Below are 67,807 nucleotides of genomic sequence, written 5' to 3' on the forward strand. Positions count from 1 at the left end.
AAAATTTCATGTGTAAAAAATACACAATAATAATGACTCCATCGATACTTGGTAATAAAGACACTTACATTCACACTGAGTTTATTTGTCTAATCTTATAAGTGGTCTGCATGCAGAGTTTGTTTGCAAATACTTTATTTATATATTTTCATATCATACAAGTCGCCAAGCGGGACGTCATTTATGGATGATCGTCGAAACACAAAGTTTTCCAAGGATAACAGGTGTTCTAGTATATGATTAAATGCTCCGGGAGAGAATAATTTTTTTAAATTTTCACTTATGCACGCCAAAAAAAAAAAATCTAAAGCGTCGCTGCGAGTTTTCCCTATCGACTCACAATGAAGCTGTGACCAAAGCTGAACAAATCGAAACTAAATTGTTCTAGATCTACGTCATTGAAAGGGTTACTATTTTTCTAGTACACATAGAGTATGTTGTATTTGTATAATGTTCTATTACACACTCTATGATTTTAACTTTTTCGTATAGAGGAAGTATTGTAATCGTGCAAAGAAACACACGAAACCTCAATACTACATCCTAACGGAGTATAAGGGACTTATTTTAATCGGGCAAAAAAAAAAATTTATGCAGATTTATCAAAGTTTCAGCGTTCTATGCGTAATCGAGTAAAAAAGAAAACGGGCTTCGCATTTCTGTCCGTGTGTGTGTGTGTGTGTGTGTGTGTGTGTGTGTGTGTGTGTGTGTGTGTGTGTGAACACGATACTTGAGTAGCGCTACAGCAAGGTTGATGAAATATCATATACAAGTATTATATCAAATTTTTAGTTCTGTATCAACTTTTCAGCTATTTCAGGTAACCAGAAGTGGAACTTTTTCTACTTTTGGTGTTTGAAAAGCCTATAACTTGACTACTATTACAGGAAGATGTACGAAATTTGAAAAAAAAATAAGACCGGAAGAAGTAATTTACGCTATTTCCGATTTCTCAAAAAACTGGAAGTGGCACTTTTTCTACTTTTAATTTTTCAAAAGCCTATAACTTGAGTACTATTTCAAATAGATAAATGAAATTTCACATGTAAGTAAAAGATTTAATTATCTGTCTTCTTCCGAATTTTGAGTAATTTCCGTTGAACGGAAGTAGTAATTTTTGCTATTTCAGATTTCTCAAAAAAACGCATGTGAATTTATAAAGTACCAATAATATTCCGCACTATTATACACAGATTATTTGGGGTTCACTTGTTGCCCAATACTATTTTTCTACAAGATTCTATTCTATTTTCAAAAGTTTTAGTAAATAAAAATTGATTAAAATTGTGTCTATATTCCGAGTTGCCATCCCCCGTAGTGTTATATAATATTATTCGAGAAAGATTAGCGGTGATCAAACCCAGTTTATGTTCATTGTTTATGTTTATGTTAATGTTCAATTTTGCATTTGTTTGCTTTTATTGTGTAGAAAGCAATATAGTCATACATGATGCTATTCTGATTTTTAAAAATATTTTAATTTTATCGTATGGTGTTGTTGCTCATAAGGAGAGGGAAAGTATGAATAAGCGGTTTTCTGTTTAATGGTTTGACTCTGATAGTAGGAGTACTTGTATAACAAGAGGTGACATCGAGGAATAGAAGGTGATGAGAATATGAAAATATGAAATTTTAGAATCGTGTGTTATTGCTGTTTTGAGCATATTATTATGTAATTTACTTGTATTGTCCTTAAAACATTTTGTAAATGAACACATGTATGTGAATTAGCGTTAACATTTGAGCATGGTATTACAAAATGCCTGGAGCAACGTTTAGCTGATAACGGCTATTATTTATGTATTTTCTTTTAATGTTTTTTCTTTTTGACTTTTAATTATCATTTTTCTTTTAGGTTTCGTTGTGAACTTGAATGGATATTTTGTTGCGCTGTTTTGTATGTGTATTTATCCGTATTAAGTTTTCAAATGGTTCGATGATTATTTTTTCATTTAATAAAATGTATAAGTTGATTATCATTATTTTGTTAGATTGAGGATAGGAGTTGAAAAGATTGCACTGACGCACGACTCTATAATAGTCCAAAGAGGTATTTAATGATTATATCCCCCTTCCCACCCACCTCCTGTCATATATTAGGGCTTGCATAGACAAATAACGATTTAACTTTGAAACTGTGATGTGTTAGAACTCACGATTCAGTAGGAGTGCCAGTTATTATGATCCTTTTGTCGTCAAGTTGTTGGTTAAAGCGAACCATTCTTGGCTAAAACCAATATCAAAAGACAATTTAGAATTATGTTTGTATACCTCTGATACACTTAGTGATCGTGTATGTTTTCTTAAATGATTATTCGTGTGTGTGTGTATGTGTGTGTCTGTTGCTATGTCATGTGTGTGGAATGCATGAGTGTATTGAAGTGACAAGAATATATATATATATATATATATATATATATATATATATATATATATATATATATATATATATATATATATATATATATATATATATATATATATATATATATATATATATATATATATATATATATATATATATATATAAAAAATAAACAAAAAATATATAAAATTATGTAGTACATTGTAAAAAATTTAAATGGACAGCAAGTGTTGCTGCGTTAATGAACTTTTCCTTTATATTATATACTTACTGGTCGCTTGTACTGAAACAGAATTTATATATATATATATATATATATATATATATATATATATATATATATATATATATATATATATATATATATATATATATATATATATATGTATATATATATATATATGTATATATATATATATATATATATATATATATATATATATATATATATATATATATATATATATATATATATATATAAAGCAATGTATGTGTGTGTATATGTCTGTTTGTCTGTCTATAATGCATTAATACACCTTTCATCCGATCGCAATGTTCAGATAAACTAAAATCATCCAATACACTATTAAAATTTTACTGTGAAATATTTTCTCTGAGATATTTTGTCTGAGATCTATTGTACATGGTATCATTTGTCCTAATATATTTTGTTCTGGTATCTTTTGTCCGTGAAATTATATATATATATATATATATATATATATATATATATATATATATATATATATATATATATATATATATATATATATATATATATATATATATACATATGTGTGTGTGTGAGTGTGTATGATTGAGTAATATTTTGAAATGCATATATTCACGTTTGTTGTTATTATGTTTTAATACATAAATTAACTAAGTTAATCTCTTACTGAATACAAGATCCAATTAATTTGAGGCGTCCCACGAATCCTTATATACCATAACTTTGTCAATCTAACCACTGTTGTAAAAGTATACGATGTGTTGTTGAGATAGATCTAGGGAATTATAATTTTTAAAAAAATCAATTACGTAGTATAATCTTAAGTTTAGGCTCGAAAAAAAAAATAACTAAAGTTAAATTTATAAATCCAAATCACAAAGTGCACACTTTGACATCACCTTGAATTCTTGGGGGTTTATTACTATTTTTATTTGAATTGGACCTTCGGATGTCAATGGTATTCCCTCTCTTGTAGTTGCTTGTCCAAATTGTAAGTTTCTCTTATAATTCATGACGAGTGTCCTAGTGTTAAAACGAATATCGGCTTGAAATTCGATGTCCACAAGACAGTTTTGTTTTTCACACAGTTCAATAGTCAATCTAGACAGAGATTTGGTTAACTTTTTTTTAGACGTTTAGGCAATTAAGAGGATTATACACGTTTGAAAAATCTTAAAAAGTTCAATGGTATGCCTAGATACCGATTAATTAATAGCTTGTTACTTAAGGCAATTAACGTAAACTGTTTTGTAAACTAGCCTACTAAGGCATGACAATGTCATTTAGAATTCAAATTTTTATTTTTGCTAAATAATATGTACATTCCTTTTTAAAATAGCCGTTATAACCTGCTGTCCGTTGTTTTAACAGTTGCCTCGATGTGAATTTCTTTACCATCAAACATTGGATGTCTAATCTCATCAGTGTAAGAGGCGCTATACTGTGGACATTTGATTTATTTATTTATACAAATACTAGGTATACTGCCTAGCTTCGCTTAAGTTTTCAAAAAAAATTTGAGAAATAGAATGATTAATTAATAGATGATTGGCTGTTAAGTTAAATGCTTAGGGCCTTGTGATGACGCAAGCTTACGTCAGACATGTTTAGCAGATATAGGTTAGCAGAAACAGACTATAGGCCTAGTTGGTTGGTTAGAGAGGCCAATGGGCGCACAGGGCTGACCGGTCACGTGGGACGGTCAGCTGACCACTGAGGCGTGGGGCAGTAGAGCGATAGGCCAGGAGTTGTTAGGTAGCGGTCAGAGACGGCCGAGAATGTAGATAGTTAGGAGATGATGATTAGCTAGCGAGGGCAGAAGGTGTTAGGTTGTAGAATGGAGCAGACGTAGTTATGTAGAGAATAGTTAGAATGTAGATAGTGGTAGGATTGGTCATGGAAGGGCGTGTTAGTAGAGTTAGTAGTAGTAGTAGTAGTAGTAGATAGTATGTAACAGGCTAGTTAGATAAGAAAGTGATTTATAATTTTAATAAAGAACTTTGTATTTGGAACTTGAACTGTGTGTTATTGGATTCATTCGTTACCGTTTCTTAAAAATCCCCACCCTCACAACTGGTGGAGCGCGGGTCGAGGACAGGAAGACAGTATATCGGTTTACTCATGACGGAGTGTACTGGTGTACAGCTTTCTTAACTCAACACAACAGCGAGCTTCTTCAACCGGAACGAGTTTGGATTAACAACACAAGGAAACAGTCTACATGTCCAAAAAGATAAGTACCTTCCAAAATTTTTTTAAACGTTTGGGTTTAGACTCGTGCTGGATATTTGGTACCAGCGGTTTTTCTGCCTCTTTCTTATCTGTTTCTTCAACCACACTACCCTTAAAAATGCCTCCATTGTACGAAGAGGGCACTAAAACTGAGCTTAAGTCAGGCCTAGAAGAGTCAGGTAGAATTGATAACTCGTTACTAGATATAAATGTTCAGAATACAGTCAAAGTGAAAAGCAATTCAAGAACTATTGAGGATCCAGATATTCTGGATGAATTGATTATTAGGCTTGGACAATACACGACAACAGAAAATCGAGACTGGTTATTAACTGTTAAAGAATTTGACGCAAAAACTCTAGATGATCCAGATGCTATGGAAGATTTGATCAATAGAATTGTAGATTATAAGGTAACCGGAGATCCAGATTCCTTGTTAAATGAAGAAGAATATGATGCAAAGAAAGATGCCGAGTTAGCAAAGAAACTTGACGGAATTAAAGAAGAAACAGAAAGAATTCGTAAAGAAAGAGAAAAAATGAGAGAACTTCGCCAAGCCAAACAAGAAACGGTGCAAAGTTTAGATACTAATAATAACAACCAGAGAGCCCAAACAACATTTTACTATTCCTACGACTCAGATTCAGATGACACGTTCAGTGAAGCAAGCGAAATACCTACTACAAAAAGTGAAACACCACATACACTCCAAAAACATAATAGCGCAAATCACAACATTCAGATTAACTACAGTCAACAAAAACACAATTACAGTGTCAGATGCTACTATTGTAATAGATCAGGCCACAAACAAATAAATTGCAGAATACGATATTATGATAGACGCCAACAAGATGCACAACGCAACAGACCAAAATATAGACAGATAAATAGAATAGCTTTTATGTCATCGTTTACAGAAGCCAGTAGAAGAACAGACATATTTACATCAAAAGTCAATAACAAATACGCCACATCTATTAGGGATACACTATGCTCCACAGTGGCAGTACGTAACACATTCGTACAACACCATCAATACACAGGCAGAACACAACTCGTCCACAGTTCAAGAGGCAGCACATATGTTTGGCCAACAGCTATAGTCACCATAGCCACACCCTCAGCGTGTAAAACAGTTGAAGCAGTTGTTTTCAAAAACGGACCATACGATATGATATTTGGCAACATTACAGGAGTGAAGCAATTTAATGTAGAATTTATGAACCACAAGCAACAAATAAACAAACAGCCCAGTATTCGAGACAACGAAAAAGTAGACACAAAAGTAGACGAGATGCAATTCAAAACGGGCAAGTTGATAGAAAAAGTTAACGAGGTTATTGAGGATCATTCTATAAAGATTACCGAGATTGGTGCAGTTGTTCTTAACTTAAGACTTCAGAACGACACAGTCAGTAATAGATTGCTGAGATTGGAGAAATCGGTAAACAATGAATCAGAGGAATATGTAACAAGGAATTTGATAGCAGACAAACAGTACTGTTACTCCTGGTCAGCCTTAAACCAGATGACCCCATCAACACATCTACACAAACACAAGTATAGTAAGTATAGACCATGTGAAAGCTCGCAACACAATTGTCCACACCGAGCCCCGCCCTATCGGTCCTAGTGTGGTATATTAATGCCTGGTTAGAATTTGACCCGGTCCGTCCCCATAAATGATTTTGAACAACGAACATAATAGTGAAGTATAAGTCAGAACTGAAGTCAAAGAAGTTATTTGAAGTCAGTCAAGTCAGTTGAAGTCGTAATTGAGGTCATAGTGACTTAGTTGAAGTCATGTTGCAGTCAAAGTGAAGTCTTTGAAGTCATATTGAAGTCTTTGAAGTCATATTGAAGTCTTTGAAGTCATATTGAAGTAGTTGAAGTCAAAGTGAAGTCTTTGAAGTCATATTGAAGTAGTTGAAGTCAAGGGAAAGTCTTTGAAGTCAAAGTGAAGACGTTTAAGTCGTCGAAGTTTAAGTCGGTCAGTGAAGTCTTTTAAGTTGAATTGAAGTGAAGTCGTCGAGGTCAAGTTAGTCTTCAAAGTGAAATTAGTCGTCAAGTTGAAGTAATTGAAGTCGTCAAAGTGGAATCAGTCGTTAAATTGAAGTCAGTCGAGTTACTGAAGTCGAAGTGAAATAAGTCAAGTTACTGAAGTCAAAAGTGAAGTCAGTCTATTAAGCCAGCCAGTTTTTTGTCAGAAGTCAGATAGTGAGAGCTGCTCCACTATATGATCACGTGTTGAAATGATACACACTCACATGTCTATTCTTTTTGTGAAGCTATTTCTATGCTCTAGTAGTGTTTACGTCTATTGAGTTTATTAGGCTTTACAGATTGTTGTTAGATTAGAGTGTACTGATTTTTTATTTGGTTATGTTGTAATGTTATTTTTTAATGTTTGTTATACCGCCAGACAAATGTTCAGCACGTATAAATTTGGGATTGAGGTTTATTTTTTTAATGGAAGGTACCTCTGTCTGAATACTTGTCTGCGCGGGCACTAAATTGGTCACATAAAGCCATTGCTCATGGTCTCGTAATACAATTTTCAGACCCACTACGCTTATTCAGAATGAGACGAGATCAAGCAGACACTTCAAAGAATGCCGCCACCTGAAGCCCTGATTACGTTGAATCACCTGGACAGCGAACAGCCCTGCTTAACAGAGAATTGACCTGGTCAATACAGCGGACGCATCGCCACCGCTTCGCCCCCGCACTGGGGTTGAATAACAGACCGCCAGCTACCTACACCCACGTCGGCAGATACAAAGGGCAGAAGACCCATCGTCCAAGTTTCCAGCGTCTGAATGTTACGTCATTGTTTGCCACCGCATCAGACAGCTTCAGTTCATCGCAAAACCACTCTACGCGGACGTCTCAACCAGCGTTGAGTTTGTTGCGTCATCACATTGACCAACGAAGTTACGCCTACACCCGCCTCACGGGAATTTACATCAAAACTCGCCACAATCCACCCACCACAGAGGAACGCCAACAATTACTTAACACGTACACATACACTTACACTGCTCGCTGAGACGTTCAACCAGTTACACATTCTACTAAGATTAGCTCAAGGCCAGTACACGACAACCTGGCCAGAACTGAGTTTCACATGATTGGATTCACACATTCCATAACATAGACATACATTATCAAGCAGAGACACCACAGACGTCAGGATACTTACACAAAAACTAGAACAATGACATTTTTTTTCAGGAACACAGACACAAGATTTTATGTTTTTGTAAACTGTGCTGTCCCATTTTGTATTTGATTTACATGATTGATGTTAGGGATAGAATAGAGCAGTAAGATAGATAGTTTGTTGATGTATTAGATTAGTAGTAGACGCTGAAAAATATAATTTGTCAGCTACAGAAAGGGAGGGAGATATGTGATGACGCAAGATTACGTCAGACATGTTTAGCAGATATAGGTTAGCAGAAACAGACTATAGGCCTAGTTGGTTGGTTAGAGAGGCCAATGGGCGCACAGGGCTGACCGGTCACGTGGGACGGTCAGCTGACCACTGAGGCGTGGGGCAGTAGAGCGATAGGCCAGGAGTTGTTAGGTAGCGGTCAGAGACGGCCGAGAATGTAGATAGTTAGGAGATGATGATTAGCTAGCGAGGGCAGAAGGTGTTAGGTTGTAGAATGGAGCAGACGTAGTTATGTAGAGAATAGTTAGAATGTAGATAGTGGTAGGATTGGTCATGGAAGGGCGTGTTAGTAGAGTTAGTAGTAGTAGTAGTAGTAGATAGTATGTAACAGGCTAGTTAGATAGGAAAGTGATTTATAATTTTAATAAAGAACTTTGTATTTGGAACTTGAACTGTGTGTTATTGGATTCATTCGTGACGCCATCTTAAAAATCCCCACCCTCACAACTGGCACCACTAGAAGAACTTAAAGATCATTTCGTACCCTCACAGGCCTAAATTTATACGATGGAGTAATTTCATGTCACACAAATATTGATGGAATATTCGTAAACTTATTACTCGCAAGGTTATTAGAACTGCAAGGGCTTTCATAATAACATCAATCAAATATTATATAGGTCAAATTTTTAATTAATTTATAAAAAAATTAATTAGGCGACCAATTAAGTCAAATTGAATTTCATGATGCATTGCCTTCATGTCTTGACCCATTTACCAACTACGAACCGTACCTGTTAAGTAGCAATCGTGTGCCCCACCACTCGACCATATCGTCTCCCCCATACTGGCCACCAGTTGTTCCGGTTGTTTGTACACAAACACCACGTGAACACTACTCAGTAAGCAAAAAGAGGGAGAGTACCGAACCTTGTTTTCATCAAATTACAATTACTGGGTTATGTCCCTTCCCCCCACGTTTTTTTGTACAATTATATAGCGGTCTAAAATGATCAATAAAATGTTTCCATGGATCAATTTAGTAATAATAACAATTGAATATTCTATTGTCATCGGAAACAAAGCTTCCCTGAAAATTTCAGCGCGCTAGCTAACTGGGAAGTGCCCGAAATTTCGATCGCAAGATTTGATTGGAAAGACGCAAAAGCAAGTTAAAGAAAACGTGGTAAAAAAGAGGTATTTTATCACCAATCCAGTACAAGTACTTGAGATTTTTGTCGCGAAAAAGCGCCCCACCCCCACACCATATTGGACAAATTCGGTAGAGCTGAATTTAACATAACTATTTTTAAAATGATAAACAATTATACTATGCGCTTTAGTACTATTAGTTTCTTTTCTTTGATAAAGAATATCTACTCACCAATCCAATGTAAATCCCTGCAGCATCTTGTTAAAAGTCATTACCTTTTTTTACGGTTAAACAATAGTACAATACGCTTTAATACTATTCTTCTCTATATGCTAATGTTTATCAACTCACCAATCTAAAGTAAATTCTTCTGATTTTAGTCGCTAAAATGCGCCCCTCCCCAGCTAGGTCTCTTTTTCTTAAGGGTTATATATTTTACAGTTAGACAATCAAGGTAGAAAACAGTAAAATTAATATGTAAAGGCTTGTAGCCGTTACATTTCTCAACTATTTATAATTTAAAACTGCAGCATAAAATCAGCTTTTAATTTTTTTTCCAACCCCATTTGGCAACCCACTAGGGTCGGCGCTCGGGGTGGCCTCCCCCCTCTAGCTACGTCTCTGCACGTTACATACCTTTACATTGTAGGTAAAATTAATTGGAAATTGATTTAAAATATTTTTAATTATAATTGACAATTTCTGTGATATGAAACTTTTGTGTTTTAAAGATATATTTATGTTATAATCAAATACTTAAATTTAAACCTGACATGGTAGTTTGTTCAGGAGGTATGATAGGTGGTAATTATAAAAAAAAATTCACCTAGGGTTAAACCCTGCTATTGGTACGCCTAAAATGTATTCAGATTTCTTCCCCCGGAGTGGATGGGATGTCTCTCTTCACCACGCCTATATCCGCCCATTAGAGAATGATAAGGCGTGGAGTTGGTGGATTCTAGATAGCATGACATTAACCTAAAAGTCGCGAATTGAGAACCAACCGTCCTGATGAACACTTGACTTACCTTATATATTGAAAAGGCGGCTAGTCATAATTCTGACCTCTATATGTCTGTTTTTATTCAAACGTATGAAATCTTGATGTGCTGTTTTAACCACAATGCACGGGGAAAAAGGCGTAATAAAAACATGTAAGATGATTAAAGAAATCTGTATATGCACATTAAAGTAATGACCTGCGATGAGCTTCGTTTTGTTTGCTGTTGAAAAGTGCCGTTGTCCAGGTTCGTCATTTGTAGAGAGTCTCCGCCATGCACCGACCAGAAACTCGCCAGTAGAGAAAAAAACGTCAGTACCAGCTTAAACATGGTGCACTAGTCCTATTTTAAAATATTTTATATAAAATAAACAAATGATTTTCAGTGTTTTAATAAGTGCTTAAATAGGAAAAGGAAATCGTTTTTATCCTACATTACAAGTCAATAGACGACGACGCTAGGTATGAGACCAATTTTCATGTCAATTAAGTGTTCTGAAATATTAATATTAGTTGCGCAAAACACTAAACAGAACTATTTATTAATGCGATAATAGATATTTTCGCAAGCTCATGACCAATCATGCGTAAGCTGTAAAAAACAAAATTAAATTAGATACGTTTTAAATTCTAGCACCCATTAAAACCAATCGAAACCTAACCAGTATCTAAATGCTAACCTAAAATTTAAGTTGTTCATACATTAGTCTAATTATTTTTTAATTCTCCAGACACATTATAATCCAGCTTTAAAGAATTTTAGTTCTAACATAAAAATTAAACTGTTCAATAATCGAACAATAACACGCCGAACTTACTCTAACAGTAGGCCTACAACATACCGAAATCGCAATTGACTAGACACTAAGGCCGATCCCCATCTTAACATATTTTAAAGTACTAAACCTATTCGAACAAGCTTACAAATAATGGGGTCTGCTTAGCGTTAAATATTATTCATTCTGATATTCAGCCAAACCGGCCTAGTTTTTCTTTAGATTAATGAAACAAGTTCACTTACCTAATAAATTATCTTTTCTCAGGTTCCAACGATGATTTTTACTGTATACTTCTTAATGCACACACTGGCTGTGGAGAATTCAAAATGGCTTCCCTCACCTATGAGATGCGCGCCACGTTGACAAGAAAAGATGGTGGACAGTGAATCATGAGCTTGAAGACCATTACGCACATAACGTCATCTGCAGATGTTGTTCACAATTATTCCTGATACCGAAATCCCTGTTCACATCAACGTCTTAGCAGTGTGTCTAGTCTTAAAAGTTCAACACTATGATAGGTTTCGTAAGCGCGAATTTTAATCAGGGAAAATTATAGTCTTTGGGTGGGTTAGGTTAGCTGGAGTGGTTAAGTTTTGAGTTAGTGTAAGGGTTTAAGTTCAGGTTATGTTTATATTAAACTAAAAGTTACGGTTCAGGTTTCAGATTTAAGGCTTTGGCTCAATCTTAGCCTGAGGTGTAGGTTTAACTTGCGGCTTAGGTTGTTGTTTCAGTTGAGATAATAATTTAAATTTAGGGTTAGAGTTAGGATTACAGATAGGGTAAGTGTTAGGGTTACCTTTATCGTTAGCGATAAATGTTGCGATTAGAATTGATTTTTGGGATACGGGTAGAGATTATTGAGTGGATAGTAAGTGCTATGATGTAGTAGTGTTTGAGGCACAATATATTCATGCTCATTTTAATTGTGGTTTTGTAAAGTAATTAAAATTCCCCTTCCAAACCTGACGGTCGATGGGGCGAGTGAAGTAGAGTTAACCTGTTTCTGTGACCTCGGTATATGAACGGATAATTTGGTCAGCACTATACCCAGCCGCCTATACTTACCCTTACGTGAGTTTGGTACCAATCATAGCTGGGGGACGGACGGATTCGGGGACGTTCTAATGACTTAAACCTGGATTTGAACTCGAGACTTATGGGTTTGCAGTTTAATTTTCTAAAGCTAGGTCACTCCGTATCTTTGTGTTTTTGTGGGTTATGTTATAGTTTTAAAAATTAAATATAGATTTTTTAAAGTTAATTTAAATTTTGTTTTATTTAGTAGTAGAGTCTTATGAAAAACATTATTTTATAAATTAAAATCGATTTTAAGATGGTTTAAAGTTTTTTTTTTACAAGCTTTTATTTAACTCACTTCCTCGTCAGTCTGTCTAGACGGAAACGCAGGAGTGAAAATTCGGAAACTTCTACTTGACCGACACGATTCACAGTTGGCACGTGGGTCAAGACATGAAGACAATGCAATCTGAAACTAAATTTGACTTAATTGGATGCCTAATTAATTTTTTATTAATTAATTAAAATTTGGACCGAATTAGTAGGCATGTCTAGCCAACCACACCACACGCGTCATCACCTTCAATAGCTGCGCCATCACGTAATGGCTGCGTTCAAAAACCATTGCGCGCCTACTGAACGTGATGTTCAGTAGGCGCGCAATGGTTTTTAGTCATGTAACTCTATTGTAAATAAAACATGTAAAGTACTGAAAAAAAATTCATAAAAAACGTTTTAATAACAAGCTTTTATGTAATGATGCACTAAAAAGTAGAAAATAAATTATAGACTACTATTTAAATAACTATAAAGAAAAGCGTGGGTCACTTTAGTATCAATTGGATACCTTTACTAATGTTAAGGAAGACACCCACGCTTTTCTTTATAGTTATTTAAATAGTAGTCTATAATTTATTTTCTACTTTTTAGTGCATCATTACATAAAAGCTTGTTATTAAAACGTTTTTTATGAATTTTTTTATAGTTGCTAAAATTTTTACTCTTTCGAATAGCGTGAAGAAAATAATAAATATACGCAAATTGCTAAAACATTAAACGGATCAATGTCAAATATGATTTTCGTTTAGATTCCTAGAAATATTGGATACATATTAATAACAATAGGGTCGAAAAAACTAATTAATTAAAATGTTTTGTAATTTTGCCAATGGAGGTAATTTACAAATAAATTCAACTCACGCTAATATAAAACATGTGAATGCAAAATTTCCAAGAGGGAATTATTGTGGGAATACTATATTTAGCAAAATGTGAATGCAAATTCAACGGATGTGTAAGAGGGCAATTTTGATGGAATATTATAATTAGCATGGGTTAACAAAAGGCTTTTATTTATTTTATTCACTGAACGTACTGTTTACTAATTATAATTTTTAATAAACTATTTCGCACTATTATACACGCGTCATCACGCTCATTAGGTGCGCAATGCTTTTAGTCATGAAACTCTATTGTAAATATTTTTTACATTTTAAGTACTGAAAAAAAAAGAATGAATTGACAAAGTGCAATATGGTAGGTAAAACACGAATATTTTAAATACTGCCTTTTTATTTTATACACTGAACTTACTGTTTACTAATTATTATTCTATCTTTCGGTTTTCGGACAAGCTAGGATTTTATAGTCGTTCACTGAATCAGGCGCGTTCGCCGGCGCTCGAAAGGGTGCGATTTGGCGCCACGGGCTAGACTGTGAGCACTAAGCGTTTATGTTTGCATTTTAGTTGTGTTTATGTTATGAGTGTTGTGTTTGTTTTTACAAGCTTTTATTTAACTCACTTCCTCTGTCGTCAGTCGTCAGTCTGTCTAGATAGAAACGCAGGAGTGAAAATTCGGAAACTTCTACTTGACCGACACGATTCACAGTTGGCACGTGGGTCAAGACATGAAGACAATGCAATCTGAAAATAAATTTGACTTAATTGGATGCCTAATTAATTTTTTATTAATTAATTAAAATTTGGACCGAATTAGTAGGCATGTCTAGCCAACCACACCACACGCGTCATCACCTTCAATAGCTGCGCCATCACGTAATGGCTGCGTTCAAAAACCATTGCGCGCCTACTGAACGTGATGTTCAGTAGGCGCGCAATGGTTTTTAGTCATGTAACTCTATTGTAAATAAAACATGTAAAGTACTGAAAAAAAAATTCATAAAAAACGTTTTAATAACAAGCTTTAATGTAACAATGCACTAAAAAGTAGAAAATAAATTATAGACTGCTATTTAAATAACTATAAAGAAAAGCGTGGGTGTCTTCCTTAACATTAGTAAAGGTATCCAATAGATACTAAAGTGACCCACGCTTTTCTTTATAGTTATTTAAATAGTAGTCTATAATTTATTTTCTACTTTTTAGTGCATTGTTACATAAAAGCTTGTTATTAAAACGTTTTTTATGAATTTTTTTCCTTTCTATTTTTTTGCGTTTGCATTTGTGTTTGCATTCTGTTTGTGTTTGCATTTGTGTTTTTATTTGCGTTTGATTTTACTTTCTCATATATACGAAGTATAGAGAAAGTATTGTAATCGTGAAAAAACAAAATCGAGAGTTTTACAAATCTCGATGTTTTACACCTCACTGATACGGAAAAACATAATTTTGCAATCTTGTCCGTATGTCTGTGTGTGTTTATGTGTGTCTGTGTGTGTGTGTGTCTGTGTGTAAACACGATAACTTGAGAACCGTAACATCTAGGTTGATGAAATTTCATATATAAGTATTTTATCAAAATCGTAGATCCGATCCGTATCAACTTTTGAGCGATTTCCGATAACCGGAAGTGGTACTTTTTCTACTTTGAATTTTTAAAAAGCGTATACCTTGAGTACTATTTCAGATAGATAAATGAAATTTCACATGTAAGTAAAAGATCTAATTCTCTACCTTCTGTCAAATTTTGAGTAATTTCCGTTGACCGGAAGTAGTAATTTACGCTATTTCCGATTTCTCAAAAAACGCATGTAAATTTATAAAGTGCTCATAATATTGCGCACTATTATGCACATTTTATTAGGCGTCACTTGGTGTGCAATTCTTTTTTTTTCAAGATTCCATTCTATTATAAAAAGTTTAAATAATTAAAAATGGATTACAAATATTGTCTATGTCATGAGTTGCCATCCCGAGTAGTTTTATATTAGAATATTCGAGAAAGTTTAGGGGAGATCACTCCCGGTTTATTTCTTTTGTGTTTGTGATTGTGTGTTACGTTTGTGTTTTTTATTGTGATTGTGTTTGTGTTGTGTTTGTGTTGTGTTTGTGTTGTGTTTGTGTTTGTGTTTGTGTTTTGTTTATTTTGTGTTTGTGTTGTGTTGCGTTTGTGTTGTGTTTTTGTTTTGTTTGTTTTGTGTTGTGCTGTGTTGTGTTGTGTTTGTGTTGTGTTTGTGTTGTGTTTGTGTTGTGTTTGTGTTGTGTTTGTGTTGTGTTTGTGTTGTGTTTGTGTTGTGTTTGTGTTGTGTTTGTGTTGGTGTTGTGTTGGTGTTGTGTTGTGTTTGTGTTGTGTTTGTGTTGTGTTTGTGTTGTGTTTGTGTTGTGTTTGTGTTGTGTTTGTGTTGTGTTTGTGTTGTGTTTGTGTTGTGTTTGTGTTGTGTTTGTGTTGTGTTTGTGTTGTGTTTGTGTTGTGTTTGTGTTGTGTTTGTGTTGTGTTTGTGTTGTGTTTGTGTTGTGTTTGTGTTGTGTTTGTGTTGTGTTTGTGTTGTGTTTGTGTTGTGTTTGTGTTGTGTTTGTGTTGTGTTTGTGTTGTGTTTGTGTTGTGTTTGTGTTGTGTTTGTGTTTTTTATTGTGATTGTGTTTGTGTTGTGTTTGTGTTGTGTTTGTGTTGTGTTTGTGTTTGTGTTTGTGTTTTGTTTATTTTGTGTTTGTGTTGTGTTGCGTTTGTGTTGTGTTGCGTTTGTGTTGTGTTTTTGTTTTGTTTGTTTTGTGTTGTGCTGTGTTGAGTTTGTGTTGTGTTTGTGTTGTGTTTGTGTTGTGTTTAGATTTGTCTTGTACCCAAGTTGGTACATTTGAAAAAGATTTACTGTGACGCAGTACAGGTATGCAGCTAGTATATATATATATATATATATATATATATATATATATATATATATATATATATATATATATATATATATATATATATATATATCCATTTTAAATACTTAAAGTTTTAAAAATAGAATAAAATCTCGTAGACAAATAAATTGCACACCAAGTGAACGCCAAATAAAAAAGTGCATAATAGTGCGCAATATTATTAGTACTTTAAAAATTTACATGCGTTTTTTGAGAAATCGGAAGTAGCGTAAATTACTACTTCCGTTCAACGGAAATTACTCAAAATTTAACAGAAGGTAGAGAATTAGATATTTTACTAACATGTGAAATTACATTTTTCTATCTGAAATAGTACTCAAGTTATAGGCTTTTGAAAACTTCAAAGTAGGAAAAGTAACACTTCCGGTTATCGGAAATCGCTCAAAAATTGATACGGATCTACGATTTTGATAAAATACTTATATATGAAATTTCATCAACCTAGCTGTAACGGTACTCAAGTTATCGTGTTTACACACGGACACACAGACAGACAGACACACAGACATACGGACAAGATTGCAAAATTATGTTTTTCCGTATCAGTGAGGTGTAAAACGTCGAGATTTGTAAAAATCTCGATTTTTTTTTTGCACGATTACAAGACTTTCTCTATACTTCGTATATACGAGAAAGTAAAAAAGAAAATCCAGTTTCTTTTCTACTGTAGAAATAATTTAAAGTTACAAAAAGGCCCTAAGTCCTTTCATACTTTACAGGCAGCGGTATTCAGTAGAGGTGGTCGAATAGGGCCCGTACGTAATAATAACACAACAGGCATTATCGTGCAAACTCTTAAGAGAATTAGCCTATACATAGACCTGAACTTTGACTCTTTTAGAAAACAATACTACATTCTGCTGTTTTTATAACCGACTATACACGACAAACGTTAGTTTTATCTGTGGACAGTTTAAGGCTATCACCGGGTGGGGGGGGGGGGACACCAACTAAACGTCGCAAAATTTGCCTGAGGAAAAGGGTTTCTCAAGAACTGTAATAACTGTGGGGTGACACCAAATTTAATAATTTACAACAAATAGAATGATTTTTCCACTTGAATTAATAACAGATAGAGTTAGGCCCTAAATGCTATTTCTAGGTGGATTAATATGTTTGCACACATTAACGACTTTCAACAAAACGTTTGGGTGGGGGGGGGGGTGACACCAAATACACAGTCCATCGAAATAAATTGGAGTGACATCACAATGGAAAATTTAAATCTACATAACATTCGATTAAGCAACTTATTATACAAAAGCTTTCGTGTGTGTGTGTGTGCATGCAAGTGTGTGTGTGTTTGTAAGTAAGTGGAGGTAGGTGAGTGACACCAGTAGAACGATAGTTGAACATTTGATTGGTTATCTATGCTGTGTGATATGTTTAATGGGTTATTTTTCTATTCCTGTTAAAAGTTGTGTGATATGTGTCTAAAATCAATGTATTTATCCATTGTAAATAAATAGAGGTTTAAAAATGTGAGAGACAAAAATGGAACATGAATAATGGAAACCATAAACAATAAAAAAAGCGATTATCAGATAAATAAACCTGGTTGGCTAGCCACATATTGACCCGTTTTTGTCAGCTTAAAGTTTTAAAACAAAAATTCATTTTAATCATTATGATAATTAATGTTATATAAATATGAAATATATATATATATATATATATATATATACATATATATATATATATATATATATATATATATATATATATATATATATATATATATATATATATATATATATATATATATATATATATATATAAATCATCCGACCTAGCGACGCAACTGCGCATTTAGTTGTGTAGACATATCAGTTGTGTAAACAATCTGACTGTAGATGTCAATCCTTTATTTACAAATTATTTCATATCCGTCTCTGATTTCTCGGTAGACCAAAAACATCCGGTTCTAACGTATATAACAAGCGCTTGAAACTAGTCCGTAAAATAACCCGAATTAACATTTTAAATACGCTTACTGGTTTTAAAATGTTCGTAAAATTTTGTTTCGTTTTCTGCCTGTTCTCAGTTTTTCAAACCATCTGTGCAGCTAGCCCTATCGGTACGTTGATCAACTTTATATTCATGTTTTTTAGGCCTGGTTTTGAAATTACGTTTTATAATTTTTTAATAATATTTTCACGTTTTTTTTTTGTTAATATGCAATTAGGCATTTAGTTGCAAAGTCCACTATAAAACGCCACTTAATTGATAAATGGATGTTTTAAAGAAATAGTTTTAGCAGGGTTGGAACCCAGGTTTCGAACTTTTCAGTGTGACAATTTGTTACACTGTATTACGATAAGAGTAAGTTACATTCTTTCGATATCTGGGGAAATTCGCTTTCAGAATAAAATTTAAATAGGTACAACACAGAACAATTTTTATGTTTTCACAAGCAATGACAACAATAGTATTTGTCTTTGGTGAATATTTACATTTTTTTTCTGGCCACAACAAACTTGTCGTTAATTTATGTTTTGTTCCTCTGTCTGAAAGGTTATGTAAACAACAAAACAGTGCATGCAGCTCTAGAACTGTTCTTCCCAACGGCACCAGACACGTGCCGGGATGTGGTCAGTTCTTCACCCAGACCAGTGGTCATCCTGTCAAGTGGACTTGAGGTGATGTGTGACACACAAACAGACGGGGGAGGATGGACGGTGATACAGAGAAGATTCAACGGACAAACAGATTTCTATCGGGGGTGGGAGGAGTACAAGTATGGGTTCGGAGATGTGGATGTCGGAGAATTTTGGCTGGGCAACGAGAACATTCACCGTCTGACGTCACAAAGACGATACGAGCTGAGGGTCGATTTTAAATTTAACAACACGGACTACTTCGCTAAATATTCAAGGTTTCGCGTGTACGGAGAATCGGAAGGTTATAGGTTAAAGGTCAGCGGTTACTCAGGTAACGCTGGGGATTCTCTGATAAACGTACACAACAACCAGAAATTCAGCACGTTCGACAAGGACAACGACATCCATACAAACAACTGCGCGGAGCTCTTCCACGGCGCCTGGTGGTACGGAGGATGTCACAGCTCAAATCTGAACGGACTGTGGGGAAACACCGAGTACGCCAAGGGACTGACCTGGGTCACAACGACAAATTACTACGCGAGTGCGACGTCGGCAGAGCTGAAGATTAGACCGATTTAGTTAGGAAAAGTGTAGAAGAGCTTATACATTATATTTGTAGTTTAGCTGAGTTTATACAACACATATGTAATAAAATATTAATCTAGCAACCTTATTACAGGAAGCTTTCTTTCAAAATGCTACAATCACAATTTGATTTTTATCAACGTAATCACTCTGTCTATGTATGCTTATTAATATTTTATGTAAAGAAACGCAACGTAAAAAATATATTTACTTGTTTTGTTTTTAAACGCACGGTCTTAATTTACTTGCATTTCAAAACAAAATGAAATTATTTTCTTTCAGGCCGTACAAAAACACAAAATATAAGTTATTTCCTATTGTCTAGCGTAGGTACTTGATACAGAAGAGGTACACATACATATAACCTACACATTCTCATTGCAGCCAGTGGCGGAACTAGAAAAAAAGGGCCACCCCGCATAAAAATGTTTTAGCCCCCCCCTATATATATATATATAAATAAATAAATAAATAAATAAATAAATAAATAAATAAATAAATAAATAAATAAATAAATAAATAAATAAATAAATAAATAAATAAATAAATAAATAAATAAATAAATAAATATATATATATATATATATATATATATATATATATATATATATATATATATATATATATATATATATATATATATATATATATATATATATATATATATATATATATATATATATATATATATATATATATATATACAAACACAAAATACGAACATAGGATACTCATTGCTGGCCTGTTCGGGTTTTGGAAAAAGTTGTTTTCTTTTCCATGTGTGTGAGCGCATTAGTCTATTTGGAAATTTTTTAAAAATTTTTTGCTATAAGACCTTTTCACCTAAAGTCGGTCAAAAGTATATAAACCGTGAAAGCTTTGTATAAATAATGGTGTCTCGTGTTATGTTTATTTTTATTTTTTTCCTATTTATATTATTAATTTATTTTTAAAACATTTCCTTTTCATACAATGTCATTCTTTAGTAAGTACTTTATAAAAAATAATAATAAGGAGAAGTAATTGTTTTTTAATTTGTTTAGTACAAATCTATTAAAAGGATCGTATGAGCACCCCCCCCCCCCCCCCCATTGACAATTTAAAGAAGGGAAATAAGTCAAGAAAGTGGTTTGAACGTTTGCTTATCTTTGATAAGTTTTATTATAGGAGAAAGAGGACTCGGCTTTCACAGTGGTTTAAAAACAAAGATAAAAAGAATATACAAGAGCATGAGAAGATGTCTATAGAATAAAGATAATCCAACCGCAGCTACGGTGATCTTTTTACAAAACAACCATCAAGCCAAAAGATGAAAGAAAATAAAAAAAAACAATTTAACTATAAAACATTTATTATGGTCGGCTGTGGGCCCCTAAATGACGTGTGTCCCCCCGCATTGCGGGGTCTGGCGGCACTGTAGTTCCGCCCCTGATTGCAGCGTGCACCAATAGTGAAACACGATCTCAAAACCTGTACTAAAAATTCAAACTCGTCTTCTCACAGCCTTAAACCAAACATTGAATAAATGTATACTTTACAATGATACTGATTGATGACATGCCTACTGATGTATGTTAAGTTACGCATAAAATGCCATCGGGCAGGCAAGCACAAAATTGCTAACCCAATTTGACCCAAGTTCTCGAGTCTTCAGGCAAATGTGTCTCGGCTGTTGGGGACTGCAAGAGAAAACTCTGAAATATAAAAAGAGTAGAGCCCCTTAGCCCATGTGACTTCCTTTCGGAAGATTCAGTGACACTGCTGATTCCAAGCTGTACAGGCAGGCTCTGTCCCTTGGGTCAATTAGCTGTGTGGGGAGAGGGGGGGGGGCTGATACAAGGGGCAACACCTGGCTCTTCTAATCTTATGGCCCCGGCTTTCAGAGTTTCTTCCCGAACAAAATGATATTTATATTGAAAAAAAATATTTTTACCAGTGTCCGCCCCCACCCCCCCCCCCCCCCCGAAAACTTAGTCCACCCCTACCCCGAAATATTGTCACCCTTGACCTTCCCCACCCCCGCCCGGAGAAAAATGTCTGAAAGAAACACTGCAGGCTTTTTGCTTGGATTTCAATTGAAATTTAGACTATGGAGACATATTTTTAAAATGCTGTCCAGTTTGTGAATTACATTTATCTCATCGTAAATTACTTTTTTAAAGTACACAAAATGCTTTTGTTTATTTATATATTAATGGAAAACGTATACTGTTGCAATAATACCACAGTACAACCGTGATTAAATCAATTGTTTAATTAAACATATACAAATATTGACTACCATGTGTTGTGAAATTTTTTTTATCTTGTGTTCTCGTGTCGTTGTGAATATATGTTTCACAGTAACAGTTTTCGGGGAGGAGGTGGGGGTAGGGGGCAGAAAGTTCCGGGTTATTGACGTTTAGTACATATTTTTATTTTCTGTCAAGCTCTTTTTTTTCTTCTGGAAAACACATAGAGGTCAAGAATTTTAGTTAAGATCAGTGTTTCTTCTAGACTTTTTTCTCCGGGGGGGGGGGGGGGGCACTTGATATTTACGGAGGGGGAGGGCGGTCAACATTTTTCGGGGGGGGGGGGGGGGTGCGGACACTAGTAAAAGTGTATGTTTACTATATAAAATCTATCTCGTTCGGGGTGGGGGGGGGGGGTAGACTTTCTTCGGGGGAGGGGGGGAGGCGGAATGCTTGGAAGAAACTCTGATTATTAAGATACCCTAGTTTCTCTCCGAACCGACGACGCGACACCGCGAGACAACACGAACACAAAGAGAACCGTGTCTCGCGTCATATCCTGGTTCACGCGTCTCACAAGCTACTGGTTAAAATAAAAATATCAGACCGGCAATCTCAAACAACATGCGCATTAAAACCTCCGGGGTTGATGTAGTACATGTGGTAGAGATAAACTCGAGTACATAGTAACTTACCGTATCGATATACGTCATCTGCGTTCTTACCTGACATCCTGTGGGCGTGTTATGTCTTACCTGACATCCTGTGGGCGTGTTGATGTTACCTGACCTCTAATGCAGGTATTTTCTTACCTGACCTACCATGTGCATTTTGTCTTACTTAACCTCCTATGGGTGTGTTATATTTCACCTAAATTCCCATGGGTGTGTTATGTCTTACCTGACCACCCATGGGTGTGTTATGTCTTACCTGACCACCCATGGGTGTGTTATGTCTTACCTTACCTCGAATGCACGTATTTTCTTACCTAACCCGCCCCCCATGGACGTGTTATATCTTACCTAACCTCCCATGGGTGTGTTATGTCTTACCTGACCACCAATAGGTGTGTTATGTGTTACCTGACCTCAAATGGGTGTGTTATGTCTTTCATAACCTCCCGTATATGTTGATTGACCTCCAGTGGGTATTATTTCTTACCTGACTTCTCATAGTTTCTATGATTTCACGTTCCTAAAGGCGTTCTCATAAATAATATTCCACGTGACCCAATTTTACATATAGACCTATGTGAAATTTCGTCTAAATAACTGAAGCAGTACTTGAGTTATAGGCTTTGAAATCCGAAAGCAGAATAAGTTCCACTTCCGGTTACCGGAAATCGCTGGAAAATTAATACAGATCTACAAATTTAATCTAATACTTATAAATGAAATTTTGTCAAACTAGCTGTAACGGTACTCAAGTTATCGTGTTCACAGACACACACACACATACACATACATAAACACAGTAAGTCGAGATTAATGAAAATATCGATTTCGATTTCTTTCGCACAATTACAATACTTAAAAAACCAACCAATTAATTAAGTTAACTAATGTAGATTGTAATTATTTTTCCCCCGCGAAACGTCAATGATCGAATAATTTAAAATTTTTAAAGGATACCATCTTAAACAATATAGTACGGGTTATTTCGGAGGATACGAGAGTTTTGTTTTAAGAAGACAAATGGAACAAACACTTTGGCTTAGAAACACTTTGGCTTAGTAACAAACACGTTGGCTCAGCAACAAACACTTTGGCTCAGCTCAGCAACAAACACTTTGGCTTAGCAACGAACACTTTGGCTTAGCAACGAACACTTTGGCTTAGCAACAAACACTTTGGCTCAGCAACAAACACTTTGGCTCAGGACAACAACAAACACTTTGGCTCAGGACAACAACAAACACTTTGGCTCAGGTCAACAACAAACACTTTGGCTCAGGTCAACAACAAACACTTTGGCTCAGGTCAACAACAAACACTTTGGCTCAGGTCAACAACAAACACTTTGGCTCAGGTCAACAACAAACACTTTGGCTCAGGTCAACAACAAACACTTTGGCTCAGGTCAACAACAAACACTTTGGCTCAGGTCAACAACAAACACTTTGGCTCAGGACAACAACAAACACTTTGGCTCAGGTCAACAACAAACACGTTGGCTCAGGACAACAACAAACACTTTGGCTCAGGACAACAACAAACACTTTGGCTCAGGTCAACAACAAACACTTTGGCTCAGGTCAACAACAAACACTTTGGCTCAGGTCAACAACAAACACTTTGGCTCAGGTCAACAACAAACACTTTGGCTCAGGACAACAACAAACACGTTGGCTCAGGTCAACAACAAACACTTTGGCTCAGGTCAACAACAAACACTTTGGCTCAGGTCAACAACAAACACTTTGGCTCAGGTCAACAACAAACACTTTGGCTCAGGTCAACAACAAACACTTTGGCTCAGGACAACAACAAACACGTTGGCTCAGCAACAAACACTTTGGCTCAGCAACAAACACTTTGGCTAAGTAACAAATGAAGTACTAGTAACGAATACACAGTCCCTTCTAACGTATTATCGTACTAAAAACCCTTATGTGAATACTTTTTTTTAAATCAATATGGTATTCTTGCTAGACTACATGGAATTTGTTTCTCGCCCATTAATACATTTTACAAATTTAGTAAAAAGAACGTCGTGTTCATATCTAGATTCAAAGCAAAATTATTATACTTTTCTCATAATATCCTTTCAATATTTCCATAATTTAAACTTTTTATCTCGTCAAAGTCTGACTACTGGTATAAAGACACTCTTACTTAGACTTACCATAGACAAATCATCCTATCTAGATCTATAGAAAGTAAGTTTTTTTCTGTAAATTACAAAGGAAAAATTTTACTAGACACGCTAAGGCTTATTTTCTAAGAAATAATCTTATCTATAAGTGATAAGGATTTCAGTAACTTAAAACAAAATGTTTACTAGACCTAGATTCACAAGCCAATGATTTAGCCAATCGTTTCGTTGTGTAAACATATCCAATTTTTATTATCTAAACATGACGTCAGTTTTTTTAGTAGTGCACATCCGCGAATTTTTCTGGGTTGCAAGACACATCCGGGATTTACGTATATAACGTGAAGTTAGTCCGACAATACAACATTCCGTGATCCTATCAGCTACTGGCAAATTGAAAATGTTCTACCAGTTTTGTTTCATTTGCTGCCTGGTCACAGTTTTTCAAAACATTCATGCAGACGATTCCTATGGTATGTATTTCTCGATTGAATAATATTTTAGTTTAACACATTCAGAAATATCCTAGTCTGCTTGCTTTTGAGCAGATGTTCTAAAAAATGAAAATTTTGAATTTATTTCTTAATATATATATATATTATATATATATATATATATATTATATATATATATATATATATATATATATATATATATATATATATATATATATATATATATATATATAATGTGAAATATGAGTCACTGCCAGATTTTCTTGAAATGCTTCGGCATTAAGCAATTTCTGCCTCGTAATTGTTTCTTGGTGAGACAAAATAAGTAAAATAAAAAAGAAGAGCTAGCTGAAATTGGAGTCAACTGCCTATATGGTACATAGCAGGTTGACACGTAATACTTAATTGTGTTGGAGGGGATCCCTACCAAGATTACAATTAAGTACGAAGAAGAAGTTTGAACTTAAATTCTACCATCCCGACTTGTTTTGTGGTGGTGAAAACTTGCGATTCATATTTCACTCACTTTAACCGAACATATTTAAAAAAAACCTTTGTACATTAGTTAAGATCCGTTAAAAATGCAATGAAATAATAAAATATTTAATATTTTAGAACAATTATGTTAAAAGTACTATTAGTGACTCGTTTTGGTTTTCCTTTAAAGTGATTGTTTTTTTGTCAAGCGATTTTTAAACACTAAAACTAACTATCTGCAAGCGGAATAAAAATTATGACATCTATAGGGCTGGTAAGTAGGTCAATAAACAGTTCTACGGCTCAATAAAACCTGCATGAGCCATAGAACTGTTTATTGACCTACTTACCGACCCTATCGGTAGCCTACATCCGCTTTAATTTAATGTTATATCCGACCTGTCTACTGACGTTCGATTACATCCTGGAAAGACAAGGTCAAACTTCCTTCACTTTAGGGTGTGGACCTCATGGAAAAATAAACAATGCGTACAACCTGAACTGTAGTGTGTATTGTTATCACAAGCGCCTAAATGGGCGTATAAACAAAATCACTTATTGCTAACAAAAGTGTAGAAATCACGATTAAAAAATACAATTATAAAAATAAAGTAAGAGAGAAATATATTGATCTGTATATACAATTAACATAACTTACGCATTTTTTTTGTTTATTACTACAGCTAGATTTGTATGCAATATTTACATATTATTAAAAAAATGTTTTTTACTGTTAGAAAAACAGTTGTGATTTTATTTATTTTGTAAATTGAAAATCCACACGGTTCATTTAATTAAAATAACAATTTTTAAAAAATGAAGGTAAATGTGACTTAAACTCGTATGATTTTTACTAATTCTTTTTTTTTCAAGCAAGAGTTTAAAAAACAATCTGATGTGTCTTTAAAACAATTCTCGTATGTTTTCAGGATATACCAACAACAAAACAGTGCAGGCAACTCTAGCTTTGTCTTGCCCAACTGCACCAGACACATGCAGGGATGTGGTCAGTTCTTCACCCAGACCAGTGGTCATCCTGTCAAGTGGACTCGAGGTGATGTGTGACACACAGACAGACGGGGGAGGATGGACGGTGATACAGAGAAGATTCAACGGACAAACAGATTTCTATCGGGGGTGGGAGGAGTACAAGTATGGGTTTGGAGATGTGGATGTCGGAGAATTTTGGCTGGGCAACGAGAACATACACCGTCTGACGTCACAGAGACGATACGAGCTGAGGGTCGATTTTAAATTTAACAACATCGACTACTTTGCTAAATATTCAAGGTTTCGTGTATATGGAGAGTTGGAAGGTTTTAGGTTAAAGGTCAGCGGTTACTCAGGCAACGCGGGAGATGCACTGACAGCTAGACACAACAACATGAAGTTCACAACGTTCGACAAGGACAACGACATTTACACCGGAAACTGCGCTGAGCTGTACCACGGCGCCTGGTGGTACGACACATGTCACGTCTCAAATCTCAACGGACTTTATGGCAACACGGAATACGCCAAGGGACTGACCTGGTACCCTACCACAAATTACTATGCGTCGGCGACTTTCACTGAGATGAAAATAAGACCAATTTAAGAAGCAACAATTTTAGAAAATGAAGATGTTTATAGAATTAAATGATTACAAAAATTGTTGTACCTAAAGATATTTTTTTTAATAATGTTTCATTATCTTGAAAAAATCCAATGCAATTGTCCAGTCCCACCTTAAATGTTACCGTTTCTAAACTGACGATCAATAATGTAGCAGAAGTAGTCCTCACGTTATTTTTTTACCTTTGACATACGAGGGTATGGCGTGGGTACTTTGCTTTTCTAGCCGCCTTTCATTCTTAATGTCAGGTACTGATGTGAGCTTGGTTGGGCTTTTAAAGTTCCAGGGGCTCAGTTATTTCCGTTAGTACCTAAGACTAAGTCTAGTTTTTTTTTCTCTAGATCTAGATTTTTAGATCTAGAATCCAAATAAAGTAAATTTTATAAGTTTATGTCAAGAAAATTGTATTGTATACATTTCATAGCGTAAGTAGACCTAAATCAAATTTGAATTAAATAGTTCATGTCTTTATATTCTAAAATCGTTTTGTGATCATTCCTTCGTGTAAACATCTGTGACGTCATTGGTAATCGCGTTCTTGTCACAACTATAAAGACTTTTTCCGGTTGCATAATTAAATATGTTTTTTCTACATTCGAATTCGCCTTTATTTTTTATTTTTCTTCTTTAAATAAAATTTTGTTTATACATTTAAAACATCTATTATTTTGAATAAAAGTCCGTATCAAGTTCTCCATATATCGCTGAAGACACTGATATGATAGTCTGTGAAAAATATTTTACGGACAGAGAGAGGGAGAGAGAATCGCGCACATGGTCTTTTATATATTAACATATATATATATATATATATATATATATATATATATATATATATATATATATATATATATATATATATATATATATATATATATATATATATATATATATATATATATATATATATTTGTATATATATATATATATATATGTGTGTCTGTGTGTATAATGTATATATATATATATGTATATATATATATATATATATATATATATATATATATATATATATATATATATATATATATATATATATATATATATATATACAAAGCACCTTATCACTGGGAGTAGAGTATTGCCCCGTTTTATTACCACTGTACATTAATCCCCAGCCCAACATGTGCACTAGGAGATTAACCCTGTTGATATACTTTGAAAAAGTAAGGCTAAGTGTTCGGGTTTAAGGGGATATTCTCCGTTTTTTTTTCTATTTTTTAGAATTTAAGATCCAAAGCAATTTGAATACTTTTACAAAGTTTGGCCATGAAAATATGTATTAAATAGCAAAGAAAAAAAAGGTGTTGAAAACAATTTTGGTTGTCATGGAAATACAGCATATACATGATTTGTTTGTGTATGTGTGTGTGTGCGTGCTTGCATTTTCTGTTAAATAAAAAAAATGACACACTTTGTTTGTTTATCGCGTCATCATTACTCACAAGCGCCCCCCCCCCCCCCCTGTATAATTATTTTGTAAGTAGATTTAACGAAATACTACAGTACTTCCAACTATTTTAACAATTCTTTTCTCACTTTAACTCTAAGCTTGTTAGCCAAAGGCCCGTTTAGACATTATTTTTACTTTCTCGTATACGAAGTATAGAGGAAGTCCTGCATATCCTGCAAAAAAAAAAAAAAAAAAAAAGATTTTTCACAAATCTCGACGTTTTACACCTCACTGAGTCGGAAAATCTTAGTTTTGCAATTTTATCTGTGTGTGTGTGTGTTTGTGTATGTATATATGTCTGTGAGCACGATAACTTGAGTATCGTTACAGCTAGGTTGATAAAATTTCATATTGACTTTTCAGAGATTTCCGTTAACCAAAAGTGAAACTTTGTCTACTTTTGGTTTTTCAAAAGCCTATGACTTGAGTACTGTTTCATATAGATAGACGAAATTTCACATATAAGTCAAAGATCTAATTTTCTGCCATCTGTCGAATTTTCAGTAATTTCCGTTAACTGGAAGTAGTACTTAACGCTTTTTGCTATTTCTCAAAAAAAAAAAGAAAATATGAATTTATAAAGTACTAATTGTTTGCTGTTCACTTGGTGCGCAATTAATTTTTCTACAAGATTCTATTATATTTCAAAAAGTTTAAGTAATTAAAAATTGATTAAAAATCATGTCTATATCCCGAGTGCCATCCTACTTAGTGTTATATAATAATATTTGAGAAAAATTAAGGGAGATCACTTCCGCTTTATTTTACTTCCATTTGCACAACTTAAATTTCTTTACTTAGCGCGTAATTGGGCTATCCATGAGACTGGACCATTTTATTTGTAAATATTGTTCGACATAAGAAGTGAAAAAGGAGGGGTTAGTCTTTTACATAGATTGCAAGATGATAGTGTAGTTATTAAAATAAATAGGACTGAGAACTATTACTAATGAATAAAAGCACAATTTTGCTAAAACAAATGTTACTAATATGAAATTTTAATTGATTCTGTCTGTAAAGTTACTTCTAGATAAATAAAAATTGTTTTGACGTGTACAGCTACACAAAACAAAAACAACTTAATTAATTTAATTGTTTCGGACGAAGAGGTTTTTACAAAAACAGCACGAACCGCTTCAAATGCAGATTGTAAAACGATGCGTATCTAATTGATATCTGCCGTTGTATAAAAAAAACAGTAAACTAGCCATAGTTTGACGTGTTTTTAAAGGAAATGTTTATATAAATGGGCTCGACTTTCTAATTGTCACGAGTTAACCGTAACGTGAACTCCTTACACTCGATATTTTGCTAAGCTGGATTTGTTAATGCGCAAATAACATGCAACATAACGTAGAGGGACATGTATAAAATAAACATTAGATGGCAGGCAATGATCGACACTTCAGACGTGTGAAGTCAGTGTTTGATACTTCTGTGACGCTTTTATTTTTGAGTTGTCGTCAGTGATGTAAGTTTACAGCATGTCATATATGAAATGGCAATACCCTTAGTGACAGTAATATTTAAAACGGCAGTGACGTATACTGACGTATGTTACAGATTTTTTTAGACGTCAGTGACGTATATTTAAGACGTATTTTTACAGTCTTTAAGACGTCTTTGAGGTTTGCTTACTCGTAGGCAGAGTTTGAGACGACAGTGACGTTAAGAAGCGGCCATTATTTTTAATGTAAGCGTAACAGCAGGCCATGTGTTAATCGAGAATGCCATTTACAGTAAAGCAGTATTTGTTACACCAATATGTCTACAAGCATTCAATGTTTTTGTATGAAAGCTCTATATGTTTTATAAAAGAGTTGTTTTATATTTTTAAATTTCAGTCGCATCTACTATAAGTCGAATGAAAGAATGTGTTGAGAATAGTAATCTACCATAACATGTATCGCTCCTATCGCAGATTTAGAAGCTAAAGCTATATGATTTGATGGGTTATTATTATTTTATTTTTTATCAATGTTTGTGTCTTGACTGATCGCATCCTATCTACAGCAACAACAACAAAACATGTCAGACGAAGCCCCAAAAGACGTGCTCATGAAACGATATCGGTACCTCGCTGAAAAAGAACCCAACAGAGAGGCGTTTGTCTTTGTAGGCGACGCCCTGGAGAGACTCCCACTGACGAGGTATCAGCTGTGGGATTCGTGCGCGCGCTACGCTTCAAGACTACGACGTTACGGGATAAAGGTAAGAAAGTTATTTTAGGCATCTTTTCGGAGCAAACCCCCTTCCCCCTCCCACACAGACACGAAGCACTTCCAGCGCCCCAAGTGCCCTGACTCCCCGGAAATTTTAGTTCCCCATAGTTTAAAGTCTCCCTACTACATTAATAAAGTATTAGTTGTAATAGTAGGCCTATAAGTATAGGGCTACGTACTATATACTGATCTAGAAAATCTAGACCTTTTTATAAGGCCTATTGTATTAAGTAGCCTATAATAGGCTAAATAGATTTATCTTTATTTTTATTGCTTATTAAATATGATATTACATAGGCTTTATTGGCCTATATTTACTAAACAAGGCCAATATACTAAATACTATTATTAGATTGTTGAACTGCTATCCCGAAGGTCTCGAGTTCAGATCCCAGTCTCAATTCCGTTTGACGTCCCTGAGTTTACCCAGCTCTGATGGGTACCTGACTCACGTTAGGGAAAGGTAAAGCCAGCTGGGTATAGTGCTGACCACACTTTATATGCTAGGGTCACTAAAACAAGTGAACTCTTCTTTACCTATACCATGGACCGTAAGGTTCGAAAGAGTACTTTACTTTTACTTTACTAAATTCGATATTTTAAATAGGCTTATAGACTAGACTCTAGTCACTAGAGTGTTATAAAGTATAAACAGGGTGGAATTTATAAAAATACCATGTATGCCTATGGTCTAGTTTTAGTATAGACTACACTTATAATTAAAGCATTATTGTTTGTAAAATTGTAGTTAATTGGCATACACCGCTGTGAAGTTGAATAGCTTATTATTATAAGTATTAGAAAGTAATAGACCTACTATACGCATTTAATTTGCAGTATTTATGGAAATTTTGAAAGTATAAAACAAATCAAATCTAATGCCCTCGTTCCAAATTTCTGATCTTTCTCTGTAGAATGGCGATGTTGTGTGTTCCATGATAAAAACATCAAGGACAAAACTGGTCACAAGTTTTGGTATCATCGCAGCTGGTGGCGTTGTTGTCAACGGTGTGGTAAGTATCGGTGTGAATTGACACATAATGTATGGAAGTGGCTAGTAGGTAACCTTTAAATTAGGAAGGTGGTGAATAGTTAACCCGATAAAAGTAAGAGGATGGTAGGCCTTAGTAGTCAGTGTTTCTTTCAGGCATACCTTCTGGGTGCTTCCCCCCCCCCCCCCCCCCCGGAAGTACGTCTACCCCTCCACCGAACAAAATAGAATGTGGATTGACAATATAAGCTTGTACATGTCTTTAGTGTCGCCACCCCTCCCCCCTCCCCGAAATTTTTTGTCCGCCACACCCCCCTCCCCATACGAAAGAAACACTGTTTAACAGTGGCGTAGCGAGGTCGGCTGTCACCCGGTGCGGCACTTAATGGGGTCACCCCCAGAGGCGTAGCGACCCTTCCCGGTGACAAACTTTCAATTTTCGATTTGCACCTCCCCCCTCAAACTTTCGATTTGCACCCCCCCCCCCACCCTCCTCAAACTTCGATTTGCACCTCTTAAAACACTATTTAACACTCGAATTAATCACTTAAGTGGAATTATCATTTTTCTCTATATATTTTGTATTTTTTTGCTTTGGTATCACCCCCCTAAATGGTGTCACCCGGTGCGGTCCGCCCCTACCCCCTCCTAGCTACGCCTCTGCTGTTTAACACGTAATATAGGGAAGTGTTTAGTAAGCAACCTGTTTAAGTAGGTAGGTGGTTTGTAAGTCGTCTGTAAAGCAAAATGATGCCTGCATCGACTTTGTCAGGATAGTCTCTAGATCTAAAGTTTTCTTTAGTCTAAGTCTATGTTGTCTCGTTGTTCTATACTTAGTGCCATGATCAATTATTTAATGATATTGGCATTTAAAAAAAAAATGTGTTCTATTTCAGACTATTCTCGCGGACGGTCAAGATATTTTTAGAATCCTCAACACAGCTAAATGTCAGACTATTCTGACGTCTTGGAACAGGCCGGAGTTTATTTTCCTTCAGCAGTTTTTAAAGATGGACAAAACTCTGCCTGCAGGGTACGTACGTCAACTCACAAAGTTGTCCAAAAAATCATTGTTGATGGGATCATAGCTGAATTATCAGCCTGGAAAACAGCAGAGTTGAAATATAATTGTTGAAAACACCGTAGTTTAAACCGCTTCATAATTTTAACATCTTAGTTGGTTTTACATTTTGTCGTTTTTGTTTTAAATTCTGCAAAGACAAGGACTATTGCATAAGGAGCAAGCTTTAAATTACAGCTTGATTAATTTTTAAATAATTTCAACTGTAACTCTTCTTTGCTGTTAATATTTTTTGGTACTCCGGAATAATTTTTTTCTCCTCATTATCTTTAGTAACTACACAGCAAAAAGACTCATATACACACCTCCTCTGGTTTATTTAAAACTCACATATCGTAGGCCTATATATAAATATAATTTTTTGTTTTAAAAAATATAATTATATTTCTACAGCAGTTATTTTTTGTATCTTTAAAAGAACGAATCCATTGTTTATCTTTACACAACGTGCTGTTACAGCATAGAAACCATCATCCCAGTGCAGTGCGAGAAGGCGCCATGTCTGAAACAGCTGATCGTGTACCAGCTGACCAGCCACGAAGACCACACGTCTTTCCTGTCCAGTCTAGCAGACGAAGACTTCTACGAGGCTGACGTCACGGCTGATGACGAGGCTTACATTTTCTTGACGTCTGGTAGTACCAGTTACTCGAAGATGGTGCCACGAACACACAGGTGCGCAGACACAGCTGGTCTAGCTCTGTGGCGTAGCTAGGGGAGGGCGCTCCGGGCACCGCCCCTTAAGTAGTAAAGTTCCCTTTCAAACCGGACGGTCTATAAGGTTTCTCTGACCTCGGCATATGAAGAGATAGTGTCGTCAGCACTATGCTCAGCCGCCTCTACTTTCCCTAGCGTGAGTTGGGTACCCATCAGAGTTGGGTGGACTCAGGGACGGTCTACTGAGTTGAACCCGGATTCGAACTCGATACTTACAGGTTAGCAGTCCGCCCCTTAGGGAGCTACAAAAGATCTATAAATATGAATTTAAAACTCATTTTCAATCTAAAGTATTGAATTATGCACAAAGTAACAAAAATAAACAACTACAAGGCTATAAACACTTATTTAACTGTTTTCTATATCAAATTTGTGGCACCGAAATAGAAAATCTTATGGGATAGTAAATGGTAAGAATCGCCACAAACTATTCCAACTGGAGGGGGGGGGGGGCGCTTTTTTACAGACATAAATAATTATGAATAGAAATAGGAGTGAGGGGGGCGCAAAATTTTTAGTCCGCCCTGAGCGCCAGAATAGTTTGCTACGCCTCTGGTGTACCTGTAGATTTTAAAAATTATTTTAACTGTTTGTATAGCAATATAATTATCATTAAAAATGTTTTTAAAAAACAACGTTTTCTGATTGAACTAAAAAGTAGAAAATAAATGCTATACATCACAATAATGCAAGCGATCACTCTACTATAAGCGATGAAAAACGTGGGGCGCCGAAGTAAAAGTTTTTTATCGGTCATTGTTAATATAAGATGTAAAAGTTATATTACTATTGATTAGATAATACTATTGACTTTTATTAGGGAGCTTGTAGAGAGTCAACAGTATTAGAAACTGTAAGAAAATCACGGCGCCCCACGTTTTTGATCGCTTATAGTAGAGTGATCGCTTGCATTATTGTGATGTATAGCATTTATTTTCTACTTTTTAGTTCAATCAGAAGACGTGGGTTTTTAAAAACTTTTTTTAATGATAATTATTTTCTACTTTTTAGTCTTTGTCTGTTTGTTTGCATTCAAATCTTGCTATTGATTTTATCTTCTCGCATTCACTTTTTTGTGTAAACGAAGACAACTCGTAAAAAAACACGAGCCTTTTCCAATCGACGTTTCTTCTGTCAGATTTGCATAGGTTTGTACACAAACACCGCGTGACCACTGCTCAGGCAATCGCGTGCTCGCTCCTTCAGTAAGCCACAAGAGGGAAAGTACCGAACCTTGTTTTCATCAAATTACAATTACTAGGTTATGTCCCTTTTTTGTACAAATATATAGGGGTCTAAAATGATCAATAAAATTTTTCCATGGATCAATTTAGTAATAATAATAACTGAAAATTGTATTGTCATCGGAAACAAAGCTTCCCTGAAAATTTCAGCGCGCTAGCTAACTGGGAAGTGCCCGAAATTTCGATCGCAAGATTTGATTGGAAAAACAGACGCGAAAGCAAGTTAAAGAAAACGTAAGAAAAAGGATAACCGTAGACTGTCACAGTCCGAAATGTTCGGGTTGGATAGCTAAAAGGTGTTAGTACCGCATTAAGAAATAAAAGATTTAATGAGCAAATGTCAATTTTATCAAAAACATGTGATCTTGTTTCCTTGTTTAAATCATTTCATCTAGACAAATTTCAAACATCTATGGCATTGTAAACGAGTGATGAATGAAACAGGAAGAGAAGTCATTTGGCCTTATGAATTGTTAACCTTTAGCGTATGACTACAAGAAAATACAACTTTAAAACAATGTTTTCCCTAAAAAAGACAAATATAATATCATATTTCACTTTTAGTGAATGTGTGAAGAAATATTTTACAATAAAACAAGCTTCATCGTATATTTGTTCTTTTTAATATATTTTATTCATTTAACCTAACAACAACAACCCCATAAAAGAATAAACTTTATAATTTTAAGGTCCATGTAGGCCTACATAATACAAGCGTTAAAGCCATTCTTTGCTAAACTCAAACATTGCTAAATTCATCCATTGCTAAACTCATTCATTGCTAAACTCATCCATTGCTAAACTCATCCATTGCTAAACTCATCCATTGCTAAACTCATTCATTGCTAAATTCATCCATTGCTAAACTCAAACATTGCTAAATTCATCCATTGCTAAACACATTCTTTGCTAAACTCACCCATTGCTAAACTGATCCTTTGCCAAACTCATCCTTTACTAAACTTATCCTTTGCTAAACTCATACTTTGTTAAACCCATCCTTTGCTAAACTCATCCATTGCTAAACTCATCCTTTGCTAAACTCATCCATTGCTAAACTCGTCCTTTGTAAAACTCATCCATTGCTAAACTTTTTCCTTGCTAAACTCGTGTATTTGACAGGGAATGTTTAGCACTTGTAGATTCCATCCCACGAGACGACGCCATAGTTCTCAACAACCGAGAAATGGAGTGGATCGGTGGTTTTCCAAGTTTTTACCTCGCCGTTGGCTCCACCACCATCGTACAAGAATACAAAGATACTGCCGTCAAACTGAACGTTGTTGATGTGTGGAACTTTGCCTGCAAGGAGGGAGCGACGGCTGCCGTTCTGGTTCCCGCAGAAGTTGTGGTCGTTAAACAGGTGGAATAAGTTCGGCCTGGCGTTACACAGTGTTGAATTATAACCAGTGTTTCTTCAAGACTTTTTACTTTCTCGTATATAAGAAGTGTAGAGAAAGTCTTGTAATCGTGCAAAAACAAAATCGAGATTTTTACACCTCACTGATACGGAAAAACATAATTTTGCAATCTTGTCCGTCTGTCTGTGTGCCTGTGTGTCTGTCTGTCTGTGTGTCCGTGTGTAAACACGATAACTTGAGTGCCGTTACAGCTAGGTTCATGGAATTTCATATATAAGTATTTTATCAAAATCGTAGATCCGTATCAACTTTCGAGCGATTTCCGATAACCGGAAGTGGTACTTTTCCTACTTTGAATTTTTCAAAAGCCTATAACTTGAGTACTATTTCAGATAGATAAATGAAATTTCCCATGTAAGTAAGAGATCTAATTTTCTATCTTCTGTTAAATTTTGAGTAATTTCCGTTGACCGGAAGTAGTAATTTACGCTACTTCCGATTTCTCAAAAAACTAATGTAAATTTTTAAAGTACTAATAATATTGCGCACTAGTATGCATTTTTTTATTTGGCGTTCACTTGGTGTGCAATTCTTTTGTCTACGAGATTTTATTCTATTTTTAAAACTTTAAGTATTTAAAATGGATTAAAAATCATGTATATAGCCCGAGTTCCCATCCCCTGTTATTTTATATAAGAATATTCGAGAAAGTTTTGGGGAGATCACTCCCGGTTTATTTCTCCGGTGGTGCACTTGATATTTTCGTGGGGGGGGGGGGGGGGGCGGACACTAGTAAAAGTAAATGTTTACTACATAAATTCCATCATGTTCGGGGGGAAGGGGCGGTAGACTTTCTTCTGAGAGGTGGGGGGGGGCTCCACCGAAGAGATGCCTGGAAGAAACTCTGATTATAACATTTAAAACGAAGTTGTAAGAAGGCATACGTTTTAAATGACACCAAAAGAATTATTGGCAAAAAAAAATAATTTTCAATTAAACAACATGGGTCATATTTTTTTTTTTAAGTATATTAAAACATTTGATACTCTCAAACATTTTGATATAGATATCATACGCGAATAAATATAAATAGTCAACTTATATTTTGTACCTGACAGTCACACTAAGGGAGTTGAAGTAGAGTTCATCTGTCGCTTCAACTTATTCTTATGGAAGGACAGTGTGGTCAGTTCTATGACCAGACGCCATTATTTCTCTTACTTGAGTTAGGTATCAATCAGAGCTGGGCGGACTCAGTGATATTTTACAGACCCATGTCTGGGAAACAAACCCTTGTCTTTCATATTAGCGTTCGTGCCCTCTACCACCCGACCACGCCGTTCCTAGAACCAAAGAACATGGGCTTAAAAAATAAATAAAAATAAAAGTGTTAGAATAATTATGTCGTCCATTAAACACTTCACACTCGTATGGGGGAGGGGGTAAGGTTTAGAAAAATATGACGATTTACTTTTGCATTTTATAAATTCTTGTTAAAAACTAAATTTCAGTCAAGAGTCTGATTTTTTAAAAAAAATATTTTTTTTTAAGAAATTGTAATAAAAAAAACTTGATCAGAATATTCAATGTTGACCCCAGCTCAGTAAATATTTTAGAAACAAATTGCCCCTTTAAAAAATTGCAATTTTTGAGGGGACTGGTCGGCTCAGTTATGATGTTATTTTAGGGTTTGGTGGGGTATTGCTGTTTGTGACGATATACGAGGATGGGGGGGGGGGGGGGTGGAGGGAGAGTGAAAATAGTTTTTAAAAGCGTGTTCTTGTTTTATGATTGACCCCAAAATGCAATTGTAAAAAAATCCGCAACTTTGTTGAAATTCTTTTGTTTACTTGTTACATAATGAATGAAGTTTGTTACCAAGTAGAAGAAAAATTTATAGAAGAAATTGTCAACAGTTGAAGTATGTCTATATCTATGCATATTTTGAACTTTTTTTTCTAAATCAGGCTTTCTACAATGGCACACTAACAAGCCGTATAAAAAGAGTTTTATGTGGCGCCCAACCTTTGAAAAAGGTAAACACATAAACAACTAATAATTGCATAAATGACATTTCGATAATATTGTTTATATATAAATAGCCTACATATAATTATATATATATATATATATTTATTACATATCGACATTAATGATGTATAAATGTATAGATTTATACGTATATATATATATAGAGAGAGAGATTTATACGTATATCTATAGAGAGAGAGAGATGAGAGAATTGATTTTTGCTTCACAGAGTGTGTTTAGTGTGGTCGATGTAATCTGTGATGAAATAATGATTGTCTACGGATCGACGGATGCTGGTTTTGTGAGCACTGGATTTGTTACACGTGATAATAAGGTAATAATTTAAACCTTTTCTTCTTGGTTGAGTATTTTAAGTTACTCTATTTGTGTACATGTATGGCTAAAAAGTTGGCTTCACGGAGACGGTCAGCTAAAATGGAATGTCTTTTGAAAACTGATACTTCTATGATGGGAAGAGGAAGTCAGTTTGTGATAGTTTGTAACCAACATTACAGTTAATATATGAGTATGGGGATGTCTGTGTAGGACGTCAAGCTATTTTTAGAAACGTTTCTGGTTTTCGCATTTGCTTAAAAAAAAGAATTTTCTTTGCGCCCATATAAAGAAATATAATATAATGAATATATAATTGAAAAGTATAACTTCTTTGTTTATTAGTTCATAGAACAGATTTTTGGTGAGCAAGGTTTAGATTATGTAATTTAATTAATTGTATTACAATCATGACAAAAGTGTCAAAAATAAATGCAAAAAAAAAACAAATGTAATAAATTATTTTCAAATGGAACGCAAAACTCAGGTTATTCCATTAAACAAAACTTTAATGCGAGATCATCCAGTTTATTAGTCTACAGCTGGGTCTAAACAGCACAAAAGCTGATTGAAGGTATGGGGTGGTTTGCGATCTAACGCCATAAGGCATTGGGCAATTACAAGCAAGAGCAAAAGTCTGACAAGTGGAGCCATATGGTACTCAAATAAAAAAAAAAATAACCCCTCACAATCAGCATTGAAAAAAACCCATCCATTTTGAAGCCACAATCTTATGGCCACTATCCAAATAACTGATAGAATTACCACCTTTCCTTTCAGTAGCTTCTGCAGCCAAAGTTAGAATCAAACGTATTGCTTAGTATTACTTTGAACTATATCAGCAAGGTCCAGAGAGGTATCATAATGCATCTAACTTTATGAAAACATAACTCGTATGTTATTACAACCATTTTCTGACACTGGTACTAATTTAAACATCAATAGAATGCTATATTATTTAAAAAGATATATATTTACTAAATACTATAGTAAATAACGCTGTATTCTTCTGATATACTGATCATCAGGACACAGTCAAAGATTGCTATGCTGGTGACAAACTAATGAGTGATATCCAAATGAAAATTGTTGACGAGAAGACTAAATTGACAATTACCAGCCCAAACAAAGTGGGAAAACTGTTTCTCAAAGGTTAGGATACAATGTACATCTTTGGAAGTTGTGTAAAAGTATCTGATTATTGATTGACCTGCAATTACGAAGTTTTAAAAAATAGCATCAAGAACGTTTTAATAACAAACTTTTATGTAATAATGCACTAAAAAGGAAAAAATAAATAATTTTCTTTAAATATATAATAATACATTACTATTCAAATAACTGTAAATACTATATTATTTATTGGATACATTTACTAATATTTAGGAAGATACCCACGCTTTTCTTTACAGTTATTTAAATGGTAGAGTATTATTGTATGTTTCAAAGAAATTCATTTCTTTTCTCCTTTTTAGTACATTATTAAATTAAAGCTTATTATAAAAACGTTTTTTATTCAATTTTTTTCATTACTTTAATATTTGTAATACAATAAAGATGCTTGACTAAAAACTATTGTGCACCAAATGAACAGGATATGGCGCGTATAAGCCTGCCTACTAATTTCAGAAAGTTTTAATTAATTCATAAAAGTACTAATTAGGCATCTAATTAAGCCGAATTTGATGTCAGAGTGCACTGTCTTCAAGTATGAACACCCATGCCAACTTTGAAACGAATCCGTCAGTTAGAAGTGCCAGAAATTCCGTTTGCTCGTTCCGATCTCTGACGACAGACAGACTGTCGACATAGACTGTCAACAGACAGAGTAAGCAAGTTATATATAGTATTGTAATCATGATCTTTTCCTGTTCATGCTCAATGCACACGCAGAAGATGAAATAGAGTTCATCTGTTTCAAGGGGATAGTGTGTTTAGCGCTATGCCAAGCTACTTTTAGTTTCACTCAAATGAGCTAGGTACCTATTGGATCTGAGTAGACTCAAAGAGCCTGGACTTTCTGGTTAGCAATCGTAAGCTCTACGGTTCTAACTCTCCGTCAGGAAAAAAAAATGGAGAATAAATTCTGTTAGTTTATAAAAAAAAATTAAAACTTCAAAACTTTTGTATCTCTCAGGAGGAAATGTTCTGCGTCACTACATGAATGTTGATTATACCACCAGCGGGGTTTTTACAGAAGATGGGTGGTTCGACTCTAGTGATGTGGGGTACATTGAGTAAGTTAAACATAAGATGGATGGTTTGACTTGAGTGATGTGTACATTGAGTAAGTTAAACATAAGATGGATGGTTTGACTTGAGTGATGTGGGGTACATTGAGTAAGTTAAACACAAGATGGATGGTTTGACTTGAGTGATGTGTACATTGAGTAAGTTAAACATAAGATGGATGGTTTAACTCGAGTGATGTGGGGTACATTGAGTAAGTTAAACATAAGATGGATGGTTTGACTCTAGTGATGTGGGGTACATTGAGTAAGTTAAACATAAGATGGGTGGTTTGACTCGAGTGATGTGGGGTACATTGAGTAAGTTAAACATAAGATGGATGGTTTAACTCTAGTGATGTGGGGTACATTGAGTAAGTTAAACATAAGATGGGTGGTTTGACTCGAGTGATGTGGGGTACATTGAGTAAGTTAAACATAAGATGGGTGGTTTGACGTGAATGATGTGGGTTACATTGAGTAAGTTAAATTCAGCTGGTGTTTAAAGAATGTAGAAGGTATTTCTTATAACGAGTATAAAAACTAGTTTCTTGTAAACGGACAAACAATCAGCTAAGAAGTATACATAAATGAATCATTTATATTAACTTTACAGACATGAAATTATATACTATTTACTATAAAAATATTACTTAATACATTTCTATTGACTTTACATATATTCAATCGTATTCATATAGGCCCAAACATAATATACAATAAGGAACCATTTATCTGACGAATGTAAATAAAATAGTTCTTGTATTTGACAGTGACATTGGAGGAATTCACGTCATAGGCCGGACCTCCGACATCATCATCAGCGGTCCAGGTGTTTTGTACCCCCAGTGGTTGGAGGAGAGAATACAGCAGTGTCCTGGTGTCGCTTCTGTGGTAGTTGTTGGTATGTGTTGCAACTTGAAACTTCTGATTTAAGCTAGTTTATAAAGTATCAGTATGAGATCGCAGCAACACGCGCGACGGGTACGCTATATATATGTACATATATAATTATATATATATATATATATATATATATATATATATATATATATATATATATATATATATATATATATATATATATATATATATATATATATCCATACTGTGTTGCACATTGATCTGCTTCACTCAGACTTACCTGCGGTCTTCTTTCATGTCTCCCAAAGCCCAGTCTTTAAGTTGTTGTCCTTTAGGGAAGGATTTTGGTTTAATACCAATATATATATATATATATATATATATATATATATATATATATATATATATATATATATATATATATATATATATATATATATATATATATATATATATATATATATATATATATATATATATATATACGTCACACTTGCAGGGATTCCCCACCCGGTCAAGTTCCAGGAAATATGTGTCTGTGTTATCAAGGAAAAAAACTCAAACCTGACCGCCGGTGACCTGGAAGAGTTTTGTAACAAAATCTTCACCAAAATTGCCGGCAATGATGACGGACTGCCTAAAAAATTCTTTTTCCTGGACACATTTCCGCAAACCTCCACAGGCAAACATTCTAGAAAAGCTTTAGAGAAGTTGGCCTCAGAATACTTCCAGAATCTCAGTCAATAAACGTAAAAAAAAACAATTTTTAAAATGAGGTTTTGCTGGATTTTTTTTTTTTTACCAAAGTTGAATTGTAAAAGTAAAGCTCGCTTTTTTAACCTAACTTCCATGGGACAAGTGAAACAGAGTTCACCTATTTCTGTGACCTCGGCATACGATGGCATACGATGGGATATTGCAGTCAGCTCAACACCTAGCTGCTATGAGTGCTGGATGGACTCGAGCCGTTCTGCTGAATTGAACCCGGATTCGAACGCGAAACTTTGGGAATAGATGTCTAGCGTTGTGCCGCTAAGCCACGCAATCTCTTTTAGGTTGAATTGCACTAATTTAAAATGTAATTTTGTTAATTAAACAAAATTTGTAATCACATCACGCAAATAACATTAAAATCAGATTTTGTAAATCTTCTTCTTGTTCTTCGTTCCTAATTGTAATGTTTAAAAAATAACAATATGGCAGTTGTTTTATTTCAGAGATTTCTCTCCTAGTTGTTCGCTGTCCACGGCTGTTTGAACTCAGGACTTTTTGGTTTAGCAGCCATGAACTTTATCGAATCGACCACATTTACCCCATTTTGATAACAGCATCTAAATAAATAAATACAAGTTTACGCACGCATCAACATACTAGTTTGGACATCTCAACGATAAGTGTTATTAAAATTTAATTAATTTCGCTTATAACCAAAGTTTATTCAAATTATAAACAGTCGCGTACCGCACACCGCGCAGTAATTCATCTGTGCCCCACAAACATAAAGCCTTGTATATTTTAAACCTAGGTATGAAAACACTGTGCTTTCAAGATTGAATATTGACTGTAACTCTGGTTACAAGATTTCTGTACCAGTATTTTTTTTTTGATAGTCCATGTACTGCATATTGCCTCAGATGTAGGCCTACTTAAAATGGTCGAGACCAATACTTTCACTAAAAGTTGTCGTGCTATTAGCAAATGCATTGCAGCTTTATAACACCAAGTTTAGAGAGTCGACATCATCAGCCACACGGAACTAACGGGCCCTAGACACAGGACCACATGTCTCAGCCACACGGAACTAACGGGCCCTAGACACAGGACCACATGTCTCAGCCACACGGAACTAACGGGCCCTAGACACAGGACCACATGTCTCAGCCACACGGAACTAACGGGCCCTAGACACAGGACCACATGTCTCAGCCACACGGAACTAACGGGCCCTAGACACAGGACCACATGTCTCAGCCACACGGAACTAACGGGCCCTAGACACAGGACCACATGTCTCAGCCACACGGAACTAACGGGCCCTAGACACAGGACCACATGTCTCAGCCACACGGAACTAACGGGCCCTAGACACAGGACCACATGTCTCAGCCACACGGAACTAACGGGCCCTAGACACAGGACCACATGTCTCAGCCACACGGAACTAACGGGCCCTAGACACAGGACCACATGTCTCAGCCACACGGAACTAACGGGCCCTAGACACAGGACCACATGTCTCAGCCACACGGAACTAACGGGCCCTAGACACAGGACCACATGTCTCAGCCACACGGCACTAAAGGGCCCTAGACACAGGACCACATTTCCCAGCCACACGAGTATCCCAGCCACACGACCCACCCAGAATAAACACCTATGACTAATAATAATAATATTATAATCCTTTTATATGAATCCTTTAATATGAATAATCCTTTTGTTACAAACAACATTGTTGGGCATGTCTGTTTAATCCAATGATGCGGAATCCGTTCAGCAAGATCCAACCCATATCAAGCTTTAGTACACTTGTCACATCTAAAAAGTTATTGGCGTCTCTTCCTCGGGTGTCACCCGGTGCTTACCCGCATGCCTTCGTTGGCGTGTCGGGTTTCAGTAAACTTAAATTCCTTGTATAATTTTAATATATATACGGGGCATGATAAAAATCTCAGTGTTAATCAGTGTTGCGGGTTAGTAATATTATAAATTTTTTGTTTGCTACCATCATGCTCACGAATCAGGCTCCCTTATCCAAGAGATTAGCAATAAGCTGATAAAATATCATGGCGAGATTCAGGGTGAGGCTGTAGAGAAACAGGGGCGTAGACACTTTTCAGTTAAATTTGTGTTTAATGAGCAGTTTCAAACATTGCATTAACATTATATATATATATATATATATATATATATATATATATATATATATATATATATATATATATATATATATATATATATATATATATATATCAGCTATGTGCTGATAGTGTTTTTTTTTCTTCTTTAAACCAATAAACTTATATATACACATCAATCTAAATCTTAATCAAAACCTTTGATCCAGAACCGGATATCTATCTGAAACCAGAACCGATAAATTATCTGGTATCACTTTAATCCGGGACCGCATATTACACTAAAACTAGCCGGAACCTTAAATTTCACCGGAAAATGTCAATTTAACCTAAATTGGAACTTTAAAACTGAAATGGCAATATAATTGAAAACAAAATTTAAACGGAACAGAAACTGGAACTTAATTAACCTGGAAAAAAAAAACGTGTACGAGAACCGCTGTTTTAACGGGAACTTGAGCATTAACAGAACCGGAAATTGAAACATAACTTTAACCGACACGCATAGCTGAACCTAAAACTAAATCTCTGAACAAAAACCGAAAATTTATCAGGAACCAAAATTTAACCGGAATACGTAATTTTACTCGAAACGGATAAGGAATTTTTATAAGAAACTGGAAATTTTTACTGAAACAGGAACTTAAACCGCGAAAAAAAACCTAACACTTCAACTGAAAGTGAAAATTTTAGCGGTAACAAAGATTAGTATATTTATTTATTTAGTAAAATAATTTTATATACTATATATTTGGACCGTTGAAGGGGAAATTCAACGGGCGTTAGGCTGACAGTATTTCTTTTCATTTTTCCAAACTAAATTGAAATATTTAAAACTGGTGCCGAAAATGTATCTGGAACAAAAATTAAAATGGAAACGTTAATTTATGTGGAAACGAAACTTTATTGGGTACCGGAAAGTATATCGGAGGTTAAGCGAAAACAAAAATTTAACGCTGAATTGAGACTTTAATTGAAACTGGAACCTAAAACTTTAACTGCATTTATAACTTAATTAAAAAGTCACCTATACATTAACCTAAATAAAAACTCAAACCTGTAATCAGAAGTTGAGAATTTTAACGGGACCAAATCTAACAGGAAACAAACAATTCAACCGGAAACGGAATTTTACCAGGAAATGAAATAAAACCGTAAAATTTAAACTGTTTCTTGAAATTTAACCTGATCCGGATATTTAAGGGTGTACGGAAATTTCGACAGAAACAAAACTTGTTAACCCGAAAAACAATTCGAGCCAAATCGGTACTTCACCTGGAACTTTTCAAAACAACCGGATCCCGAAAATTAACCACAAATTTAACATTACTTGGGGTCACGATAGGATGATCTTGATGGCGGAGTCACAATACAGTCACTTAGGGATTAGTTATAAAACAACAAACAAATGGTAGCTGCAGTGAGGTTAATGTAATTAGTAATAAAACAGATAGTATTAGTTACCTCACAAGTTAAAGACAGTTACAAGTACTATGGACGTTTCGACCCAAGGTCTTCGTCAGCACACAACAGTGTGATTACAGATTAGACAAATAAAGACAAACAGTAACACATTTTTTGACTTAGCTCGACAGTGAAAACACGTATATAGGGATTTGTTATACAGTGGGGCGATGCAGAGGGCGCGTTAAATTTTAAAGATAGGTAGTGCGGATTTACTATTTAACATTTTACATATAAGTATTTCTTATAATATGTTGTTTATTGCTTGATGGCCGAATGACTTCGCCCCTGATTAAAAAAATAAAAAAATAAAAATAGGCCTTGTGTATAAATACAAAGAGTCGACCTAGTCAACAAGCGCTCTCTCTGTTTGGCTGAGGAAACTTTCAAATGCTCCTGCAACTTTGTGTCCTGGGGTGCCTTGTCTCTGCTATCTGTTCAGGTGAGTACCACGCAAGAATTAGATAAGTATTTTGTCTGACTAGTTGATGCGACTACATGTCAAGCAACGTGTGCTGTGACTTGTAATAATCTTTGTTAACTGAGAGTTAACTTGAAATGGAAATGTAACCGAAATCGGAAACACATTAGGGAAACATATGCGCTTGTTCTTTTGCGTGTGCGTTTAAAGACCTAGAGATCCTTATGCCAGAGGAAGTAGAGTTTCTATGTTTCTTGCCCAGCCGCATTTATTTTCCTTAACATGAGTTAGCTACCCATCAGAGCTGGATGGACTTGAGAACGTTCTAGATACTTGGACTAGGATTCGAACTCGAGACTTTCAATTTAATTACATATATAAATATGGCACAGGAAATATTTTGTCTAGGAGTATTTTATTTTAACATGTCTTGAGTTCTTGTGTATGGAGATACGTTAGTGATTGTGCATAAGAATAGGTATAGGGCTGGTAAGTAGGTCACCAACCAGTATAACGGCTCAATAAAACCTCCATGAGCCATATAATTGGTTGGTGACCTACTTACCAGCTCTATAAGCATAGGCATGGACAGAAGCAGAAGTAGGTATATGTAGAAGTATGTGAAATAATTTGCAGATGTATGTTATACACATATAAATGGCCTCGTAGCCAGATAGACGATTGGATGTTGCGTCTTGAAAAAACAAGACACAAGACTTAAGCAGCAAGTTGAGAAGGGCCAGATTTGACCCAATTTATTGGCTTCCTCTCTAGACATCAGAGGTCAAATCTGTACCAAAATCCTGTGACCAATTTGTTATTCATTCTAGTGGTCACATGATCAATACCTTTTCTTGTTACCCCCACGCGATTTAAAAAAAAATAGACAATATCAGAGATTGCATGTTATTCTTATATGTTTAACTTTTATAATGTACGTAAACATACGTAATAAAACAGTGTTTACACTGTAAACAGAAGACTTGCTTATCAGTTTTGCCAATTATTATGTAAAGCAATTTTTTTCATTTTTTAGAGAACAGCAACAATGACTATTACAACAGCACCATATCACGCCGTGAAATTGTTGATCACCAACTTGACCTCAACACTTGCAAGAATGTTGCCGGCTTCTCCGCCAGTGTCGTGGCTATCCTGTCTACTGGAGTTGAAGTGATGTGTGACACAGAAGACGGCGGGGGCTGGACGGTGATACAGAGAAGGACAACTGGAAATCTAGATTTTTATAGAGGTTGGGAGGAATACAAGTATGGGTTTGGAGATGTGGGTGTCGGGGAGTTTTGGCTGGGCAACGAGATTATTCACCGTATGACGATGCTAAGACGATACGAGCTGATGGTTTTATTCACATATAACGGCAACAATTACTACGCGAGATACAGAAGTTTTCGCGTGTTTGGAGAGGCGGAACGTTACAAGTTGAAGATCAGCGGCTATTCTGGGGGGAACGCTGGAGATGGTCTAACCGTGAAACACCACGACATGGCATTTTCCACTTTTGACAGGGACAATGACAGGTCAACCGGAAACTGCGCAAAGTCATTTGAAGGTGCTTGGTGGTACAACGCCTGTCACGAAGTGAATCTCAACGGCAGATGGGGAAGTACTGAGAAGTTCAAGGCTGTTACGTGGAACAAAATAACTGGGGATTCATCTTCGGTTACCAGCACTGAGATGAAAATAAGACCAATTTAACGAAATAATTTAGTCTCTTTTTGTCTGAAAGAAATAAAATAGTCTAAAGCTACTTTTGTAATTTGTTTTAAATCTTACAGTTGTCTAACAAATTTTTGTTTATTTTTAAACTTATAAACGACATAAATACTAAATTATTTCATCACATTATATTGACAACAGACATAAAGCAATACCGGTAATTCAAGAAGTAATAAATATAAGAAACCCTCACAAAGTGCTAGAGCAACATTTTCTAATACAAAACTTCAGCTTTTGCAATATATTATATTTTAAAGGCTGAAGTTTATAAATTTTAAAACTTAAGTTAGAAAAAGTTTTAAAAAAATTGTAGGACCAGTTTAAGAACATGGATCTTTTGTCGACTCTAAACAGCAAACAGCAACAGCAGTTATGTTCCGGTGTTTTCAGTTATAGGCCAATTTATCTTGACGCCATATTTAGCTCGTCAGTAAGGAAGGTGCTGATGATAAGTCAAGAAAAGCTAAAAAAGAATATATATATATATATATATATATATATATATATATATATATATATATATATATATATATATATATATATAATTATTTATTTTCTGCTTCTAAGTGCATTATTACATAAAAGATTGTTACTAATAAGTTTTTATGCACTTTTGAAAAATTAGACAATTAATGTATAGCATCAGTTTGCCTTGCCAAGTACACTTTAGTATTGACGTTTTCAACATCGGCGTCTGAGGATTGATACAGATTTACAATAGTAATATTTAATTCCAACATGTACTTTCATTCAATAAAAGTGGTTTACGTATACATTACACAAAACGTCTAATTTTTTATTTTTATTTTAATCTGAAAATTGAAATACTTTTAATATTCAATGTGCTATGGGGAGTTGGGTAGGGATTGACGTAGTAGAAAAACACCTAATCTTTGGTGGGATGGGTTGGGGTTTGTTAGCTCATAACGAGAGTTGAAATAATGTTGGGACTAAAGAAAAATAATAGTATAATAATAATAGTGATCGAGTCGGTAAAGCTCGTGGTTGCTAAACCGAAAAGTCTCGAGTTCGAACACTCTCTTTTAGGAGAGACAACTCCAAAATCAAACAACTGCTACTTTGTAGTTTGTAATTGGTTGGACAAAGGCTATGGTAGTAAATCGAAAAAGAAAAGTAGGCTGAAATCGTAGTCAATGGCCTCAATGGCGCATAACAAGTTGACAGGTATACTTAATTGTGTTTAGGCGTGGTCGAGTCGGCAAAGCTCTCGGTTGTCAAATTCGAAAAAGTTTCGAGTTCAAATCCTCTGACAGATAAGGCTCGATCTCTTCCAACACTAAAAATTAAGAACGAAGAAGAAGAAGAAGTAAGCATGGATAAAATGTAGATAGAAATGTGACAACAAAATTGTAATATTCATCATTTCAATCAGTTATAACCATATTATTTCTTCAGAATTCTTTTTTAAAAACATTTAAATTTTTAAAAAAATATTTTTTTAACTTTTATACAGTTGTGAAGACATGACAATACGATAACAAGGGGTCATCCATAAATAACGTCACGCCTTTTTTTGACGATTTTTACCTCGGCCCCTCCCCTCCGTCACACATCGTCACAAAAAGCCAGATCCCCCTAAAATGAAGTCACACCTCCACAGGAAAGCCTCCTTCAAATTGCTGTTGGATTTTTCTTAAAACATTGATATTTTTCCATAATCTTGTCAGAATTCTGTCAATATAGAGTATTTTGATCAATCCTATTACAATTTATTGAAAACCGTTTTCTAAAACGCGAAATAACGGCTAAAACTAGTTTTCTAACATTGCTTTTTTATAATGCAAACGTGTGACGTCACACCATCTGACCCCACCCCCCCCCCCTTCCCCCTCATCACACATCGTCACAAAATTACCGACCCCCGACCCCCTACGAGTGTGACGTTATTTATGGGCGACCCCCCCCCCCCCCCAACGTGTAGATCTATACATAGTAATTAAATGAGGAAAATAAATTTCTCTCATTTCTTATATCACAATTATTTGTATTTAAAACATCACAAGGATAACATTGTATGGAAACAATATTACAAAAGCCCATGTGCGCACTTCTCTCTCTCTCTCTCTCTCTCTCTCTGTCCGCAAAAATATTTTCGCAGGGTATCACATCAGAATCTTCAGCGATATATAGAGAACTTGATACGGACTTTTGTTAAAAATAATATGGTAGATGTTTTAAATGTATAACCAACATTTTATTTAAAGAAGAAAAATAAAAAATAAAGTCATATTAGAATGTAGAAAAATAATTTTAATTATGCAACAGGAAAAGTGTTTATAGCTGTGAAAAAGAACCCATGAAACAATGACGTCACTAATGTTTATACATTAACTAATGACGTCATCTGTCTAGTTTAGAATAAATCAAATTTGATTTAGATCTACGTACGCTAAACTTATAAAATTTATTTGTTCTATTTGGATTCTAGATCTAGACTAGAGATTCTAGATCTAGACTAGATCTAAATCTGCGCAAAAACCAGACGTAGACGCTAAGTCGCTAAGATCTAGATTTAGACTCTATCTACTCTAGAATCTATTCCAAAAATAAATTTCTATATTAAAATTTTTCAGGCCTTAATTATTTTATAGAAATTTTTGTTTGTTTAGCTATGGAACTAGCTAATTTGGGATAAAAAATTAGTTTGAAAGAATAGGCATATTCGCGTAAGTTAAGTTTTTTAAATACGTCTTTCATTCTCCGTGTTTTATAAGGTGCGTTAATAGCTAAGATGATCGTGTACTTAATGCCACGCAGGTGGTGCGGGATCGAGCCACACCAAGTCAAACGTAATTTTATTTATTTATTTTTTATATGTGAATCTTCCGATTTTAGACTATAAAGAAAGGAACTACTTCATTCAAATTTGATTTAGATCTAGATCTATAGATCTACTCATCAAGACGTACGCTATGAAATATAAACAATTTTATCAGTCAAACTAATACAAATTACTTAAAAACAACATAATGACCATTGAATAGCCAGATTTTTAACGGAATCATTTAAGTCACTTAATCAGTGTGTGCCTGTGTTATATTAAATGTGTCGGATTTTTAGCTAATTAGTTATTTCTTTGCTTTGTCACTAACATCGTTCAGCGTGTAGTAAAGCACATTGCGTTTTGACCAATAACTATTTCATAAATTATTTTTTTCAAACAAGTACAACATTTTAAAATATATAGGCCTATAATTTGCGTAAAACGGGTACCGATGGCTAGCTACAATACAAAGAAAAAGAAGATTTAAATTATTATTAGTAGTATTTAACCCAAAAAAAAGTTTACAAATTCTTGAACGAAAATCTCATAGAATGGTAGGATGCTGTTTCAAAATAAAATTAATTTTTGAAGACATTTTTTGGGTAGTTAAACAATGAACAATAAAAAAAAAATGACAGTGTGTTTTGAAACTAAATGTGTTATTCACATTAACTTCAAGTATTAGATGCTTCTCTTACTCATACTTTTGAAATGCTGCACTTATTGTAGATGTTGTGCTCTCTTAGTACAAGTAGACCAACACTTTGTAAAGAAAGGAGTTTCGATTACAAATTATTTTCATTATTAAAAAGCAAACTTTAGGCTCCTTTGTAAATCACAACTTCTAAAATGTCATTTTTGAAGTTCAGTGCTGTTTGTACAGCAAACGGAGTCGATAACATATTCGTTTGATGCTTACTTTGTGGTAAATAAATAACAATAAAATGATTTTTATAATTAAACATTTGCTTTTTTAAGGCCCTTATTTTCCATACATTTTTATCATTTAAAAACTATTCTAGACAATAACTATCCAAAAAAAAAACATGTTATTTTCTTTGCCATTCTTATAGCAGGATCTGCAGCTAGAGAAGTATAATGTGAGATTAGTGTTTTCGTGATGTGGGCACTAGATGGAACATTTGACTGAGAGGGAGATATACTCATGTCAAATATATAGTGTTTCTTTACAGCATTTCTCCGAGAGAATACGTCAGCCAACCACCCCCCCCCCCACCCTACACCATTTTCACTCTGGGTAAATAGGAAAACAAATTCAAATCAAAGTATAAAAAAGTATGTGTTGTAGCTTTTGTTAATCCCACCCCCCCCCTCCCCCAATGTGATACGACCATCGTGTCCCTCGGGCATCTGATAAGATATCACTGAACGATCGCCACGTTTGGCGTTGATCCTGTGAACTCCACCCTCACACAACAATGTAGTTAAAAATAGCATGAAAGGGAGCACTATGTTGGGCGTTGACATCAAGGAACAATAGGACTAAGCTGAACGTGAACAGTGATGAATCATGGGATAAAGTTACGTGAGTCAAAGTGTGATATAACAACCTTCTTCTACTTATTCTTCGTTCTTAGTTTTACCGTTGGAAGGGATCTCCTACAACACAATTTAGTATACGTGTCAACTGGTTATGCGCCATTGACTCTGATTTCAGCCAGCATTTCTTTTTGGGGTTGCTTCCATAGCTTTTGTCCAACCAAGAACAAACAACAAGGCAGCAGTTGTTTGATTTTGGAGTTGTCCCCAGCTAAAGAGCCTCATCTGTCAGAGGGTACGAACTCGAGACGTTTCGGTTTAGTAACCATGAGCTTTTGCCGACTCGACCACGCCGAACCCATGTAACAACCTGATTTGTTGATAAATGTGACTTTAGTCTTTTTTCTGTATTTCCGTTAAATTTGTTCTTCTATGTTTCCCTTCTCAATGTTTCGCTTATCTAAATATATTATTGGCAATGTTCTTTTGCCTGTCCATAACAAGATACAGCCAAAAAATTATTCTATTTTGATTTTTTAGTTTTTTTTTGTTGGAAAGTCTTATAATTGTGTTTTAAAACTAAAAGGTTTTTTTTTACATTCCCTTTAATAAGTTGTTTTCTCAATTTGATCAGTATCTTCAGCAATATATGAAGAACCTATTGATACGGACTTTTGTTGAAAATAATATGTTGGATGTTATAAATGTATAAACTAAATTTTATTTAAAGAAGAAAAATTAAAAAAAAAGGCATATGCGAATGTAGAAACACACTTTTTGCAAAAGTAAAAGTGTTTATGGATCTAAAATGAATGAACTAGAGAAGATACTAGTAACACGATAACAATGACGCCACATGTCACATGCAAATGGAGTGGATTGGACTACGAATTCGTTTGATTACTTATCAAATATAGATCTGCATTATGCAAAATAAAACTATTCATTATTTTTTTAAATTGTAAATTTTTAAAATTAGATCACGAACAATTCGAAACGATTCGATAGTCGACCTTATTACTGAAAGTTTTGTCAAACACTCTCTTTAGTAGACATGCATATATCTCAGACACACGTACATATTTTTCAAGTCACACAACACTTATATAGCAAGCCACAGAACCAAAATATGCACAGATATTCACAACTTATATAACCTAGTAACAAAATATACTAATATGTTCCAGGTCACCAGAGTTTCTTCAAGGCATCTCTTCGGGGGGGGGGGGGGGGGGGGCACGAAAAAAGTCTACCCCCCCCCCCCCGAACGAAATTGAATTTATATAGAAAATATATACATTTAACAGTGTCCACCCCACCCCCCACCCCAAAGCAAGTCTACCGCCCCCCCCCCCCGAAAATTTCAAGTGCCCCCCCCCCCCCCCCCGGGAGAAAAAAGTCTGGAAGAAACACTGCAGGTCACACGATCACTTATCCCAGCAACAAAGCAGTTATAAAACAAGCTATACACACACCTTATGCCCAGCCATTCACAGAATACTAATAAGTCCCAACCACACGTTCACATATCCCAACCACATAACACTAATATCACAAGCCAAACAACCATAATCTGCACAGATATTCACAGAATACTAATAAGTCCCAACCACACGATCACATAGCCCAACCACATAACACTAATATCACAAGCCACACAACCATAATATGCACAAATGTTCACAGAATACTAATATGTCCCAACCACACGATCACATATCCCAACCACATAAGACTAATACCACAAGCCACACAACCATAACATGAACAGATATTCACAACTTATATAAACTAGTCACACAAGCATACCAATATGACCCAACCACACGATGAGATTTCCAAGCCAAACAACACTAATATATCACCACCTCCACACCGCAAAAGATGCGATTTTGATGAAATTGTATCTCATGCCTCTTGATACTAAAGTGCCTCGATGTTCCGAGAATTCCTTCAATCCACTGCCACTGAAGATTAGGCCTTAACCTGCCTATGAGAAGTACAACCATTGTCTTGTGACTTTCAGGAATCCAAAAAGAAAAAGCTGTGGTTTTTTTTTGTTACTGTAAAAAGTCCGGCTAGTTCCATTTTAAAATAGGCTGCTAGGATGACATGGGCCAAAAGATAACACCATACGCTCGTTGAGGAAGCAGATGTAATATAAGCAATAACATTTTCTGCTGAAAATTATCAATCTAAATAAAATACAGAAGAGGAATCTACTTGAACCACTATCATTATTATAGGTTTGAAATCTATGAAACGGAGTACTTTTTCTTCTAATCAATATTGAAGTAAAAACAAAATAAAAATATCGAGTTTCCAGATACTAGATTTATTTACTTAAAAATTCGGGGAAGGGAGGGGGGGGGGGGGGCGGGCCTTGAACCTCGCGAGCCCTTAAAAACTGTGTCTACCTTCGTTACATGATTGTTACGTCACTGTGTGCAAACCATAAGACCACAGACCCCAGCTTAAAGTCTTAGTATTCCCAGTGACACATATCCCAGCAACAAATCTTCATATCAAGGTCACACGACATTTTTTTGGTATCCCAGCCAAACAGTCTTTATAATCTCAGCCACACAATCCTTATTATCCCAGTCACACATCCCCACAGCCTAATCTGACACTGGACATCCTCACATAACTTCACATCCCCATCCGCCTTCAGTCTGTCGTCATCTACGGATTATCCTCATTTGTTAAACCTCCCACATGATGATAAATACTAGTATTAAGGTAATAGACATAAAATGTCTCTAACATGCCACTGTCATACGACCCTTACTATCCCAGCCCTTAATCTGCCACTGTTTGCACACCCCACAAAACTCCCCATCTCCATCTGCATTTAGTGTGTCGTAATCTACGGATTATCATTCCAGATTAAACAATTGTTACACCCCCATATATGATATAAACCCTATTATGAGGGTAACATACACTAAAAAACAACCAACATACATTATGAAATCTTGATTAATCCTTCGAGCAAAATACAGCCCGTATCAAGCTTTCGTAGCTTAAGCTATGTTATGTTTATTCATGTGAAGATTATGGCGTCTCAAGCTCTAAATTTGCGGACACATCTAAAACTGTCTACACCATAGGCGACAGCCGTTCGTAGCTTCGACTAGAAATGCACTTGTCTACAGTATTCTGATGAAACATTTTTTGATTTGGAGTACTGATTTGACACTGTTGAGCGCGGAGTCACAAAATGGAAATTCTCACGACAAAGATGGTCACAATATGGTGATCTGAAGGGCGAAATCACGATTTGGACATTGGAGAGCGGAGTCGCTGAATGACTTTTTCTTCTGAGTGGTTGTAGCTCTGCAAATATGTCTGCCTGACATCTTACACAGTGTTATCTCTGTGATGCAACTTCACTAGAAACACAAGCACATGTTTAGTCAAGACAACCTATATATTTTAATGTACACGACAACACGCCACAGCTTAAAAAAAACGTAGTATGTCATACACACGACTCCGTGTTCCAGAATATGGACCAAATGCCCCTATCATATATCTCAGTCATACGACCACATTTCCCGGCTACTTTATCCTTACTAATCCCAGCCACACGACAACTTTGCCAAGACACAGGACCGCATTTCCCATCTACTCTCTCCTTACTAATCCCAGCCTCACGACAACTTTGCCCAGACACAGGACCAAATATCCCAGTCACAAGACCGCATTTCCCAGCCATACTACAATTACTAATCCCAACCACACGACAATGTTTCCTAGACACAGGACCAAATGTCCAACCAAAACGACCTTCCTAGGTTAAACCCTTCTTACAAATCCCGTTTTGTGATATATATTGTTGGGCATTAATCCAATGCCAGTAAAAAAAATATGGGACGTGAAATCTCTTTTAATACCGTATTACATATCAACTTTAATACACTACAGCTAAATCAGTTATATGTCTGTTCAAATAAAAAAATTGATAATGACATCTTTAGATCGGGTGTCACCACGTGCGGTCCCCACCCGCACGAATGTCTCGTCTTTTTTTGTCATTGTCCTAGTAAATTTAAATTCTTGCAATGTATTTAAATTATTTCCGCGTATAATCCACCAGTATGATACAATTTCAGTGTATATTATGTGGGTTGTTTTAAGTAATAATATTTTTGTTTCCAACCCGCATGCATGCTCTCACATATCCAACCATCTTTCAGATTAGCTTTGAACTGAAACAACGTTGTGGTGGGATTAGGATAAGATTATTAGAAAACAAGGCGTTGTAATTTTCTGCTAATTTTGTGTCTCATGATCAAAATATTGAGGATCTAAAATATTTGATTGACAAATTATATTCACACACAAAAAGATGAGTCCAAACAGAAAACATTATTTTCGCAATTTTCTGTTTGCGCACTTTTCGGTGTGCGGCAATTTCTGTTTGCCCTTTTTTTCCGTTTGCACTTTTTTCTGTTTGGCTTTTCTTGAATTTCGCATATTGTTGTGCGCTTTTTTCCGTTGCGCATCTTTCTGGGAACCATATATATATATATATATATATATATATATATATATATATATATATATATATATATATATATATATATATATATATCTATAATATAAGCGGCTAGGTAGTGTGTCAGTCCTTCCTTCCTTCCGTCATCGCTATAGCTTTTGGAACCATAAAAGTAAGCATCGCACCATGCAGTGCTTTTCAGTGCACTGCAGTGTCTTATTATAAGTAATAGAGTAGGGTTTGTTTATATAACGACATAGAGCTATTTTATAATTGCCACTGTGTTTACTCTTTTGCATAACTTAAAGAAAATATTAAATACACGCACATTGCTAAAACATATTAAAAGGATCAATGTCAAATATCATTTATATTCCTAGAAAAAGTGGATACATTTTAATAACATAATAACAGTACGGTATAAAAATCAAATTAATTTAACTCTTTTCTAATTTTGACAAAGGAGGTAATTTAAAAATACATTAAACTCACGCTAATAAAAAATGTGAATGCAAATATACGTTCGTCATAGAAGGAATTAGTGTTGCAATAATATAATTAGCAAAATGTGAATGCAAATTATTCGGATGTGTAAGAGGAAATTATTGTTAGAAAATTATAAATAGCATGGATTGATAAAAGGCAATCTTTTATTTATTTTATTCACTGAATGTAGGCCCTACTGTTTATTACTTATAATTTTTAATCAACTATTCAGCACTATTATAGACGCGTCATCACGTTCATTAGGTGCGCAATCGTTTTAGTTATGAAACTCTATTGTAAATTTTTAAAATTTAAAGTGCTGGAAATAAATTGCGTGAATGGATAAAGTGAAATATTGTATATATTATAGATACTGCCTATTATTTATACTGTTTTCTAATTATTATTCTATCTTTCGGGTTTTATAGGAGAGGCGTAGCGAGGGGGGGGGGGGGCATATGTCCCCGGGTGCCGACCTTAGGGGGCGCCAAAGTGGGTTGGAAAAAATTTGCGAGGGGGGTGGTGGTGGAAATCGAAAGTTTTACGGCGGGGGGGGGGGGGGGGGAAGGGGTGCAAATCGAAAGTTTGAGGGGGGTGCAAATCACCGGAAAGGGCGCGATTTGGCGCTACGGGCTAGACTGTGAGCAATATGCCTTCATGATTGCATTTAAATTGTGTTTATGTTATGAGTGTTGTGTTTGTTTGTTCGTTTTTTTTTTTTTTTTTTTGCGTTCGTTTGTGTTGTGTTTAGTTTTGTTCTGTTGGTACATTTAAAAAAGATTTACCGTGGCGGAGCACGGGATGCAGCTAGTATATATATATACATATATATATATATATATATATATATATATATATATATATATATATATATATATACACTAGACCACCCGATATCCTTTGGATAACTGGGTTTGGGGGTCATTCAGAAATAACATCAGGCCTGTCACTTATCGTCACAAAAATACCAGACCCCACATTCAAAACGAAGTCACACCTCGAAAGTTTTTGTCTTTTAAAAACACCTATTCCGGCAGAGCATGGGTCTGACCATACTATTCCTTCATATTATTATGCTGAGGTCACAAAAACAGGTCAACTCTATTTTACCTGCCCCACACTATCCCTTCAAATGCTGATGTCTATGGTGAACTCTGGACCTACTTAACTCTACTTCAGCTTCCTAGTGTCCTGTCAAGTCTCAGACAACATGTTTATGTGGTTTTAAAACACTAATTTCAGACGAGCATGGGTCTGACCACACAATCCTTTCATATGCTGAGGACACAGAAACAGGTGAACTCTACTTCACCTGCCCTGTGTCCTGTGAAGTCCTGATAGGCAACTTTATCACTCACATCTAAAAAAAAAATGAAAAATATTTTTAGTATTGTCGTGGTGTGTCAGAACCGAAAGGTAACTATTACACTATCATCTTAGCTATGTGGGCACTTACAAAATAGAACATAATTATTATAATTAACTACAAAGTAAGAAACGTCAGTTACCTGGATAGGCCCTATTATTTCAAATTAAATTATATTCCAAATTAGCCAATTTCATAGCTAAACAAACAAAGATTTATATAAAATAATTAAGACCTGAAATAATCTAGTGCTTACTTAAGTCTTAGATCTAGTTTTTCCGTAGTTCTAGATCTAGAACCTAAGATAGATAAATCCCATGTATTCTCGAATTAGATGATCATTGAAGCTAAAAAGAAAAGACTTATATCAAATATTTAAGGACTAACATAGTTTTATAAAGAAACTCAATAATTTATTGTGATTTTATAATGGTTTTTATTTTTAACTAATTAATTTTGGATTGACCTAGATTATAGATTTTAGATCTATGAATGACTTTCCCTTCGTCCGACAGCTGATCTCTAGATCTAGAGAAATTTATTGTATACTCAGATTACAAGAAATGCCGAAAATTGATAATAGTGTTGAAACCTAATAAAAATAGCAAACGAAAGTATCGTTAAAGTTACAGCCGGCAGAAAATTAGCTTTATAATGCGTTAAACTTTTGAATGGGCAACAAAATATTCGATAGAAGCCTCCATTATTGTTATAAAAAATAAATAAATCATATGTGACAATTTAAGTAAAGTCATTGCTCTGAACTTTTATAATTTAAGTGGTTAAACTACCAATGAATATATCAATAATTTATTAACGTCTTTAAATAAATTTCTCATTAATAGTTTGGTAAAAAAAATAGCATTATTCTCTACCTAAATACGTATTATTTTACAGCACTAAGCAGAGTGCAGATTCTCTCATGTGTATGTGAATGTGTAACCAAACAGACAAACAAATAAATATAGAAACACCAACATAATGTGATAGAATTAAAATATATCGAGTTTATCGGGTGTTGGTCGGCCAACTCCGCCCCTGGTTGTAAAACAACAACTAGGTCTTGTGTATAAATACAACGAGTCGGCCCGGTAAACCATCTCCTCTCTCACTCTCTGATTGACGAGGCAACTTACAAATGCTCCTGCAACTTTGTGTCCTTGTGTGCCTTGTCTCTGGTGTCCGTGCAGGTGAGTACGACGCAAGGATTGGATGAGTATTTTATTGGTCTAGTTAATACGGAAATATGTCAAGCATCAGTTGTTTAGTCTCTACCCATGAAACGGATCACTTTGCTACCCTGGCAAGTATTGACTTTGCTACCAATCCTAGTGGTCGCATTTTACCCTATCCAGCGGCTACTTAGCTATAAAGGTCAAACAGCTACTACTTTACCAAAGCCAGAGTTCACTTCCTTACCCAGGCTGTGGTCATTTTTGCTGGTCATGGCACTACTAGTTATTTGCTTACACAGGCAAATTGTCACTTTGCCACCAGGACAGTAGTCACATCCATATCTAAGCCAGTAATCCCTTTACTGTCCACTCCAGCGGTCACTCCATTTCATAGGCCAGTGGTTACATCACTTCACAGTCCAGTGATCGATTTGCTACTTAGGCCACTTTGCTAAACAGGCCATTTAACATATCCTTACTAAAACCAGTAGTCATTTTAATTATACTCAGGCCAGTGGTTGATCCCCTACCCGTGCCAGTGGCTCTATATTACTTAGAATAGTTGTCACTTAATCAATTTTTTTTTGCTGTTACAGCCATCTGTTTTTATTTTTTAAATATTTTTTTCACAATCTTTTAAGGCCAGACATCACAGTAAAAAAAAATTCAATAACATCATTTTTGGTGTTCAATAAATCCATACGTCCATACGTTAATTTTTTTAATACTTTAGACAAAAATAATATATAGTCGCCTCTAGTAGTTGTGGTTGTCATGGAGACCTACAAAAAAGTGTGAAAATGCACACTTTTTCAACACCACTGTATTGGGAAAAAATGTTTGCAATCGAGTTGTGTCTAGCCATTATCGACGAATCAATGATTACTGCTTAAACGTTTAGATATTAAGAAAGCCGGACGTTTTCCCGAAAGACACTTGCATGAATGACGTTTTGCCGAAGATCGATGTCCCAAATGCACACTTGCCCGAATGCGACCGATACCCGGAAAAAATTACATTATATTAATAATTAGTTTTGATAGTTAATGACATTTTGATAATCAATACTTATCTAAGCAAAAAGAGAGGATAAAAATTAGTATTAAGTATTCCCAAGCAGACGTTAAGAATTAATTTTTATTAGCTGTATATAAATTGTTCAAATATATTTTTTCTCCATTCGGGCATTTGTCCCATTCGAGCAAGTTTTCATTCGGGCAAACGGCATTTGGCCAAGTGTCTTTCGGGACTTTGTCGTAGACCCAGTTATTATAATGCACATACACCTCGGGAACAATACAGTGTTTAACCTTTAAACATAGCTGGTTTGTTGCATTTTTTTTTGTTATGCATAGCATAAACTCTATTTTTGTAGACAACGGCAACGGCAACACATACAATGACAACAGTACAAAATCGAAGCGTGGCAGCATAGATGAACTTCTCTCCATGGACACTTGCAGGAACTGTATCAGCACCCAACCTAGACAAGTTGTCATCCTTTCAAGTGGACTTGAGGTAATGTGTGACACAGAAGACGGCGGGGGATGGATGGTGATACAGAGAAGAACAAATGGAAATCTAGATTTTGATAAGACGTGGGAGGACTACAAGTACGGGTTCGGAGATGTGGATGTCGGGGAATTTTGGCTGGGCAACGAGATCGTTCACCGTCTGACGATACTAAGACGCTACGAGCTGAAGATTGATTTGACGTACTACAACTTTAACTACACCGCAAGATTCGCCAGGTTTCGCTTGTATGGAGAGGCGGAAGGTTACAGGTTGAAGGTCAGCAACTACACTGGGGGGAATGCCGGAGATTCTTTTTCTGGAAAACACAACGACATGAAGTTTAGCACTCGTGACAGGGACAACGACCTGTCAGGGGTAAATTGCGCACAGACTTTTACCGGAGGTTGGTGGTTCAACGCATGTCATGACTCAAATCTGAACGGCAAATGGGCAAGTAAAGAGAGGCTTAAAGGTCTTATCTGGGTCCACACAACAACGGAGTATTATTCGGTTGAGCGCTCTGAGATGAAAATTAGACCGCTTTAACGAGATAACGTAGACTCTTTTTTGTCTTCAAGAAATAAAATTATTTAAAGCTAATTGTGATATTTGTTTTAAATCATACAATTGTCTTGCTTCTTTCGATATTTAAGATTTATAAACGACATACTCTACTTACTTGTTTCATCACATGATATTGGTAACAAAAAAAGAACTGCGCACCCAGTGAACGACAAACAATATGTGTATAATAGTGCGGAATATTATTAGAACTTTATAAATTCATATTCAGCATAAAATACTACTTCCGGTCAACGGAAATAACTCAAAATTTAAAAGAAGGTAGCAAATCACACCCTTTACTTATATTTGAAATATCGTTTATCTATCTGAAATAGTAGGAAAGTTATAGGCTTTTTACAAATCAAAAGTAGAATAAATTCCACTTCCGGTTACCGGAAAAGTTGACACAAAACTTCGCATTCGAAAAAATACTTACATATGAAATTTCATCAACCTAGCTGTAACGGTACTCAAGTTATCGTATTCACAGAATGCACACATACATACACACCTCCACCTCCACCTCCACATGCACATGCACATGCACATGCACATGCACATGCACATGCACATGCACATGCACATGCACATACACATACACATACACATACACATACACATACACATACACATACACATACACATACACATACACATACACATACACATACACATACACATACACATACACATACACATACACATACACATACACATACACATACACATACACATACACATACACATACACATACACATACACATACACATACACATACACATACACATACACATACACATACACATACACATACACATACACATACACATACACATACACATACACATACACATACACATACACATACACATACACATACACATACACATACACATACACATACACATACACATACACATACACATACACATACACATACACATACACATACACATACACATACACATACACATACACATACACATACACATACACATACACATACACATACACATACACATACACATACACATACACATACACATACACATACACATACACATACACATATACATAGACATAGACATACACATACCCATACCTATACCCATACCCATACCCATACCCATACCCATACCCATACCCATCTTTTTTTAAAAGCCAGCTTTTATGTAATAATGCACTAAAAACAAAAAAAAAATGATGACACACATGCCAACCTTGAAACGAATGTGTCATTTAGAAGTGCCGAAATTGGGCTCGCACGTTTTGATCTATGACGATAGACAAACTGACTGCTAACTCATGGGAAGTTAAATAAAAGCGTGTAGAAAGTAGAAGAAATATACATACATACATCCATCCATCCATATATATATATATATATATATATATATATATATATATATATATATATATATATATATATATATATATATATATATATATATATATATATATATATATATATATATATATATATATATATATATATATATATATATATATATAAATCAACGTATGTAAGTGTGTCTGTTTTTAATGCATTACTACACCCTTCACCTAATTCCATGAAACTTTGGAAAGCTGTTGAGAATTCTCCAGAGGAGGTATCTGCGAAATTTTGTTTTCAAATTCACAGGGGTGGTGTTCCGGCAGTGTGTGATTTTTTCTCTATATACGGTATATAAAAAATAAAAGTCGAATGCATTTATACAGATAGACAGAATGACGACAGACAGAAGGAAGCATGTTAAATAAAAGCTTGTAAAAATGAAAAAAAAAATGTTTTCTTTAAACATAATGACGAAATGCTATTTAATTAACTAAAAATAAAAGCGTTATTTTGTAAAATATATAATAGATAAATGGCCCGTTAAAATAGAAATACAACGAGCTCTAGGTTGATAGTGTTGTCTTTTTTTTTCTGAAACGAAACCAAAAGCAAAACCACCATCTCAAGTTCATATTTAACTGGAAACGAATAATGTCATTGAAAACAGATTTATATCCAGAATCAGCATTTTTACCGGATTTAACCTTAATCAGTACCTCGTTACTTCATATTCGTACTAAATATAGGCTTAGTCATACCCCAAAATCTTGCACCTAAGCTCAAACGTGACAAAAGTCAAATTCAGATTTTTTTTTTTGAGGTAACTCTTGTGAGGGGGGGGGGTGGGGTGGAGACCACGAAGAATGTATATCGCCCCCATAACGAAATAGAATTTAAAGTCTGAAAGAAACACTGGTCGTATTTGTAGATCATACAGATTAAAGGCAGACTTTATCTCTATAATTTAAATTTTAGACCCGCCTTCCTCTCTTTTGTTTTCTAGGTAGAGTTCATTTTAGTGCTTTGTTTTGGGAGTCTTCTTCTGATCATGCGAAGGACATGACCCAGCCAACTCCATCTCCTCATTCGTACCTCTGAAACAATGTCGTTTAAGCTTGTCCTTCGTCGTATATCTTTGTTCGGATTTTTGTCGTCCCATTTTATCCTGAGGATACGTTGGAGGGAGCTTCTTTCAAAGTCTCTGAGGCGTCTGTCTACTTTCTTGTTTAGTTTCCATGTCTCTGCAGCATAGAGGAGTAAAGAACATACACTAAACTTGTAAATACTTATTTTGGTTCTCTGCTGCAGTGAGGATGATTTCCAAATCTTAGCAAGTCTGTGAAAGCCTGTGCTGCCATTGCTATTTCCTTCTCGATGCTGCCATTTGCTGAGATACAGTTGCCGAGGTACTTAAAGTCTTCGACCTCTTCTAACTCAGCTGGATAGCTGTTTAATTATTATTATTGTATTAAAAAAAGCGAATGTAGTTTTTTGTTTCCTGTTAAAAATTGTTGTCGTTAAGTAGTCTGCTATTATGGCGCGGGTATAATTTTGATTTTAAAATTGTTGATGGTTGCTCAGTCTTGTTTATATTTTGATGTTATTATTTATGCAAACTTTGTTTTATTGTGTCGTCTAAATTTGTGTCATGTCGTGTTGTCAGTTATTGTTGTATTAGGGACTATATTCTGGTCCATAGTATGTGGTGTCTTGTTGTAATTTGCTTAAGTGCAAAATTTTGAATTTTGGTTTGTTCGTGAACGTCGTATTCGGCACAGGTAGGGACAGCTGTGTGAATGTCTGGGCCTGTGTGATGAAGTGTTTCTGTGTGGTATTTCTGTGGTTTTGGAAACGTAAATCTTTTTTATGGTGTTTTATTATGTTTTCATTTTAATTAGTTTGCTTATGTGTCTATGTAGTGACTGAGAACTTAGACTTTGTGTGAGAAGTCTCTGTGGTTGTAGTTCCTGGCCACCTGGTGGTATGATGGTCTGGATTGAGTCAGGTGCCATTGTACTATGTAATGGTATCTATTTTACTAGAGCCTCATGTTAAGGCTAATAATTGTGTCCATTGAGCTAGTAGAGTAATGCTCAGTGACCTGATATTTACAGGGTTTTACAAGTTTGTTCTGTGTAAACTACATGCGGACTGTTATTTAAGATTTAATTTTGTCGCCCCCTCATTTGAAGGTTCAGTTTGTACAATATCCGTTTTATTTTCAATTGTGTGCCATCTTTATGCTTTGAATATAACCATTTTACTTTTATATGATCTTCTTGTATCTGTGCTATTTTCAGGTGTGTAGTTTGAATTGATGTTTTCTTGTGTTTAGTTTTGTCGCCTTTAGTTTTTTATTTAGTAGTTTGAAATTATTTTTACTTTCTCGTATATACGAAGTATAGAGAAAGTATTGTAATCGTGCAAAAAATCTCTTGAAATTTTAACAATTTTCACCATATTACACCTCAGTCCTTCATCACATCCGAAGTATAGAGGACTTATTTTAATCGGGCAAAAATGATCAATCCAGATTTATCAAAATTAAGAAGTTTTATGTGTAATCCATTCTGAAAAACTGGGCTTTGCAATCCTGTCCGTATGTCTGTGTGTTTGTCAGTCTGTGTGTGTGTAAACACGATTACTTGAGTACCGATACAGCTAGGTTGATGAAATTTCATATATAAGTATTTTATCGAAATCGTAGATCTGTATCAACTTTTGAGCGATTTCCGATAACCGGAAGTGGTACTTTTCTACTTTGAATTTTTCAATAGCCTATAACTTGAGTACTATTTCAGATAGATAAATGAAATTTCATACGTGAGTAAAAGATCTAATTTTCTACCTTCTGTTAAATTTTGAGTAATTTCCGTTGACCGGAAGTAGTAATTTACGCTACTTCCGATTTCTCAAAAAACTAATGTAAATTTTTAAAGTACTAATAATATTGCGCACTATTATGCACTTTTTTATTTGGCGTTCACTTGGTGTGCAATTCTTTTGTCTATGAGATTTTATTCTATTTTAAAACTTTAAGTATTTAAAATGGATTTCAAATCATGTCTATAGCCCGAGTTCCCATCCCCTGTTGTTTTATATAAGAATATTCGAGAAAGTTTAGGGGAGATCACTCCCGGTTTATTTTAGTAATTGTGATTCATATTTTTCTTATAATAAAGTTTATAATTGTTATTTTTGTTTGTTTTCGTTTTAGTATAAGACTAAGCTTAGGGTTTTAACCAGTCTGGTTTCGACCAGGCTTGCACTGACCTGATAGTTTAATTACATAAGCCTAGGGACGTAATATAGTCATCCCCTACCAGGGCTTACATTAATATTAATTCATATTGAAAGTCAACGAGAAAATATTATTTTAGTGCCTATCAATTTCTTTACTATTTTTTACTTTCAGTTCTGTGGGGGGGGGGGGGTTGCGGGTCATTTACTTTTTATAAAAGGGGTCGCCACTCGAAAAAGTTTGGGAACCACTGATTTAACCCCATCTCCCGTACATCACGACGCCGACCCCAACCCCATATAGTGTCCAAGCGTCCCTTTTCACGCGTCTTTTCTTTTAGATATCATAGTATCTAGACAAGATGTGTTTTCACAGTCGAGCAAAGTCCAAAGTTGTATTACTGTTGTTTTTTTGTCTAGTCTTTACTGTTGTGTGCTGATGAAGACCTTGGGTTAAAACGCCCATAGTACATGTAATTGTCTTTAACGTGTGAGGTAACTAACACTATCTGTTTCATTACTAAATGACAATAAATTTACAACTCGAGCTAGTAAAACTTGAAGCTGGAGTCAGTAGAAATGGATCTACAACTGAAGTAACATGAATATATCTCCAGCTAGAGAAATAAATCCAGGGCTGGGTAGTAATATATTTCTATAGCTGGAGATGGTAAAATATATCTACATCTCGTGTTGGTAAAAATATATCTACAGCTGCAGTTGGTAAAGTTGTATCTATGTAAATATGTTCAGCGAATAAAGATGCAGATGGTAAAAATGTTGAGGAGGCTGATTTCAGGACAAAAAGTTTACTGCTCCAAAACTGGTCGAGGGGAGATAATTGGATTGAATTTAAATTTTGGTGGATTGCGTCCCTTCTCAGTACTTTAAATCAAAGACATTAACTTTCACTTAATCTAACTGCTATACTTTATGCAAGCTCTGTAAAAAAAAAAATTCTTCAAATGAACACATAAATTTTAGTTTCTTTTATCGTAAATGTATCACACATCTGGTAACGAAATACGTTGATGAATGAATTTGTCATAAAACTAAATACAATTGAAGTTTTTTTGGTATCAGTGTTTCTTTCAGGCATCTATTCCTGTGAAGTCACTGTAAGTCACTGTATTTTCTGTAAAACTATTTTTGGTTTGGCCTTAACATCAAGTGACGTCGCTGAGCCGGGGAAAGTTTTTAGTTTTTTAGAAAACAATGTGTTTGTTCTGAACTTTTATAATTAAAGTGGTCTTTCTACCAATGA

General features: G+C 35.0%; 5 protein-coding genes and 1 long non-coding RNA gene across 6 annotated transcripts in view; 5 read left to right on the top strand and 1 right to left on the bottom strand.

The window, feature by feature from the left end:
• The window catches only part of LOC131948569 (uncharacterized), a 7,390-nt gene extending 5,164 nt beyond the window's left edge, over positions 1-2,226 (bottom strand). The window contains exon 1 of the long non-coding RNA XR_009388022.1: positions 2,157-2,226. This is a non-coding gene — a long non-coding RNA (uncharacterized LOC131948569). The remainder of the gene's footprint in view (positions 1-2,156) is intronic.
• A 15,999-nt stretch (positions 2,227-18,225) lies between these two features.
• On the top strand, positions 18,226-19,678 carry LOC131948568 (ficolin-1-like). The gene is made up of 2 exons (XM_059310160.1): positions 18,226-18,363; positions 18,801-19,678. The coding sequence occupies exons 1-2, from the start codon at positions 18,291-18,293 to the stop codon at positions 19,466-19,468; spliced, it is 741 nt and encodes a 246-aa protein (XP_059166143.1). The 5' UTR covers positions 18,226-18,290; the 3' UTR covers positions 19,469-19,678.
• A 5,176-nt stretch (positions 19,679-24,854) lies between these two features.
• On the top strand, positions 24,855-27,663 carry LOC131948563 (ficolin-1-like). The gene is made up of 2 exons (XM_059310156.1): positions 24,855-24,992; positions 26,381-27,663. Exons 1-2 carry the CDS (start codon positions 24,920-24,922, stop codon positions 27,046-27,048), a joined length of 741 nt encoding a protein of 246 aa, XP_059166139.1. The 5' UTR covers positions 24,855-24,919; the 3' UTR covers positions 27,049-27,663.
• A 1,132-nt stretch (positions 27,664-28,795) lies between these two features.
• On the top strand, positions 28,796-42,721 carry LOC131948567 (2-succinylbenzoate--CoA ligase). Its single transcript, XM_059310159.1, has 12 exons — positions 28,796-29,990; positions 30,533-30,730; positions 31,656-31,754; positions 32,629-32,765; positions 33,273-33,488; positions 35,897-36,137; positions 38,103-38,171; positions 38,396-38,500; positions 39,528-39,651; positions 40,637-40,736; positions 41,501-41,631; positions 42,091-42,721. The coding sequence occupies exons 2-12, from the start codon at positions 30,548-30,550 to the stop codon at positions 42,336-42,338; spliced, it is 1,653 nt and encodes a 550-aa protein (XP_059166142.1). The 5' UTR covers positions 28,796-29,990; positions 30,533-30,547; the 3' UTR covers positions 42,339-42,721.
• A 3,553-nt stretch (positions 42,722-46,274) lies between these two features.
• LOC131948545 (ficolin-1) lies at positions 46,275-48,100 on the top strand. Its single transcript, XM_059310108.1, has 2 exons — positions 46,275-46,355; positions 47,371-48,100. Exons 1-2 carry the CDS (start codon positions 46,304-46,306, stop codon positions 48,048-48,050), a joined length of 732 nt encoding a protein of 243 aa, XP_059166091.1. The 5' UTR covers positions 46,275-46,303; the 3' UTR covers positions 48,051-48,100.
• Positions 48,101-59,816: 11,716 nt separating this feature from the next.
• LOC131948570 (ficolin-1-B) lies at positions 59,817-61,998 on the top strand. Its single transcript, XM_059310162.1, has 2 exons — positions 59,817-59,902; positions 61,263-61,998. Exons 1-2 carry the CDS (start codon positions 59,851-59,853, stop codon positions 61,946-61,948), a joined length of 738 nt encoding a protein of 245 aa, XP_059166145.1. The 5' UTR covers positions 59,817-59,850; the 3' UTR covers positions 61,949-61,998.
• Positions 61,999-67,807: the final 5,809 nt, after the last annotated feature.

This window comes from Physella acuta, unplaced genomic scaffold (genome assembly GCF_028476545.2).
Source record: "Physella acuta isolate Inbredline_101_S28 unplaced genomic scaffold, ASM2847654v3 ptg000648l, whole genome shotgun sequence".
In the NCBI taxonomy this organism is placed as follows: Eukaryota; Metazoa; Mollusca; class Gastropoda; family Physidae; genus Physella; species Physella acuta.

Excerpts from the sequence above, each read along its gene's own strand:
- LOC131948568 (XM_059310160.1), top strand. The coding sequence starts at position 18,291 with ATGTTCGTAAAATTTTGTTTCGTTTTCTGCCTGTTCTCAGTTTTTCAA. Across the intron at positions 18,364-18,800 it reads CTGTGCAGCTAGCCCTATCG|GTTATGTAAACAACAAAACA; the intron begins GTACGTTGATCA and ends TCTGTCTGAAAG.
- LOC131948563 (XM_059310156.1), top strand. The coding sequence starts at position 24,920 with ATGTTCTACCAGTTTTGTTTCATTTGCTGCCTGGTCACAGTTTTTCAA. Across the intron at positions 24,993-26,380 it reads TCATGCAGACGATTCCTATG|GATATACCAACAACAAAACA; the intron begins GTATGTATTTCT and ends GTATGTTTTCAG.
- LOC131948567 (XM_059310159.1), top strand. The coding sequence starts at position 30,548 with ATGTCAGACGAAGCCCCAAAAGACGTGCTCATGAAACGATATCGGTAC. Across the intron at positions 33,489-35,896 it reads ATGGTGCCACGAACACACAG|GGAATGTTTAGCACTTGTAG; the intron begins GTGCGCAGACAC and ends TGTATTTGACAG. Across the intron at positions 38,172-38,395 it reads GCGCCCAACCTTTGAAAAAG|AGTGTGTTTAGTGTGGTCGA; the intron begins GTAAACACATAA and ends TTTGCTTCACAG.
- LOC131948545 (XM_059310108.1), top strand. The coding sequence starts at position 46,304 with ATGCTCCTGCAACTTTGTGTCCTGGGGTGCCTTGTCTCTGCTATCTGT. Across the intron at positions 46,356-47,370 it reads TGTCTCTGCTATCTGTTCAG|AGAACAGCAACAATGACTAT; the intron begins GTGAGTACCACG and ends TTCATTTTTTAG.
- LOC131948570 (XM_059310162.1), top strand. The coding sequence starts at position 59,851 with ATGCTCCTGCAACTTTGTGTCCTTGTGTGCCTTGTCTCTGGTGTCCGT. Across the intron at positions 59,903-61,262 it reads TGTCTCTGGTGTCCGTGCAG|ACAACGGCAACGGCAACACA; the intron begins GTGAGTACGACG and ends CTATTTTTGTAG.